This window comes from Diadema antillarum, unplaced genomic scaffold (assembly GCF_040938485.1).
Source record: "Diadema antillarum isolate AM-2024a unplaced genomic scaffold, OU_Dant_1.0 scf00000095, whole genome shotgun sequence".
In the NCBI taxonomy this organism is placed as follows: Eukaryota; Metazoa; Echinodermata; class Echinoidea; order Diadematoida; family Diadematidae; genus Diadema; species Diadema antillarum.
The window spans coordinates 2193831-2265919 of NW_027270984.1; the positions used below are offsets into that span (position 1 = coordinate 2193831).

The 72089-nt window shown below is 37.2% G+C and overlaps 1 protein-coding gene across 1 annotated transcript; it reads left to right on the top strand.

Annotated features, from left to right (window-relative positions):
• Nucleotides 1-10683: 10683 nt before the first annotated feature.
• Nucleotides 10684-49436, top strand: LOC139718512 (glycine N-methyltransferase-like). The gene is made up of 6 exons (XM_071629985.1): nucleotides 10684-11049; nucleotides 28000-28148; nucleotides 43369-43496; nucleotides 43847-44097; nucleotides 46116-46249; nucleotides 49271-49436. Exons 1-6 carry the CDS (start codon nucleotides 10684-10686, stop codon nucleotides 49434-49436), a joined length of 1194 nt encoding a protein of 397 aa, XP_071486086.1.
• Nucleotides 49437-72089: the final 22653 nt, after the last annotated feature.

Here is a 72089-nt window from a genome sequence, read left to right on the forward strand (position 1 = left end):
TTTTATTTGCAGGCGACACCAATGTTTTTTTTTATTTCCGCAAGGACATTGTAACGCTGGTTGATACATTAAATATGGAATTAAATAATATTTCGAAATGGTTTAGAAGTAATAAGCTTTCATTGAATATTGATAAAACATGTTTTACACATTTTCATACGCTTCAATCCTAGCCCACTCTTCCTCAAAGTATTTCTATTGATGATATAAACATTGCTGAGAAACATTCAACCAAGTTCCTAGGAGTGACCCTAGATAGCAATCTAACTTGGAATACTGGAATGTCCAGAATATTATAACAGCAATATCTAAACCAACTGGTGTTTTAAGGAGAATAAAATACTTAATTACTGATCAAATTTTAATGATGTTATACAACTACTTATTTCTACCATATGTACTGCACTGTAATATTGTATGGGGCAACTGTAGCAAAACCAAATTGAACACAATTTTTCTTCTTCAGAAAAAGGCTCCTCGTATATGAACACGTTCAAATTTTTTGGCTCATACTGATCCCATATTTTATCGCCTAAAAACTTTAAAGGCCCATTATATGCATTGATACCTAACTGCTATATTTATGTATAAACACATTCGAAATTTATTACCATTTTTCCATAATGCCCTAGTATCTAATGACCATATTCATTCATACCCTACCCGTCGTTCCCATGATTTTCATTTAAGTAATCCAAAGCTTTTACTTGCTCAAAAGTCGATTAGACATCACGGTCCGGATACATGGAACACTCTTCCTGAGGAGTTGAAACAATGTGCCTCCTTGTTTTCATTCAAAGCAAACTTAACGAAGCATATTTCATCACAGTACACTTCAAATACGAATTAAGCACGAATAATTTGTATGACTCATGTTGGTCTCCCGATAGTAGCAACATCGTAAGTCATTCACTCTTCCAACAAACCAATTTTATTATTCTAAATCCTAGATAGTCTGCCCCTGTGCACTTTCAAGCACTCGCACGCACATTCACCACCATCACTGATCACATATCAGCGTTTATTTTCCCCTGCTATCTTCGCAGCAGAATTTGTATTGTTACCAATTCACCTACCTACCTTTTCCTCGGGCCGGCCATCTTTTCAAGCAATGTTTAAAATGGCGGCCCTCTGCATTATCGCTTCTTAAATATAATATTGTTATTGTAATCCCAGCTGCATAGACACGCATACTGTAATATCATTAATTTCCTTTTATATCGTTGTTTATGCAAGTCAAACGACTCTGTTTCAAATATACTTTGTATGTTTCCCATGTTCATGATTATTCAATTTATGTATATATTGATTTGCAGAAAATAAAGTATCTACCAAACAAACAAGTAGGGAATATAAAGAACGGTTGTTGCGACAAGGATTGTCGCCCCGTCAAAGATTGTCGTCTGGCGACAATCTTTGATGAGGGCTGGCGGCAAAGATTGTCGCCCGTCCTCGAAGCACATTTTGCTGGGTAATATCATTCCTGACATAGTTATTGAAATACCAACACATAACCTACATGGCTACATCCATGCAAACATGCCATGTAAAAAGTCATAGTGAGGTTTCAAGGAAGTGTGTATGTGCGCGCGCGCGTGTGTGTGTGCGTGTGTGTGTGTGTGTGTGTTAGTGTATACTATGATGGAAGAATGTGTTTATTATGTCAGCGTATGTGTTTTGGCTGCGCTTGGGAGGGATAAGCTGTTGCTGGCATAAACGTTATTATCAGCAGCGTTGAGTTTGATGAGTTTGACGGATTTGTATATGAATTCGGAGTGGTGCTTGCGTGCGGGCGGATGCTGCTTTTATGTATACGGTCCATTATGTCTTATGTATCAACATTGGGAAGTCGTTTCATCAGGAAGGAAGGTGGTATCGGTTCGGGTGTGTGTGTGTGTGGAGGGGGGGTTACATTTTGTTATTGCGAATGTTCGTTATTCCGAATTTCATTTTCGGATCAACAAATCTTCGGAAGAATGCGAAAAGTTCGGATTAACGAACCCTTTTTTTTTATTTTAGGATCAATGAACCTGTTTGTAGGTATAGGGAATTGTGTGTTTCGGATAAATGAACCTTCGGCAAAACGAACCTTCGGAATAACGAACCTTCGGAATAACGAACAGCACCCGTGTGTGTGTATGTGTGTGGGTGTGTGTATGTATGTGGGTTAATGAATATGGGTGTGGGATGACTTAGGTTTTGGTTAATCGGGGGTTGGTGGGTTTGGGATTTGATTTGAAGAAGGATAGTTATAAATGGTATGACAGATTTTGGTAGGATTTAATATTTAGGGTAGATGTAGATTTGTTTCGGCGGGGGGGGGGGGGGGGGTTCGTGGGTTTTTTTAATAGTATAGCTGATTTCATTTTAGATTTGTACAATGTATTTGTGGTTTCTTTTATGTATCTGCCCTTGTAAGAAAGAAGGTGTTACATGATCCAAACCAATATATTCAAGGGACATAGGTTTAGTACATGTCAAAACTTTCTCGTGAAGAAATTGTTAGTAGGGTTAATTTATAATCGAGTTATCTATGTTGAAGTGAGATTATTTGTAATATAAATTGACAAACGGATTTGTTTGTTTTAAATTGCATTTGTAACGTTTTTTTATTTATTTATGAATGATTTGAATGAAATCAATTAATATCAAGGATAAAAGTGTTGAGGTGGTTTATTTGCATTATGAGGATTTGTTTGAGTGTTTGTTGGTGTTTGTTTACAATACGTATGTATTGGCGGTGTGCATAATTATGACAAAGAATAGTGATATGGAAGTTGTAGTCAAGACTGGTAACAGAGTATGACTACAGTGAAAAAATGAACAAAGACGGATAACATTTAGGGAGGGTGTCTCCCTCGTACGTATGGCAAGCCATTTTGCTTTTTAAAAAGATTTTCTGATATCACGAATTCCATTTTGTGATATCAAAAATTCGAATTTCTGATATCACAAATTCTATTTGTGATATCACAAAACGCTCGAATTCACAGTGATTTTCTGCACTGAACTGACGCTCGAATTCCCTGTGTATTTCTGCGCTCAACAAACGCTGGAATTCACAGTTGAATTTCAGCGCAAAACTAACGCTCGAATTCCCTGTGTATTTCTGCGCTGAACTAACTCTCGAATTCACATAATAATAGCAGTTAGATATATATGTATGTCATGGGCTTTTAAAGATTTTAGGCGATGAAATATAGGATCGGTGTGAGTCAAGAAATTTGAGTGTGTGCATATACGAGGAGCCTTTTTCTGAAGAATAAAAATTGTATTTAATTTAGTTTTGCTACAGTTGCCCCATACACTATTTCAATACATTACATATGGTAAAAATGAAATGTTATATAACATTATTAAAGTTTGATCATTAATCAAATACTTTATTCTCCTTAAAACACCAGTTGTTTTAGCTATTGCTGTAGTAATATTCTGCACATGAGTATTCCAAGTTAAATTGCTATCTAGGGTCACTCCTAGAAACTTGGTTGAATGTTTCTCAGCAATGTTTGTACCATCAATATAAATACTTTTAGGAAGGGTGGGCTGGGATTGAAGAGTATGGAAATGTATGAAACATGTTTTATCAATATTCAATGAAAGCTTGTTACTTCTAAACCATTTCGAAATATTACCTAATTCCATATCAAGTGAATCAATCAGTGTTGCAATATCCTTATGAGAGTAAAAATCGTTAGTGTCGTCTGCAAATAAGATGAAGTTCAAACGAGGGGAGCAATTGGTGATGTCATTAATGTAAATCAAAAAAAGTAGGGGTCCGAGGATAGATCCCTGAGGGACACCACATGACACGTTAGAGTATAATGAGTGACTAGATTGAAATGCAACATATTGTTTGCGATGACTTAGATAACTTCTGAACCATGACAAAGTAATCCCTCTCACGCCATAATTGTGTAATTTTTCAAGTAAAATGTCATGATCAATAGTGTCAAATGCCTCACTAAGATCCATAAAAACTCCAATTATGTGGTTTTTTTTTAGTAAGCGCATCAATGATATTATCGACAGATTTGATTATAGCACAATCGGTAGAAAATCCTTTCCTAAAACCAAACTGATTCTTATTGAATATATAATTTTCAATCATAAACGATAAAGACGCTTGTAAACTACTTTTTCTAAGATTTTCGATAAAACAGGCAACAATGAGATGGGTCTATAATTTTTCACCATTACTGGATTTTCTTTTTTATAGATGGGGATAACTTTGGCGATTTTAAAAGAGTCTGGATACTTGCCATTAAGTAGGGATAGATTGAATATATGGGTGAGAGGGGCTGCTAGGGGGTAAATTATCTTTTTCAACAAATTTACCCTCAAATTATCGGGCCCACAGGATTTACTACATTTCAAAAATCGAACAGTATCAATAATTTCAGATTCATTAATTGGAGTAAAAAACAACGAATTTTGATTACTTTCAGGTAAATATTCTTTATAATTTTTGATATCATTTATGGGAATAGATGCTGCTAAAGAAGGACCAACATTAAAAAAAAATTATTAAAAACATTTACAATTTGGTCAGGATTAGTAATAACATTATCATTATGAGTAATACTATCAGGACATTCCATAGGTTTCTTTTTGAGTATTTCATTAACGGTCCGCCAAAGAGCACTTTTATCATCCTTGTTAGATTCGAGTTTATTTGAAATAATGATTTACGTGAAACTCGAATTAAAGTAGTTGATTTATTTTTATATATTTTATACCTTTTCACATTTTCAGGAGTGGGTTTTCTCAGAGATATCTTATAAAGACGGTTTCGAGTAAGAATGGAATGTATAAGACCTTGAGTAATCCAGGGTTGCCGGGCTCTTTTCCTTCCATTTCTCTTGTTAGTTAAAGGAATATGTTTGTCATGATAATCTAATAATTGTTGTAAAAAAATTTCATAAGAAGAATCAACGTCTTGGAGTTCAAAGACGTCATTCCATTGTTCTTCAAATAAATCTTGATTCAATGAATCAATATTTTGTGATGTTTCATTTCTATACATTTTCAAGTATTGTTTGGGTTGGCGGCGTATTGGGGTTGTTACAGATTTGTCGTTAATCATAAAAATCGGTAGATGATCAGATATGTCTGAATGAAGAATGCCGTTCGCGCATGTTTCAGTAGTAACATTAGACAGTATATTATCTATTAATGTTTTACTATGGGTGTTATTGTTTATTCTGGTGGGTTATTGATGTGGGGATGCAGTGAGTTGGAAAGTAAGATGTCATGAAAATGGGTGGGTTGTAATAAATCTATATTGTAATCTCCAATCAAAAAAAATTGATTTTCTCTCTCCAAGAATTTCATTAGCACATTGGTCGAAATTGTCAACAAAAGATTGAATATCATTTTGCGGAGGACGGTAAATGGTACCAACTATAATATTTTCTAATTGTCATTTAAAATTTCAATAAATAAACTTTCTGCTCCTTGAATATGCAAATCAGTTCGAATTCTGAACTTAATTTGATTATTAACATACATGGCAACCCCACCTCCTATGCAACGCTTTCTGTCATTACGAATAAAATTGTAATTGTCAATGGCAAATAGGTAATTCCTATAACGGAAAATGGAAAATCATTGAGAGAATTTAGAAATAATTCAAACAATTCAAAATTTCTATTTAAACTCCTTGAATTAAGATGAATTAAACTAAAATTAGCACAAATCTGATTTGCCTTATTGACAAAAAAAAAATTGACTGTTAAATTCATTAATAGTGAAACACTGACTTGTGTGGTTGACTAGCTGTTGGTCATCTATTCCAAAATCAGAATCCATTTACAATGAGTAACATTACGTGATCGCAGCATATCATGGTGCAACGGGAAGTGTAGTGCACATCGTATACACGGGGTGTATACGATGAGGTGCATCGGTGCGTGTTGTGCTGTAACAAACTATAGAGGAGCGCTTGAAATGAAATTATTGACATGATCTACAGGACTGTAGAGCATAGACACACAAAAACACGAATTCAAATAATATGCTACACTTTAGGGGTGACCTAGCAAGTAGTGTGACTTACACATAGTGAAAAATAAACAGCATCATTATGTCAATACAACCTCCTTTCTGAAACGAATTTGTCATTTTTACAATATTCTTGTTTGACATCAGAATGACTCGAGATGGAATCGGGTGAAAGAAAAGAGGAAGAAATAAAGACAGACTCCAGAAAAGGGGGGGGGGGTGGACAAGAGAAATCTGGTTTCGGTATAGCCGTGTATATAATGCGGGTAGAGAAGAAAGGGAGGATATGAAGGCAGATACCGGAGGGAAGATGAGAATCTGAGAGCTATATAGGGTAGGATACGGGTAGATAAGACATTAAGCTGTGAAGACAAAGCATGAAAGAAGAGAAGAACTAGGCAGAACTGGTTGTGATACAGCAGATTGATAGCTGCTGTTGTCACTGAAAACGGGAGGGTACGGTATTGAAATTTGAAGTCCTTGACAACTATTTTAACTAACAATCATTCGTAACAACAGCAATGACAAGGTAATCACACAATGACGTAACAGCGTAGGACGGCTATACAGTAAAAACGTTCTTGCTAACAAGCAATTAAACAAGTGATACATCGACTTCAGTTACATTGTTGGTTTCTGTATCAACAGAAACGTAACAATTTGTTGGATGCGAACAGTGAACTCAGAAATTGCAACAATACAAACTGTAGGTCGTGCGTCGACCTCGAAATCATTTTTCGCCGTTGTACCAACAGATGAAACAAATTGTAAAATACATGAATAAAGTAGCACGCACATCACATAATCTTACAATATACATTGTATGATCCTTGTCTCCGGAAATAACAATACAGTGAGTGGGCTGAATTTGTTTGTTTATTTTATTTATTTATTTTTTTTTAAGTAGCCATCTGTTTTAAAACTAAGCTTGTTCCTAGCAGTAACAATGCGGTGGTATGAAATAAATACACGCGTTAAATGCATTAGTCAAACATTTTGACTTTAACAGCAAACATTTCCATTTCATGTACATTGCTATAGCTCCAAAATATACAAAGAGCATCGATATAAACATGGATGTACATGTAGAAGGAAATACGTTCATCATTGCACCACATCAAATGTTGCTTCACAAAAAAATACTTCATTATGTATCAGTTTATCATGTTAGAGTAGCCATCTGTTTAAATCAGAGTGCAGTCACAATGCAATAAAGGAAAATGAATACGCACTAATGTCTGAGGTAGACATTTTGATTTTAGTAAGAAACAATATAAAACCATAACTGATGCCTTAATTACATGATATGCAAAAGACATCGGTATAGCAACAGTTTATCACTGTATCGTATAAAATGGTTGCTTTGTTTGATAATTTTCACTGTATGAAAACTTTATGTAATAGCAGTTAGTTACGAGTTCTTAGTCAAAAGACTGGTGCAGTCAGAAATAATTCAGTTATGGATCATGAAAAGTTGACAATGCCGCTAAGGTTCCTTCCTGCCATTCGAATGTACCTTTAACTGTAACATAAAAATCAACATAGCATAGCGAGTTACAACTTTGGTGGGGTTGTTTTAGTGGAGCGGAGCAGGCAAGATTACTGCCAACGGAAAATGGCGCGAATAGTGGGCTCAACCGATTGAATTACAAAAGGGATGGGTGCTTCGAAAATTAGGTCTATACTATTGGTGCGCAAAGTGCTAATTCTGCATTCATCTTGCTGACAATGGTTGAATGATAGAAAGAGGTTAAGGCAGAGAAGTCCGGAACGGGGTAAAGATACCATTCCAGAAAATTTGTCTTTAAAATAGACCCTTTCAAAAATCAGGTCGTGCGTAGACCTCGAGTTCATTGTTCATCGTTGTACCAACAGATGGAGCAAGTTGTAAAATACATGAATAAAGTAGCACGCACATTACATAATCTTACAATGATGCTTGTCTCCGAAAATGACATTGCAGTAAGTGGACTTAATTGGCTCTTTTGAAATAAACATCTGTTTTAACCTAAGCTTGTTCGTAGCAGTAACAATGCGATGATAAGAAATGGATACACGCGTCAAATGCATTAGTCAGGCATTTTGGCTTTAAAAACAGACATTTTGATTTCATGTTTAATAATATTACACCGTGTATTCCAAAATATACAAAGAGCATCGATATAAACATGGGCGTACATGTAGAAAAAAAAAAAACGTTCATCACTGCACTACAGCAAATGTTACTTCACAATTAAAAAAAAAATACTTCATTTTATATTGTATCATGTTCTAAAATAACCATCTATTTAAATCCGAGTGCAGTTATAACGCAAAAAAAGTGAATATCTGAAATGATATTTGTCATTTTAATAAAGGTCACTTTGATTCCATAACTGATGCTTTAATTACATAGTATACAAAATGACATCAGTACAAACAGTTTATCACTGTATCATACTATGAAGTGATTGCTTCACTTAGTAATTTTCACTGTGTTAAAACCTTATTCAGTACCAGTCGGTTTTGAATTTCTATTCCCCCCCCCCCCAAAAAAAAATGCAATCAGAAATGATTCAGTTATACTTATAAATCACAAAAAAAATAATCACTTAACAATTTATAGGTTGTAGAAACAGTGTAAAACAGTGAGATTACACCAAAATTTATCACTCTTCGCTCAATTCCGAGTTTGTGTTATCAATACTGGGCAACAAACTTACATAAAATTTACATTCGTCGTTCTTTATTCAATTACAAATTTATATGAGAAAATATACTAAACAACCATAATTTACATAGGATCTTACAACTAACAGTTTTCTTCTACTTACTCGGACCACTGTTTCCAGTTCCCAGATGGGTCGTCCGGTTTTGTTTTTGTTTTTGTTTTTTTGTCATGAGCAGAACTTTCGTGCCTTGAATGGAGATCCTAGTTTTCAGGTGCCTGTTCTTGCGGAGATCATACGCGACGGTTGCCATGCGACCGCGTTCCCTCTTCATGCGGGTTGGGAGGTCCGTGCGGACGGTAACCTGCCGTGTCGCGGGGAGATTTCCGGGGGTTTCTCGGGGTTGCTGGGGTACTCGAGGCTGTTCAAAAGCACGAAGAATCCGATCTCTATCGCTCATTCTCGGGAACCGGGCAATAATTGGGTCTGGGGCATCGGTCGTCGATGAGTTTCCGGCTTGGTTGGTGGATCTTTTCCTTGGTAGTCGATGGATGTTTACGTATGGTATTCCGGTGGCTTCCTCGCTCGAAATATCCAGCAGTTTAGACACTGTGTCCGTCAATACCTTGTGAACATCTTCGTTCGGCTGGGAAGGGATGCCGTAGAATAGAAGGCTCTGCTTGCGCAGATGTATTTCTTTGGCGACCAACTTGTCCTCCAGCTCCATTCTCAGACTGTCGATAGAGTGTTCAATCTCGGGTATTTTTTCCGATTCGAGCGCGGAAATTCTAGTTGACGTGTCTGATGCTGATGTTTCGAGGTCATTGATCGTGACTTTTATGGCCGCGACGTCGTTTTTCATTTCTGATAGATTCGAGATGACTTTGTCGAACTTGACGTGAAACTCAGTAGAGAACTGAGTAAACATTGACTTCAATTCTGTCATTATTTCCCGGTTATGTTCCGGATGTGTGGTGGCGGCTTGCTGCGGTGAACCATGGGGGCGACTGGAAGAGTGGCTGGTGGCCGAGGTTTGGCTAGCAGAGGATAGTTGCTGGCTCGTGCTGGTCCGGCGGGTTATGGGAGGAGCCATGGTTCTTTTCGATGATGTTGTAGCACCCTGTGGTTTTCCATTATGGTTTGTGTCTCGGAGTTGGTCCTTTTGACTGTCTTTTGGGGCAGAGTTTTTCGGTCGAAGATTGTATTCCTTAGTTACACAATTTCCAGAGTTCATAGTTGATTCGTTTGTATCATAGTTGTGTCCTTTAGGGGAAATCGATGTGGCAAATTAGATGTAAGTCCAATAGGTATGTAGACTGTAACAAATTTGCGAAGCTAGGTCACCCACACGTCCGTCCTCTAGCACGTCATGTCGCTGTTTTTCAGTTAAGTTGGAGATGGATTGAGCGGGAGGATCGCAGGACACGGGATGAATTCTTGGGAAGTAATAGTTCAGAGATGTATCCAGGGGCTAAACCGTGCTTGGCTTTGTAGGTAAGGGTAAGTATTTTGAATTGTATTCTTTGAACCATGGGGAGCCAGTGAAGGGAGCGAAGGATGGGAGTGATGTGGTCGGATTTCTTAATGCGAGAGACGAGACGAGCTGCTGTGTTCTGGATTCATTGCAGGGGGGCAATATGGGCATAGGGAAGGTTGGTATACAGAGAATTACAATAGTCGAGGTGTGTGGTGACAAAGGCATGGACAAGACGCTCCGTGTTGGCTTGATCCAAGAAGCGTCTAAGTTTCCCAATTTTGCATATGCCGAACGCGGCTGAGCGGCACGTGTTGTTTATATGCCTCTGTAGATTGAGCTTGTGGTCTACGACGACCCCGAGATCTCGAACTGATGATGGGGAGATATAGCATCTCCAAAACAATTGTTCGGAAAGGGCGTTGATTGGCGAAACTGAGATGAGACGTGAAGGATTTCAGTCTTTGTCTCGTTGAGTTTGAGTTGGTTCCGACTTGGCCACAATTTGACCGCGGTAACACACTCAGACAATCTCTCCAGACTTTCCTTATGTTTACTATGCTGATGAACTACGTACAGCTGCGTGTCGTCCGCATACATGACGTGGTTGATCCCTTGATGGGATCTGATGACCTCAGCAAGAGGACTAGTGTACAGGATAAATTCCAACGGTCCCATGACCGAGCCCTGGGGTACACCGGCCTGTACAGAGAACGGGGGAGAAAAGGAACCATTCACTTTTACAATTTGCGTCCATCCTACGAGGTACGTCTTCAACATCTGCAGGGCCAACTCATTGATGCCGTATGTCCGTTGAAGTCTCTTGAGGGCAACCTTGTGATCGATCGTGTCGAACGCCGACGAAAAATCTTAGAGTACAACGACAGCTTCATCCCCTTTGTCCAAGGCCAGGAGGAGGTCATTGTAGACTTTAACTAGTGCGGTCTCGGTGGAATGAAACTTGCGATAAGCTGACTGCATCTCAGGAAATAGACGGTGCTTCTCGAGGTAAGCGCAGAGCTGTTCCGACATTATCTTCTCGAGAACCTTACCAAGAAAAGTGATGTTGGCAATCGGCCTGTAGTTTGAGAGTACATTTCGATCCAGGTGAGGTTTCTTCAATACAGGAACCACATGGGCTACCTTGAATGATTCCGGAAATGTGCCAGTAGAGAGTGAAAACTAATGCTTTAACTCACAGTTGAATTCCAGCGCAAAACTAATGCTCGAATTTCCTGTGTATTTCTGCGCTAAACTAATGCTTTAATTCACAGTTGAATTCTAGCGCAAAACTAACGCTCGAATTCCCTTGCATTCCTGCGCTAAACTAATGCTCGAATTCACAGCGTTTTCTGCAGTGAACTGACGCTCGAACTTCCTGTGTATTTCAGCGCTCAGCTAACGCTCGAATTCACAGAATTTCAGCGCAAAACTAACGCTCGAATTCACTTTGTATTTCTGCGCTAAACTAATGCTCGAATTTGCAGCGATTTTTTGCCCTAAACTGACGCTAGAACTCCCTGTGTATTTCAGCGCTCAACTAACGCTCGAATTCACAGTTGAATTTCAGCGCAAAACTATCGCTCGAATTCACTTTGTATTTCTGCGCTAAACTAATGCTCTAATTCACAACGATTTTCTGCCGTGAACTGACGCTCGAACTCCCTGTGTATTTCAGCGCTCAACTTTCGCTCGAATTCACAGTTGAATTTCAGCGCAAAACTAACGCTCGAATTCACTCTGTATTTCTGCGCTCAACTAATGCTCGAATTCACAGCGATTTTCTGCACTGAACCAACGCTCGAAATCCCTTCTGCGCTCAACTGACGCTCGAATTCACAGCTATTTTCCGCATTGAACTAACGCTCGAATTCCCTGTGTATTTCTGCGCTCAACTAACGCTCGGATTGACAATTAAATTTCAGCGCGAAACTAACGCTCGAATTCCCTGTGAATTACTGATATCACATATTCGAATTTGTGATATCAATAATTCAATTTTGGTATCACAAAATGGAATTTGTGATATCAGAATTTCGCATTTTTGATATCACAAATAAGAATTCTTTATATCACAAATTCGAATTTGTGATATCAAAAATTCATTTTGTGATATCACGAATTACCTTTGGTTTTTCACGTGAAACCTATTTCTTATATCAAGAATTCGAATTTTTGATATCACAAATTGAATTTTTGATATAACGAATTCGAATTTGTGATATCACAAATTGAATTTGTGATATCAAGAATGGATTTTGTGATATCACAAATTAAGCTTATGTGCTACACCTACGGGAATTTGTGATATCACAAATTTAATTCTTGATATCAGAAATTGGACTGTTTTGATATCACAAAATGGAATTCGTGATATCAGAAATTAACTTTAAATGTAAGAAAGGCTTGCCATACGTACGCCTTTTCTCTCGGTCTCTCTCTCCTAGCCCGCCTCACCGCTGAAATTGACACACCCATACTATTTTGAAATCAACGCTGCTGTGAACTCTATAAATACGTGCTCATACACGTTGAAGGCATTTTCATCGCCACAGTAGTACCTGCTGCTCAAAAAAGTTCGTTCGCACAAACATCAAAACACAAACACACACACACACGCATACAGGCACACGTATACACACAGACAAACAAACCACAACCACTATACAACCACCACACACGCACAGTTTCTACATTATTGTATTATTATACTCCAAACACACACACACACACACACACACACACGCGCGCGCGCACAGCTATACACAAAAGCGTACACAAGTCACTTATTGTACGCACCTACAAATCATACACAGCACATTTTTTTTTGTTTTCAGTGATCTTTTTATTAATTCCATTTCCTTTGAGAATATAGCAATTCAAAAAAAATACGCACATTCTACATAACATCTGTCATAAATCATGTAAATATTCCTACAGTTATGAAACATAATCCATAATCCATTAAACAAGAATAATCATTTAGTTCATTTTAAGGCAGAAATCAAACAGAAGAAAGAAAATAGAATGAATTATCCATCATTCCTTTTTAACTACAAAACAAACAAGAAAAATTCATATACAATTGTAAACAATTTAGCCAAACACTAGAAAAACAGGAAATGAAATTTCTATTATATTAAAAGAACAATAACAACAACAACAACAACAACAAAAACCACCCTCATTCCCACCTTTCCACCATACCCTACCCTCAACTACTCATAACTTTAAACTTTAACCCCCCCCCCCCCCCAAAAAAAAACCCTCCCTCTCATATCTAAACCACCTCCCCACCCTCTACACCACCTCCACCTCCTTACCCGAGACAGACACACTCCCTCTCATCCACCTCTCATCTCCTCCACCTTTCATCCCCCACCCATTCACACACCCACCCTGCACACACATCCACTTAACACACACACACACACACACACACACACACACACATCCACTTAAACACACATCCACACCCCCTGCACACACATTCACTCAACACAACACACAATTATTTCTGCTCGCATTCAGAAGATAAATAATTATACTAATTATGCTTAGGATATATGCTGCATACACACAATACATGAGTTCGCATACACATATTATACACACAATAATACATATCCACATACCTGCATATATATTTTATACACAATACTTATCTCTGAACTCAAAAATATCCAAAGAAAAAAAAAGTCAGTGATCAAACACACACAAAAGGGGAGAAGTACGAGTGCATAAATAAACTAATCCTTTACAAATTATTTAAACATTCCCATTTCAGCAAATGCAAACCCGGTTTATTTCTTCTAATGGCAATATCATTCTCTTCCTTTCGACATATCATTAATGCCTTTTTTAATTCTGCCAATGTCGGTGTTATTAACTGTGACCTCGCTTTATGTAACATATGTTTAACTATAAGAATAAGAGTGTTGTACAATTTGATTCTGTGAGAAGTTCCTTCTTAACCAATATGTATATCCCGCCAAGCTAAATTACGTAACTCTTCTAACTGAAAGTACTCAATGAAATCATGCCATAAAGATTTAACTTTTTCACAGTTCCAAAATAAATGCGAGTAAGTTTCAGAATTTTTTCCACAAAAGGAACATAAATTATCAGCCACAAAACCAAATTTTAGGAGCTGTTCCTTAGTATAAATCGCCCCGTGTAATAACTTATATTGAAATTCTCTTAAATCTCCAATTAAAGTTGAACTTCTGGGCCTTATAAAAATATCTCTCATACTTTTATCATCGAAAACAAATTTTTGGTGTCCATCTCTAATTTCTAAACAGTAAGACTGCTTTAAAACAGACACGAAATGTGAATAAATCTTCCTGGATTGTATCTTTTTTAAATCTGTAATTTGTCCAAAAAACTTTAAAGGTATATTAAAATCACTGACATCTACTTCATACCAATTGCACAAAATTCCATCATATTTCCCACTTTTCAAAATGGACTCACAAAGACTCCATACATAAGCAATATTTTCACTTTGTAAACCTAAACTTTGAAAATAACTAATTGGTCTTATGGATTGTTTATCAAATAATTGTTCTAAATGATAAACATTCCGCTCATATAAATCTGCATTAAATGTCATTTTCCCTCTCAATAAAAAATCTTTATTATCAAATATAATTGGATTAACTTTCCCTTCTTCAAAACTTCTGCAGTAATATAAATCTTCCCAGGCAGCTAACATTTCTAAATAAAACGATGGTGCCTTAAGTGAAAGTTTTTTTTGTCTCATAATTGCAAAGAAATAAAATTCTACCTCCTACAGCTTTAAAACTGTGATCAAAGTATGCTTTCCAACTCATATTTCGTTCTCCATACAAAAGTCTTTTGACCCACATCACCCTCTGAGTTTTCACAAACAATTCAAAATTCATCATTCTCAATCCACCATCCTTGAATCCTGATGCATAATGGCTCGTTTGACGCGATCCTTGCCCTTCCACACAAAATCAAAACAACTTTTTTGAATTTCATCAAATAACCATTTTGGAACAACAGAGGATGACGCCACATAAATCAATTTAGATAAAGCATAAGTTTTAAGTAAATGAATTTTCCCCATGATGGTGAGATCTCTTTGCTTCCACCATCCTAAAAGTCTTTTAATTTTACTTAATATTTCTTTATAATTAACTTCCTCCATTCTCTTCCTTTCTAAAGCAAACGTGATCCCTAAAATCTTAATTTCTGTAACTATACTTCCAAACTGAAATTGTGCTACATTCTCTTCATCCTTACCAATAACCAAAACCTTCGTTTTATCCATATTGACCCTTAAACCACTGACTTCCGAAAAAATCTGAAATAAATTTTGTAATAACCTAACTGACTCTTTATCTCTTATAAAAATTGTCATATCATCAGCATACAGTATCTGCTTTACTTCAAAATCACCAAGATCAATCCCTCTCAAGGTAGTCTCATTTCTCAAAGCATGTGCCAAAATTTCAATGACTACTAAAAATAAATAAGGTGATAATGGGTCACCCTGACGCACACCCCGTTCTATTCTAAAATAACCGGTTGAAAACCCCCTCATTCATTACACAGCTGCTAATATCAGTATAACATGTCTTTATCCGAGAACAAAAAGAAGGGCCAAATCCAAAACTTTTCAAAACGGTTAATAAAAACGAATGAGATACCGAGTCAAAGGCCTTCTCAAAATCAACAGCTATTAAATAACAACCTATATCATATGACAGACAGTGAAAAATCATATCATCTATTAATCGAATTGCTTCCCCAATATTTATGTTTTCCATGTATCCCACTTGATCCATGTGTATTATCTCACTCAAAACTTGTTTCATTCTCTTCGCCAAAACCTTTGAAAGAATTTTATAATCCACATTCAAAAGTGTAATCGGTCTATAATTCTTGATATAAAGAGGATCTTTACCATCTTTTTCTATTAATGTAATGGTCCCTTGCTTCTGTGATACTGATAAATTACCCCTATCATACGCTTCATTCAATGCCTCAACTAAGGGCCTGCCTAAATATGGCCAAAAATAATATAAAATTCAACCGAAAGCCCATCATTACCTGGAGCTTTATTATTTTTCATTTCTTTTAAAACTTCATAACATTCATCTATAATATTCTTTCCTTCACAAAATTGTTGACTTTCCTCACTTAACTTTGGAATACTTTTGAAAAAAACAAACAAACTTTCATTTGAAACATGTTTTACTGCACCCCTCTTCTTTGAATTTAATGTTTCATAAAAATTTCGAATTGACTTCAAAATTTCATTTCTATCTTTTATAACAGAGTTATCTTCACTACATAATTCATATACAATATGTATTATTGTTTTCTTTTTATTTGATTTTAATAATTGCTCAAAATATTCTTTATTCTTTTCCCCGTTCTTATACCAGGCTGCTCGTGATCTAACTTTGAGTCCTTCCAATGATCTATCATATAATTCACTCAACATTTTTTTCTTTTCAACATATTGTGTATTTATTTCTAAAGAAGTAGCAGCAGTTAATAAATCTTGCTCTAAAATGTTTAATTCCTTTTCTAACTTTTCAATCTTCATTCGCCTTTCCTTTGCTTTTCCTTTCGAATATTTTCTTGCATATTCACTCATTTTCATTTTTAAAAAATCCCAAAAAACTAATTTATCATTAAATGCATCTTCCCACGTTTCCATAATACTTTCTATTTCCGTTATCATTCCTTCTACAAATTCTTTATCATTACACAAACTGTTATTAAATTTCCAATACGATTTGCCCCTACAGTTATAACTTTCCGGAACAAATGTAATTCTAATCTAATACCGGAATGATCAGGAGTAACAGATGTCAAAATTTCACAATTCCTTACTAATCGCACCATGTGGTCTGATATGAACCAATAGTCTAAACGAGTTTGTACTAAAGGGTTTAACTGTTTGGAAGTAAATTGCTTACTGTCCGGGTTTCTTTTCCTCCATATATCTAATAAACTATTTTTCTTAAGAAAAAAATCCAAATTATCTATAATTTACTCTTTGAGGGTGTTTTAGGCCCTATATAATCCAAAGTTTCATTCAAAATTGCATTAAAATCTCCTCCTAGAATAAGAGAACATTCACAAGGACAAAAATCTGATATAAGTGCATCTATTTTTCCCAGAAATTCAGTTTGTTCCCATGTTTTATCTCTTGTTGGAAAGTAAACATTACCTAATAACAACTGAGAGTCAAAAATGTTTCCTTTTAAAAAAATATAACGACCCATATCATCAACTTTTATTTGATCAACTTTGATATTACTGCCAGAAGCTATTAATATTAGAACACCTCTGCTGTGACTTGAGCCGTGACTAAAAAACATTTCACCTCCCCAATCTCGTTTCCACAAATCTTCGATATCGGGTGAACTATACGTTTCTTGTAACAATACAACATCCCCTCCTTTACTTTTAGCCCATTCAAAAATTCTGTTTCTTTTTTTCCTGTTCCGTAAACCTCTAACATTTACAGAAATTAAAGTGAAACCCGCCATTTTGAACAAATGATTATTCCCAAATGTTGTGACCTTATTGCCCAAACACCATACAATCTCCTTTGAAAATCTTGTAACATCATTAACTTTGATACCGGGCATCTCCACTCACAGTCAATACGGGGCTTGTTTTTATCCAAACAAACTGCCGATTTAATACACGCTTCTGAATGCGAGCAGAAACAACCACAACAACACCCCATACAACGTATCACGCATCGAAACACACCAAAGCACTTAACCTTACAATACCTGACATATACACTAACATACCCCCATCCCTCCCTCCTATTACAGCCTAAATTATCCCAATCTCTAATTCCATGACAGAAGCCTAATACCCATGTACAACAGCTACCTACCCAGTACACAACTTCAAACATTACAGAAATAAACCTCCAAACCAAGACAACTAACCAACTTTCCATAACGCAAGGAGATGATTGAAAGCGGCCCTCCACCATGCATATCCGTACAGAAAATGAGTTTCTGCAAAATCTGTATACGTTACCCCCACATAACTTAACAAAAATTTTCCTGCGTAACATGCATGCCCTGATTTGACCCGGGTGGATGATAATGACTTCCTATATTAACTGCCAACAGATTATTCAAGTCATGCATGATGGATGTGAAACCTGCCGAACCAAGAATCCGTACCGGGTACATTTTGGGTGTGGTGCAACACACTACCAATACCCAGATAAATGGGCAACAAACGTTGTGTGAATTTAGTGTCACACTTAAGCACCACCCCCAGAGCCTGAAAATTTACATGCATGGTATGCATAATATCTGCAAGAAACTGGTTCAGTCCAGTTTAGAACTACATGACTGTCTGTTTAAAACATTCAAACCATCATGCACAACTGCCAAGAAACTATTTTCTCCCTTTTGTTGAATATAAATAAAAGTATGCAATTTAGATTCCACAAATTGAGACGGAACTTCCATCTGCGGTGCTATAGGTGGACTGAAAGAAGAAGAATTTGACGTAAAGAATTTGACATAAGAATTTGACGTAAAAAAAAAAAAAAAAAAAACCTTTAAAGGGTGTGTACAGTCCCGGTCGGGGTGAGGATTCAGCCTTTAACGTTTTGCGAGATATCCAGACACCACCCTATGAGACGCCAAAGAGCATGCAATTCCAAGGGGTACCAAAAGCAAAACCGACGAAAATCGGCCTCGAAATGGCTGAGATATCCAAAAACAAGTTGAAACAAAGAGATCCTAATAAAGGTGGGGCATGTCGCCTTTTATTATTATCACTTTTGGGGTATCTCAGCCATTCGAAAACCAATTCTCATCAAAACAAACGTTGAATCCCTCTCAAAACCACACGCCCTCCCACACCCCACAAGAGGCCTCCCATTATCTCACTTAGTAATGTTCAAAACATGAATCCCCACCCCAACCACCACCGTACAGTCCCTTTAAGTAATAAGTGTCTAAGCATCTTTCACCACATCCTCAAATGTACAATGTAGTTTGCATACAAAATGCATAACCATGAAAACATCTGAGCTATAAACTACAATATGGTAATGCCTGAACAATTGCCCACATTCTGGCGCCAGAATTTAGACCTTCCGTGAACATGCCATGTACTGAGCTACTTTACACCAGCTGCACAGCAAAAAAGAAGAGGAAAAAAACCAGGCTAGGCACGTCTAAGTGTCTAAACATCTTTCGCCACGTCCTCAACTGTACAATGTAGTTTGCATACAAAATACCTCACCATGAACACATCTGAGCTAACTGCAAGATGGTAATGCGTGAACACTAATACCCACATTCTGGCGCCAGAATTTAACCCTAGCACATACCATGCAGCCCCCCCAACACACACACACACACACACACACACACACACACACACACACAAACACACAAACACACATACGCGTCTGGGGCAGTCATACCCATCCCACCAAAGCATAACACCGGAGCAACCATCCCGAGCCGGGGGCGACAATCTTTGTCGCAACAATTTTTTTTTTTTTTTTTTTTTTTGCCATCATAAATTGTCGCCATCGAGGTCAAAATTGGGAACTGCACAAGCGTCAAAGATTGTCGCCAGACGAAAATCTTTGACGGGGCGACAATCTTTGACGCCAACTCCGTCAAAGATTGTCGCCTCGGGCCGGGGCGACAATCGTTAACAAACGGTATTTCGCTGTCCAATTTGCAGAGATTTTGGCGTTTCCAAATCATCAGTGTGTAAATGATAGGTGTCACCATAGCGTGTAAAAGACTATTTTATTGTATTGTTAGAAATCAATGGGAAAAAACATCTAAAATGAAGACATGGAATGATAGTCCATGGGCCAAGACCAGATTTTTTTCGATATTGGTACCACTTAAAGGGACAAATTCTGCGTATGCATTTTGAAATGGTATGTATCTGTAGACGATATTTTGCTATGATAGCAATTCCAGAGAAGTAGCTTAGTCTCAGTATCAGCCGTTAACCTCATAACTCCAAATACCTTTTTTAAGCTCGGTAAACCATGGAGGGCACAATCCGCTCCCTCTGTAATTTCAATATTTTTCTATCAATTGCTCTGAAATGTGGCACAAATGTAAATCAAGACATACTCTACAAAATGGCACTATCAAAACTTTCCTTGGAAACCACAAAGAGGGAGCAATTTGTCAAAATACAAAGAAAACAAAGAGAATTCCATTAAATAATATCAAATGAACTAATTTTAAGACATATGTCAGGCAGTAAAGGCGAAATTGCAACTAGTTTTTGCTGTTGATTTCTCTCTAGACATTTTAAGACACATTTGAACTTCATTTTAACCTTTTCGGAGCAATTACAGGTCCAAATCTTAAGAAAATGGTGTTTACCACAGAAAAAAATCAAGACATAACACAAGAGGGCGCTGTAGCTTTTTCAAACATAATTGAATACTTCCCTTAAAAGTATAAAATTTTATTATTTTATGTTGTGAATACATATAATAATAAGTAACAGGAAACTAAAAAGGAGTCAAAATGTGAAACGGAACTTGCTTATATTTATTTGTTGCCATGGCAACCAAAATACTTTAACACTAATTAAACATTATACAACGTATATGCGTAATAAGTTTCGGGAAACGACATCAAATTTGGAGGTGATCAGACAAGATATCAAACTTATAGTGAGCAAAATTTCATGTTCAGTATCAGCGGAGCCTAACTCTCCAAATTTTTTGCTATTTTGGAGATGATAATAATTCATCCACTGTCACATAAACAAATGCGAGGGCATCCCCATTCCATACACGCGAGCTGTTGCATTCTTCATGTTCTTAAAGTTGTTATTCAACTATGCGATCAACACTCTGGGGAATATCTAGGGGAAAAGAGTGAAAAAAAACCCACCGGCATTTCAAAGGACACTATCAATGGCGAAATTGTATCTGTCACCTTTTGTTGAAATCATGATTACTATAATTATTCGTAATCAAATAATTCTGTACTACTCCAAATAATCAGAGCCACTATCATCACCAACATTTCGACATCATTTTGACAAAGACACCTCAGCAAACACCTCCCAAGTACCACCACCCCAATAGCGAGATATCTACATATTCAGCAAAATTAAGAGCGCAACGAGAGATAGCAAAACATCCTTCTTGATATTAATAATTCTGCAAAACGGGTGAGTTAATATTACTAAATAAACAAAACACTCTTCAGAGCAAATTTAATTCGACTTAATGGAAAGGATAAAGTGACAGGAAATAGGATAGATAGTGCCATGATAATCATACCAAAAGATATACGAAAAACGAACATTAATTCTAATTCAAACAAACTAATGAGCAAACACAAAATAGGCACGCAGATGTATATTATGGGCGTTAATCGAAAAGAGAGAGTTTTGGGGCGGCTTTTTTGTTTGTATTGGTCACCGCCATGCAACTTCAAAAAGTCAGCAAGCCTCGATATAACTGGAGAGTAGCAAATGTCCGCAAATGCAAATAGAACTATGTCGACGGAGCAAATTAGTGTTTGTTGCAGAGTATTTGTCAGAATTTTCAGAGCAATTGCATTTAGGTGGAGTTTCATAAGTCTGGAACAGGGAGAATTATTATGTCGATCCCCTCTGACACAAGGTATAAAAAATTCCAAGTAGATACCGAGAAACAAATAGAATTGCTAAATCGAAATTACTTTGGCACTTGCCATGCGTCATGCTAGAATAACCAAGTTGCGAGAAGCACAATTAGCAACCCCTCCCCCCCAAAAAAGGATTTCTTTAATTGTTGAATGACTTACTCAATATGTGATAAATCATTTAAAAATGTGATGTCCAAGTAAAGAAAGTCTGGTTTGGGGGTAAAAGTCTAGGAATGGGAATGGGCAAAACCGTCCAATTCCCTTGCTGTATGCAACCTTTGGGGTACGACCGCGGTCATTTGCTGGTATCAAGATCTGCAAATACCGTGTTTGACGCTGTTACCTAACTTTATATAATAATGGAATTAACATCAGTACTCTCTTCCGCTCTGTATAATCTTGTCATTTTGAAGTGCCATCTTTATTGTGATTACTCCATAATTCCAATTTTCATTGTTCTTTCAAACAGGAAATTTATTATCACTTATCTTATCATAATAATATGTAAGCCTTGATTAAACTATGTCTTAAATATTCATTGATACAATAGTCACTCATCCAGATGTAGCCCTTGAATTGGCTATAAAACTGTATGAAAACAACCTTAAATTGTTAGTTCTTGCTCCCGCAAAAGATATGAAAATATGCACAGTGGAATGTAGCAATTTATCGTAGAAATGAATTTCCACGGGTATTTTAGCGAGAAAATGAATGGCAATGAATAATAAGAAAATACCTTTTTGCGGTAATGTCTCCCATTCCATACAATTTTTCCTACATAAAGAGAGGTACCATGTAGAACAGCCTTTGGATATGGCCGCGGCTGCCTTGAACGTAGACTATCACTCCACAGAGAGATACACCGCGTTCACCCGTAGAGACCGTGCTTTATCGTTCTGTATATAGTCTCGGTTCAGACGCGCGGGCTGATTATTAAAGCCCAGAATGCATTGACTACCCAGAATGCATTGACTACATTTTTCATGACCAAGCTACTCATTTGGAATTGCTTTCATAGTTTGATACACTTATAAATCCCTAACAAACTAAACGGCACCACAAAGGTTTTGTCCCTTTTGGTGGTACAAATATCTTACCTGGCCCATGGACTAATAAAAAAGAGAGAGATTTGCAGCCTACGCAACAGCCAGGCACAATGGGACAATGGCCATTCCTATATGGCTTGTCTGTTTTGCAGACCAAAAGTTACCACATGTGCTTGTAAAGAATGGTTCTCCAAGAATTTCGCGCGTCAAAAAGAAATCAGAACATAGGTCTATACATCTGTAAATAATATTTATTCATCGTATACTTAGACCATCAACCTCTGTTTATAAATGGAATTTTTGATCTTACCAAAATGAACATCTTGTTCTTTCCTCTTGGATACCTCGGGGCAAATCATTCCAAACTTTCCTACGCAGAAGATTATACAATGCAAACCATGGGTTCCCTAACATTATGGGAGCCGTTGCATGGAGTGTTGAGTCTGGTTCAATCATATGATATTGACCGGCCTCGAGGGAAATACCAGATTATATTCTTTCAGTGCGGGCAATATTTGTCTGGTGTCTCCTTCAAGGCCAGTCGATATCATAATTATTACCTATCCCCTAGGTACATTAGGAATATATGTGAATACGGCTATACACTATGATATAGATCAAGCCACATTTTGACTACCTGTAGATCATCGCCAACATGTCGAATGATTGAAAAATTGTTCATCAATGTATATCATTCAACTCCAACTTCAAAGATACATATGTAGTTGTAACAGGCGAACTTCAAACATCTGAACGCTTTTACACTTTATTGTTGCTTCTGTTTCAATTTGGAGAGTTGTAATAACTGATGGTCACTGTGCAGTTATTGAGCGCAAATGGACTAATCATTGTTTGACGCGTAGTGCTGCTGGAAGTGGTCGACCTTGTATGAATTGATTTATCGGCGTTCTTCTGCGGTGCGTGTAATCGACACGCAGCGACCTCCTTGAATGTTTTCTCTTCGTGGTCGATCGGAATGTTTACATGTAAAGCAGGCAGGTGGGAAGAGAGATTCCACTCCTTCTCTTCCCACCTTACTGTTTTACAGTGCACTCCTATTATAACGAACACGGTTAGAACAAAATTCTGGTTATAACAAAGTAAAAATTTGGGCTGCAATGTCATCCATTCTATGTATTTCTATTGTTTATTTGTTCAGTTATAACAAAATTCCGATATGACGAAAGAAAACTGCCGGTCCCGAGGATTTCGTTATAACAGGAGTCCACTGTATAGGTAAAACCCCGGATCCTCGTGATATGCTCTAATGTCGCCTGCTGAACTCCCGACCCTGCAAAATACCAACTTTAATTGCCTCGCAAAACTACCTCTTATAGGTAATGATTATACAATATTGACTGGCCTCGAGGGAGATACCAGAAAATATTGCCCAAACTGAAAGAATATTGCCCGAGTCGAAGACGAGGGCAACATTCTTCCAGTGCGGGCAATATTTATCTGGTATCTCCCTCCAGGCCAGTCACTATCATAACTCTTACCTATCCCCTAGGTAAATTAGGAAAATATGAGAATACGGCTATACACTATGATATAGATCAAACCACATTTGACTACCTGTAGATCATCACCAACATGTCGAATAATTGACAAATTGTTCATCAATGTATATCATTCAACTCCAACTTCAAAGACATAATATGTCTTGCCTGTTACAACTACATATTATGTAGTTGTAACAGGCAAACTTCGAACATCTGAACGCTTTTACACTTTATTTCTGCTTCTGTTTCAATTTGGAGAGTTGTGATAACTGATGGTCACTGTGCAGTTCTTGAGCACAAATGGACTAATCATTGTTTGACGCGTAGTGCTGCTGGAAGTGGTCGACCTTGTATGAGTTGATTTATCGACGTTCTTCTGCGGTGAGTGTAATCGACACGCAGCGACCTCCTTGAATGTTTTCTCTTCGTGGTCGATCGGAATGTTTACATGTAAAGCAGGGAGGTTAGATTCCATTCCTTCTCTTCCCACGGGCCCACCTTCCTGTTTTACAGTGCACTCCCGTTATAACGAACACGGTTATAACAGAATTCTGGTTGTAACAAAGTAAAAATTTGGGCTGCAATGTCATCCATTCTATGTATTTCTATTGTTTATTTGTTCAGTTATAACAAAATTCCGATATGACGAAAGAAAACTGCCGGTCCCGAGGATTTCGTTATAACAGGAGTCCACTGTATAGGTAAAACCCCGGATCCTCGTGATATGCTCTAATGTCGCCTGCTGAACTCCCGACCCTGCAAAATACCAACTTTAATTGCCTCGCAAAACTACCTCTTATAGGTAATGATTATACAATATTGACTGGCCTCGAGGGAGATACCAGAAAATATTGCCCAAACTGAAAGAATATTGCCCGAGTCGAAGACGAGGGCAACATTCTTCCAGTGCGGGCAATATTTATCTGGTATCTCCCTCCAGGCCAGTCACTATCATAACTCTTACCTATCCCCTAGGTAAATTAGGAAAATATGAGAATACGGCTATACACTATGATATAGATCAAACCACATTTGACTACCTGTAGATCATCACCAACATGTCGAATAATTGACAAATTGTTCATCAATGTATATCATTCAACTCCAACTTCAAAGACATAATATGTCTTGCCTGTTACAACTACATATTATGTAGTTGTAACAGGCAAACTTCGAACATCTGAACGCTTTTACACTTTATTTTTGCTTCTGTTTCAATTTGGAGAGTTGTGATAACTGATGGTCACTGTGCAGTTCTTGAGCACAAATGGACTAATCATTGTTTGACGCGTAGTGCTGCTGGAAGTGGTCGACCTTGTATGAGTTGATTTATCGACGTTCTTCTGCGGTGAGTGTAATCGACACGCAGCGACCTCCTTGAATGTTTTCTCTTCGTGGTCGATCGGAATGTTTACATGTAAAGCAGGGAGGTTAGATTCCATTCCTTCTCTTCCCACGGGCCCACCTTCCTGTTTTACAGTGCACTCCCGTTATAACGAACACGGTTATAACAAAATTCTGGTTGTAACAAAGTAAAAATTTGGGCTGCAATGTCATCCACTCTATGTATTTCTATTGTCTATTTGCTCGGTAATAACAAAATTCCGATATAACGAAAGAAAACTGCCGGTCCCGAGGATTTTGTTATAACGGGAGTCCAGTACTGTATATGTAAAACCCCGGATCCTCGTGATATGCTCTAATATCGCCTGCTGAACTCCACGACCCTGCAAAATACCAACTGTAATTGCCTCGCAAAACTACCTCGTATAGGTAATAATAGGTATCGTATCATTGCATTAAAGAATATGGTAAATGTCCGTCGTGTAAATCTTATACAAATGTTGTGGAAGAAGATCATAAACATCCAATCTCCTAGACTGGTAAAATAATGGCCTAGAATTTGTTCGACAATTAATTCGAAGTGGAGAAAATGTTATTCATCTCACGAAGATTAGGTGGAAGCATAAGGATGTAACTTTAATGAGAAAAACCAGTCAATTAAATCTTACATCTTATCTAAGTCAGTATACGTGTCCTGTCTTATTGCGATACCAATGTGAGTGTTTGTTAATACGTAAATTTATCATTGCTTCTTGAAAGGCAAAAATGAATACTATATAATGAAAAAGACATGTTTTCTTATGAACAAGAGAACTCAAAATGCCCGACTTCCGGCTAGATCTATAGAGTTAATGAAACTTAAGTGGGTTTGATTGAGAGACTTTGAATGAAAAACTGGAAGATGACTTTTAAACAAAGAATATCTTTGGTCATTGTCTTAGCAGGTAGGTGGACCTTTAGTATTCTTCAGAACTACAACGCTAAATTTTTTGAGCCTTTCACTTTCAAATGTTTATTCAAAGGTGACTAGATTTTTTTCTTAACGACAAAAATTGAAAGGAAAATAGAATGAACGACATAATACTTGTAATAAATATATTCGGTTTGATTGACAAATATAATTTGAAGAAAACTATTTCTATGGAGAGTTAATACAGGAAGCTATATAAGATCATCCTGTTAAATGAAAAAAAAAAGGGCTCAGAAAAAAAGGAGAAGGTAATTAACTTTTAGAATATGCCATATCCATACTTTGAAAAAAAAAAACACTTTAGAACAGATACGGGAAATAAAGAGATTAAGCTGAGCAAAGAATTGCACGGATAGACCGCTCCTCATCGAAAATTGTTATTTTTTTGAAAGAAGCTATGTCACATTTTAATCATTTATATGAGATCAGAGTAGAAGAATTACATGCGATTAGATATATTGAACATACGTATAACATTTCTGGAAATGAGTCTGGGATTTTTTCTAAGATCCCGACAGCTACGTAGAATAGCACACTCAAAGAATTTCTCCCTATCATCTCGTTATCACAAAAACATATTACTTTGATTATATATAATAAATTGGCAATAAAAAAGAGCAATTGACGAAACAGTCCATCGAATCACAATAGCTCAGATACAATAGAGTACCAACGATACGTAGGCAAATTTGATGCCAAGACCTTTTTTTTTTCCAGCAGTGAAATCAAATCCTACCTGTAATTTTGGACATAATCAACTTAGTGAGAGTGATTAAAAAAAGGAACTTTTTTTTTCATTTTGACTGGTCAAAACATTACTAGCTGACTGCTCGGGCTAAGCAATGAATCGAAACAAAAACTCGTTTGGCTAAAGTTTGACATGAAGCAGTAAAAACTGTACATTTTATACATCTTTTTAAAATATTTTCCTAAAATGATTTTTTAGGTAAATGAAGTTATATATAAAAAAAAAAACGTGACGGAGCTTTGTTACAATCATGAAAAACATGCCATGTGAAGAAAAGTTGCGAGCTGTTCTTACGGGCCCGTGATACAAAATGTTATTGATTGCCTTAGCGGGGGATTGCCTACAGGTGTTTCAAATCCAAATGCCGTCTAAAGCAGACACTTTTTTTCTTTCAAGCGTGCTATTTATCAAACGTGAATCTTCTCGAACTACACCTCATTCGTTGATGGCATCAGATTTGGTCTTGGTGTCACTGATATGTTGTTTGCGAGATGAAGAATTTCTCATAAAATACTCTAAATTTGTACCACTCCACGCATTGGAGTCCTTACCACAGTCCAGTAATCATAAGAAGAGTTGTTGTGTTTTCTTTTCTTTTTTCTCCCGACAGAAGAGGACAGGAAACGTGTTTAATAACTCGGACGTCGTGCTCAAATTGGGGCCGGTAGCGAAGCGGTCATCTGAGTATGAAGAGTGGCTGCTAAATCAGCTCAACTCCAGAGGGTGCAAGAAAGTTCTTGATGTAGCCTGTGGAACAGGGTAGGGCACTAGACTATAATTACATTACAGGGGCGTCACCAGCTTTTTTTCAAGGGGGGTGCGTTTTGACACTAAATGTTCACGAGATTTTTTTTGACAGACATTTTGATAGGAAGCTCTCAATCCCTAGACTTTTACTGTTTTTTTAGGGAAACCAAGCGGGGAAAAGGCACCGGTAGCTAGGATTTCATCTTGGGGGGGGGGGGGGGGGGGTAGTATGCGAGGGAGCGAGCAAGGGTGGGGGGAGTGTGTGTAAGTGCCGGAGAGGGTTGCACCCCTATATAAATGGATAATGGAAATGGTGTGAAACGACAAATTACTGGCAGCGATATCAGGGGAATGGCATAACGACTACATGCGAGCGAGCGGATCGAGCGAGCTTGAAAATTTTGACATTTTACAGTCCAAAAACTGCCGTTTGTAGCCAAATTTTTTTGCTTTGTAAATTAAGGGGGGCGCACCGGGCGCAACTGCTGGCAATTACTGGCAGCAACATCAGGAGTGGCATAACAATTAAATGCGAGCGAGCGAAGAGAGCGAGCTTGAAAATTTTGACATTTTACAGTCCAAACGCTGCCATTTGGAGCCATCTTTTTTCGCTTTCGAAATAAAGGAGGGGTGGGGGCGCAACGGGCGCAACTGCCGGTAATTAGTGGCAGCAACATCAGGAGAATTGCATAACAATTAAATGCGAGCGAGCGAGCGAGCGAGCTTGAAAATTTTGACATCTTACAGTCCAAAAACTGCCGTTTGTAGCCATATTTTTTTTTTTTTTTTTTTTTTGCTTTGGAAATTAAGGAGGGTAGGGCGCACCGGGCGCAACTGCTGGCAATTACTGGCAGCAACATCAGGTGAATGGCATAACAATTAAATGCGAGCGAGCGAAGAGAGCGAGCTTGAAAATTTTGACATTTTACAGTCCAAACACTGCCATTTGGAGCCATATTTTTTCGCTTTGGAGATAAAGGAGGGGTGGGGGCGCAACGGGCGCAACTGCCGGTAATAACTGGCAGCAACATCAGGAGAATTGCATAACAATTAAATGCGAGCGAGCTTGAAAATTTTGACATTTTACAGTCCAAAAACTGCCGTTTGTAGCCGTATTTTTTTTTTGCTTTGGAAATTTAGGGGGCGCATCGGGCGCATCTTACTGTTTGCAATTACTGGCAGCAACATCAGGTGAATGGCATAACAATTAGATGCGAGCGAGCGAAGAGAGCGAGCTTGAAAATTTTGACATTTTACAGTCCCAAAACTGCCATTTGGAGCCATATTTTTTCGTTTTGGAAATAAAGGAGGTGGCAGCAATACTGGCAGCACTATTAGGAGAGCATAATGATTACATTCGAGCGAGCGGAACGAGCGAGCTTGAAAATATTACATTTTACCGTCCAAAAACTGCCGCTCTTTTCTTAGCCATATTTTGTCGCTTTGGAAATTAAGGGGGAGGGGCATCGGGCGGAACTGCTGGCAATTACTGGCAGCAACATCAGATGAATTGCATAACGATTAAATGCGAGCGAGCGAAGAGAGCGAGCTTGAAAATTTTACATTTTACAGTCCAAGAACTGCCGTTCTTAGCCATATTTTTTCGCTTTGGAAATTAAGGGGGGGGGGGGGACGCAACGGGCGCAACTGCAGGCAATGGTATACTGGCAGCAACATCAGAAGAATGGCATAAAGATTAAATGCGAGCGAACGGAGCGAGCGAGCTTGAAAATTTTGACATTTTACAGTCCCCAAATTGCCGTTTGTAGCCATATTTTTTTGCTCTGGAAATTAAGGGGGGGCGTACCAGGCGCAACTGCCGGCAATTACTGGCAGCAACTTCAGGAGAATGGCATTACGATTAAATGCGAGCGAGAGGAGCGAGCGAGCTTGAAAGTTTTGACATTTTACTGTCCAAAAACTGCCGTTTGAAGCTATATTTTTTTTTTCGCTTTGGAAATTAAAGGGGGAGGGGGGGGGGGGGGACGCCCGGTGCGCCTGGTGCGCCTGGTGCGCCCCTCTCCCTGGATCCCCCATTGGTAGTCAAGGGTGTGGGTTTATGTTCATTACTGTGGGAGGTTTGACCAGCGAGGTGGCGTCGAAGTGACCAAGCGGGGAAAGGATGTCCAAAATCTGCACTTTCCTAGAGCATCCCCTAAACTAATTGTGCGTGTTTGTTTGTGTGTGTGTATTATATGTACATAGAAAAGTTAGGAATTAGCCCAGGTCAAGTCTTTTTATTGGCAATGCAAGACATTTTTACATAGACTAGTATGTAAAGCAACACTGCAAAATCAATGATCTAGCTTTGACATTCTACATCACATTGCGCAACATTGTAGCCACTCTTCGTTCGGATGTACTGAGTACACTGCGCACATCCTGCTTATATGCAGAATGCCAACCAGGAATCACGCTGAATCACAATCTCTTGTCGGATCCGGGCATTTTGAACAATGTTTCACACTATATACCTATCTAATTATGGTTAAAAGAAATCATAGAAAAATATCTTATTTCTTGATCACCTTTTCATTCAAAAGCAGTTTACTAACACCTGAATTACTATTTCGGTATACTATCTTTTACCAGCGGATTGGGAGGGGGGCGCACCCCCCCCCCTCCGTAGTTACTCCTCTGCTTTTGGGTGAAATAATTAGACAGATTTCTTGAATTCTAACAAAAAAGCAAGAAAATCTTTTCATCGCGGGAATTATGATTATGTGGGGTGGGGCAAATGGTGCGCTTGCCTTCCAATATTTTTATGGGGGCAACATTTTTGTTTTCTTTCAAAAGCAAGAAAATCTCCTCATTTCGGGAATTATTAATTATGGGGGGGGGGCAAAATTAAAATATGCTTGCCCCTCCAATATTTTTATGGGGGTAACTTTTTGTTTTTCTGTCAAAAAAAAAAAAGATACGAAAATCTTCTCGTCTCTGGAATTATGGAGGGGGGGGGGGGGAGGGGAGGTGGGCAAAATGATATGCTTGCCCCTCCATTTTTTTAAATCTTTTGCTAATGAGGCTAAGGCTCGCTCTTGGGTTGGCAATATGGATTGGTCAGAAGTAACGTACATAGACCCTACATACTTGTAAGTAGCACACGTAGGCCTACATGCAAACGTGTATAAGTGCTCCGTATCGTACGGATGTACAGTACGGTCGATAAATAGTAAACACTGTAGAATATTAATAGATAAAATCAGTGCTGCCAGAACCAGGGGTGCGAATTGATTTGTGTGTGTGTGTGTGTGTGTCCCTGGTGCAAAATATATAAAAAAAATAGAAAAGAGTAATTATTTAGTGTCCGGCGTTGAGGTCGCTCGCAGACTGATTTTTTTTTTTTTTTTTTTTTTTTAAGGATCTGAAGGGGGGTGCGTTCGCACCCAACGCACCCCCCCTGGTGACGCCCATGCATTATTAACGTGTTTAAAGTTGTTGTATGATGGCTAGAACGGAGATGGAGACGGTAATGATACTTATGGAGTATTAGAAGCATGAAGATCTTAAGTGAACAAAGATTGGCTCAACAGAAAGGGTCTGTTGCGACACGGATTGTCGCCCCTACACGGATTGTCGCCTCCTGCTCGGGGCGACAATCCGTGATAGGCGTTGGCGGCACGGATTTTCGCCCCCGTTACGGATTGTCGTCTGGCGACATTCCGTGACGGGGGCTGGCGGCACGGATTGTCGCCCGCCCTCGAAGCACATTTTGCTGGGTAATATCGTTCTGGACATAGTCATTGAAATACTAACACATAACTTACATGGCTACATCCATGCAAACATGCATGTAAAAAGTCTGGTGAGGTTTCAAGGAAGTGTGTATGTGCGCGTGTATGTGATAATCAAGTGTCCGTTTGTGCGTGTGTGTGTGTGTGTGTGTGTGATGGAGCGCTGCGCGTGTTGTGGGAATTGTGTCGCTTGAATGTTTCGATCCTATTATCTCCTGCTTGCTAATGCAACAGTCACACAGTGCTTTACGATGGGTTACGTACGCCGCGGATAGATGCGGATGAGTGGACGCAGGGGGACGCAGCGTGGACGCAGGCATCCGCAGGGACGTATGTAGACGTAACTGTCCGTAACTCGTCTGTAAAGAAACGTAAAATGAAGACGGCAAACCTGCGAAATTTTGTAATGTTCAAATTTCGCAGAGGGACTCCACGGACGCAGACTTACGTAAGGTAACCGGTCCAAACGTAACTACCCGTAACTGAATGTAACTCTTCATAGCTTGAACGCAGACCATCCGTAAAACATTTGAAGCACCAGTCACATAATGCTCTGCGTCCGGCGTTACGTCCAAAAAAAGTCTTCTTTTTTTCTGTGGACTCCCACGGATCCTTTGCCGTCACTAGAAAATTTATTCAAAACATACCGGGAAAAATGCGGGCGATACGGACAAATACGACCAGATGCGAATACTTGCGTCCACTTGCGGATATTCTTACGAATTGGCACATAATAGTTCTGAACACTTGCGGAGAGTTGCGGATATTTTCGGATATTTACGAATGGTTACAGATTGTTATGAATAATTATGGACAGTATTGTTTTCTGTGACGATCCCTGCTTAGTCAGTGTATTATGACAGCAAGGTTATCACATATTGGACTGTCTTACATTGTACACTGACATGACTGGGGAAAACTGAAATTAAATTACGTACAAGTTGTGAAAATATTCGTAATCCTTTAATTTGCTTTACAGTGATAAAAGATATATGAAATTTTGAACCTGACGTTTAAATTTCATTTGTGCAACTCAAATATGAATAAACTTCATAAATGTAAAGAATACATAACATAATTATACCACAAATATAATACAATATAGATCGATAAACATTAGAGTACGAAAATTATTACTCACAGTCATGGAATAGACAAACTGTGGTTACGTTGTCGTTGTGCAGCGATATTCATGACTTATTGGGTTATGTTAAGGAGATTTTCACAATAAAACAATGCTTATTAAATTTCCAGAGAAAAAAAGACATCAAGACTTTCAAACACCCCTCCCATACCCAAGGACAATATTATATACACAAAATGCAATACACATTCCATGGAGCGTAAAGTGGGTAAGACTATAGAGAAATACTAATTTCGTTCTCAGTTTTCAAGTTGATTTATTTCACTTCCAACAAACAAAATAATTAGAAATACAATGAAACACTCGAATCCACAGATGTCAGGAAATCAGTACCACAATGCGATGAGCAGAATAACATTGTAAGAGAAAGACAGGTAAATTATCAACAGAGATGCAAATAACTGTTACGTCACTGTTGTGAATGCATGAACAATATTGCTGGAAATGGAGGGGACTGCTAAAAAGCAGGGCTTGTAGAATGCAGTCCCCTCATATAGAAAAAGAATATAATTGCAAAAAACAACAACAACAACAACAACCGTGAATTTCCCTAAACGGTAGTAAAAAAAAAGACAGACAGAGTAATACTCACACACATGCACACATACCAACGCACATTAACAAACACAAAGCGACTCTCTTATAAGGAACGATTGATGAGAGGATAGAAAGATAATAAGGAAGGTAGGAAGTTCGAGGTGGAAAGGGGGGGGGGGAGGAGAGGGAAATGGTGGGTCATAACCAGGGCACTGGAGGCACAGAAGCACGGGCTCGCTGATAAACAAAGAGTAGTGAGGATACCGACGCAACAACGATTTTGAAAATCAAAAGTTAAAAAAAAAAGAATGAATTATTTTGCTGCATACGAAATTTTTGAATAATTCTTTAACTTTAAAGAAAATGTATTAAAACTTCAAGCTTGTTTTGTAATATTGTCAAGAGAATTCCAGAATTTTGTTCCAGAAAAGAAGAATAAAGATTTTGCAAAAACCGTCCTAGTCAAAGGCAAATGATATTCATGGGATTGACGGGTTGGATATGCATGAACAGTTTCATTCTTTAAGAACATGGAATCAAACACAAGGGGGAGAGAATGGTTAGTGAGTTTATACATGCATTGTCCTAATTGCAAACGATAAAGGTCAAAAATTTTCGAAATGTTATTTTTGTGAAATGAATTATTAGTATGACTTCTCCACGATTCGCGACAAATGATACGAAGAGCTTTTTTCTGTTATAATAATATTCTGTCTGTATAAGTAGAAAAAGTGTTTCCCCATGGTAGTATACCATAGTTTAAGTAAGGTAGTATCAAAGTAGAATATAACATAAAAAGTAAATTTTTGGGAACATAAAATTTAACTTTGTTTATAATACCTATATTCCTTGAAATAACACGACATACAAAATTCAAACTTCAAATTCAAAATTTCATAAATCTTTCATTAATGCAAAGCAAATTAAAGACATGTGAAAACTTTTCACAACTTGTACGTAAATTCAATTTCAGTTTTCCCCAGTGTACAATGTAAGACAGTCCAATATGTGCTAAATTTGCTGTCATAATACATTGACTTGGCAGGGATCGTCATATTGTCCATAATTATTTACAACAATTTGTAACTATCCGAAAATATCCGCAACTCTCCGTAAATAGTCGCAACTCTCCGCAAGTGCTCCGAACTATTCGGAAGTTTGTACAAGTTGAAAGAACAAAATTACGTGCCAATTCGTAAGAATATCCGCAAGTGGACGCAAGTATCCGCATTTGGTCGTATCTCTCCGTATCGCCCGCATATTTTTTCCCGTATGTTTTGTAAAAATGCTCTGGTGACAGCAAGAGATCCCCGGGTGTCCGCAGAAAAAAAAAGACTTATTTGGACGTAACGCCGGACGCAGAGCATTATGTGACTTGGGCTTTTAATACGTAGACACACGAACGCTCACACGCAACACACATACGTAGGGCCTACGTAGCCCACGAACACCAAACCCCTCATGCCCCAGTCACACAGTGCTTTACGATGGGTTACGTCCGCCGCGGATAGATACGGATGAGTGAACGCAGGGGGACGCAGAGTGGACGCAGGCATCCGCAGGGACGTATGTAGACGTAACTGTCCGTAACTCATCCGTAAAGAAACGCAAAATGACGGCGCCACAACGGCGTAGCCAGGATTTCATCTTAGGGGGGGCGGTTAGTCTGCGAGGGAGCGAAGCGACCGAGCCCGAGCGAGCGGAGCGAGCGAGGGGGGGAGGGTGTGGGAGGGGGGTGTCCCCCGTCCCACGGTAAGAACTTTTTGCATTTTGATGTTGTAAATGGTGCAATTTGATGCATGTTTTTGCGCGTTTTATCGACGTGAAACAGTCCCACTTGTTTAAGGTAGCAGTTTATTTTGATGTCGATTATTATTGAACAATTTGCCTGTAAAATGGTATAATTTAAATACACTTCTTGTATCAATTCTTTTCACTGAATCATGAACGCTACTGAACCCGAGCGAGCGGAGCGAGCGAGGGGGAGGGGAGGGTGTGGGAGGGGGGTGTCCCCCTCCCACGGTAAGAACTTTTTGCATTTTGATGTTGCAAATGGTGCAATTTGATGCATGTTTTTGCGTGTTTTAACGAGTTGAAACAGTCCCACTTGTTTAAGGTTGCAGTATACTTTACTGTAGATTATCATTGAACAATTTGCCTATAATATGGTATGATTTAAATACACTTCTTGTATTAATTCTTTTTCACTGAATATCATGAACGCGACTGAACCCGAGCGAACGGAGCGAGCGCTGGGGGAGGGGAGGGTGTGGGAGGGGGGTGTCCCCCCTCCCACGGTAAGCATTTTGATGTTGCAAATGGTGCAATTTGATGCATGTTTTTGCGCGTTTTATCGACGTGAAACAGTCCCACTTGTTTAAGGTAGCAGTTTATTTTGATGTCGATTATTATTGAACAATTTGCCTGTAAAATGGTATAATTTAAATACACTTCTTGTATCAATTCTTTTCACTGAATCATGAACGCTACTGAACCCGAGCGAGCGGAGCGAGCGAGGGGGAGGGGAGGGTGTGGGAGGGGGGTGTCCCCCCTCCCACGGTAAGAACTTTTTGCATTTTGATGTTGCAAATGGTGCAATTTGATGCATGTTTTTGCGTGTTTTAACGAGTTGAAACAGTCCCACTTGTTTAAGGTTGCAGTATACTTTACTGTAGATTATCATTGAACAATTTGCCTATAATATGGTATGATTTAAATACACTTCTTGTATTAATTCTTTTTCACTGAATATCATGAACGCGACTGAACCCGAGCGAACGGAGCGAGCGCTGGGGGAGGGGAGGGTGTGGGAGGGGGGTGTCCCCCCTCCCACGGTAAGCACTTTTTGCATTTTGATGTTGCAAATGGTGCAATTTGATGCATGTTTTTGCGCGTTTTATCGATGTGAAACAGTCCCACTTGTTTAAGGTAGCAGTATATTTTGGTGTAGATTATTATTGAACAATTTGCCTATAAAATGGTATCATTTAAAAACACTTCTAGTACTACTTCTTTTCACTGAATATCATGAACGCGACTGAACCCGAGCGAACGGAGCGAGCGAAGGGGGAGGGGAGGGTGTGGGAGGGGGGTGTCCCCCCTCCCACGGTAAGAACTTTTTGCATTTTGATGTTGCAAATGGTGCAATTTGATGCATGTTTTTGCGTGTTTTAACGAGTTGAAATAGTCCCACTTGTTTAAGGTTGCAGTATATCTTGATGTAGATTATCATTGAACAATTTGCCTGTAATATGGCATGATTTAAATACACTTCTTGTATTAATTTTTTTCACTGAATATCATGAACGCGACTGAACCCGAACGAGCGGAGCGAGCGAGGGGGGAGGGGAAGGTGTGGGAGAACTTTTTGCATTTTGATGTTGCAAATGGTGCAATTTGATGCATGTTTTTGCGCGTTTTATCGACGTGAAACAGTAACATTTGTTTGGTAGCAGTGTATTTTGATGTAGATTATTATTGAACAATTTGCCTATAAAATGGTATCATTTAAATAATCTTCTTGTATTAATTCTTTTCACTGAATATCATGAACGCGACTGAACCCGAACAAGCGGAGCGAGCGAAGGGGGAGGGGAGGGTGTGGGAGGGGGGTGTCCCCCCCTTCCCACGGTGAGAACTTTTTGCATTTTGATGTTGCAAATGGTGCAATTTGATGCATGTTTTTGCGTGTTTTAACGAGTTGAAACAGTCCCACTTGTTTAAGGTTGCAGTATATTTTAGTGTAGATTATTATTGAACAATTTGCCTATAAAATGGTATCATTTAAATAATCTTCTTGTATTAATTCTTACACTGAATATCATGAACGCTGTCTGTTCAGCAATCAAACAGAAAAAGCATGCACACGAGGGTGTAGATAGGGGCATATCCCCTCCCACACGAACGTGATTTTGCGTTTTCAGACCTGAAATTCAGCGATCTGGTGCACATTTTTGGTGCAATACTTTTTCATCGAAGTATTAAAATCACGGAATTTAGCTCTTATTCCGAATGTGCACCATCTGTGTGTATGTATAAAGTCTAGTGAGGTAGAGCTTAGGGGAAGGGGGATTTCCCCTCCCGCTCGCGGAGCTTTTGCGTTTTTAGAATTGAAATAAAGCGATCTGGGTATAGCCACAGTCTACTTCTATGCATGGCGGTATCCCCCTCCCAAGCACGAGAGATTTTGCATATTTTGAATTGAAATTCAACGATCTGGTGCACACTTTGAGTGAAATATTCAAAAAAATATCTTATTTGATGAAAGGTTGAAAAGGAGACCCGCTTCATGTGCATGCATACAGTATACACGCATTTTTTTTTCCGCCTCCCAAATCCCCGGTCCAAATCTTAGGGGGGGCGACCGCCCCCATCGCCCCCCCCTGGCTACGCCAGTGCGGCGCCAAGCCTGCGAAATTTTGAATGTTCAAAATTTCGCAGAGGGATTCTACGGATGCAGACTTACGCAAGTAACCGTAACCAAACGTAATTATCCGTAATTGAACGTAACTATCCGTAGCCTGGACGCAGGCCATCCGCAAAATATTTTACCTCCCGTCCGTTTGCGTTCGTTTACGTCCCCCGTAAGTATCCGAAAGTAACCGCAAGTTAACGTATCTCAACACTTTCGTCCGCTTACGGATATTTGCGGACAGTTACGAATGCTGCGGACGATTACGTCCTTCGACGTTTTCCATTTTCCACTCACATGGGAACAGAGACTCTTGGGAAGCCACACAACTCGTGTTGCCAAGCTGCAGTGCATTTACCTGAAGGAATGCTACAGCACAGTTGGTACCAATTTACTCATGACATCGGTTGACCCTTAGTGCTGAACTTTTTTTCTTGCACTCTCTGAATGTATATTTTTCGAAAAGGTAATATTTTGGGTAGGGGATGGGGTGACAGCATTTTATTCACTTTTCTGGCCGGGAAAGGCGTGGGACAGCGATAACTATATAAAATGAGAACGAATTAAGTATTTCTAATTGTTTTTACCCATTTTACGTTCCATGGAATGTGTTTTACATTTTTTGTATATATATATATATATATATATATATATATATATATATATTGTACTTGGGTGTGGGAGGGGTGTTTCATTTCATTTCATTTCATTTCATGTATTTCATTCTTTCTTTCCTTTCGGCAAACATAACACGAAATGAATCAGAAGATGATTATTATAACATAGGCATGTATTCGACTTTACATGGTAGATAATAGTTAACAAATACAAAATTATCATGCATTCAAGATACAAAGTCATTTCTGGAGGAAAAAAAGAAAGAATTGTAAGGTCCACTGAAAAGCATGCTTGTAAATTTTGGACCACTCAAAGGATTCTACATGTGAACATATTTGTTTATAAAGACAGGATAGAACAAAACAGGACCGAACAAGACAGGAGAAACACACGACATTACATGACTTGACAGAAGGGTATACCATTGAAAGCAGTAAAGCACAAAAGAATAATGGAAAGAAAGGAAAGAAAGAAAAAGAAACATGAAAAATGACGCTGAACATCGGGATCGAAAGAGAGAATTGAGTTGCTTCAGAGCTCAACGTTGAGCAAAGTTTGTACAAATAAGATAATGTAATAAAATACACAATGATGAATGAAATGATTGACGAATTAAATGATTGACGATGAACCCTTGGGTTGTAGAGACCAGCTCAGAAATGAATAGTATATTATCTTAGTATGAATTCAACAAAAAAAGTTTCAACTTACGCTTGAACGAATTCAAAGATAAAGAGGTTTTTTTTTTTTCACAGCTTAAAGAATTCCAGAATCTAGGGCCAGAGTAAATAGATGTGCTTTGCGCCAATAAGGTTCTCAGAAGGGGTAAGTGAAAGTCATTAGATCGCCTGGTGCGATAATTATAAAAAAAAAAAACGATGTCTTGGAAACATTGAATTAAAGATACTGGGAAGTGCATTCGTGTTATAATTAATCATAAACTGACCCAGCTGAAAGAAAAAACAAATCTTCAATTTTTAAAATCTTATATTTCACGAATAATGGATCTGCATGGAAACATGGTGAAACGCCACAGATAATACGAAGTGCCTTTTTGGTAATAACAATAGTTTATCTAATAAAGTTTAATGGGCACTACCCCATGATAGAATTCCATAATTAAGATTAGGTAATATTAATGAAAAATACAACGTCAACAAAGAAGACAACGGGATATGAGATTTAGGTCTATTAATGATAGCAATATTACGCGAAATTATTTCACTAATATCAATAATATGAGGCTTCCACGAAAGTTTATCGTCTCCTGTGATACCGAGAAACTTATGTAAGATACACGTTCTAAATGAACGTCATCAGAAATGATATCTGTGCGTAAAACTTCTATAGACGTACCAAATATCATATACTTGGTTTTCTGAAGATTTAGTGATAATTTATTGGCTCTTATCCATTGAGTCACTAGTTCTAATTCAGAATTGACAGTATGGACAAGGGTACATGGATTTTGGTGGGAGAAAAAAAAAATTGAATCATCGGCAAAAAGTATAAAAGAAAGTATGTCGGATAATCTGTAAAAATCATTAATGTAATTGATGAAAAGTAAAGGTCCTAATATAAGTTTTTGATGTGTTTTAAAGTCTTGATGTCTTTTTTTCTGGAAATTTAATAAGCATTGCTTTATTATAAGAATCTCCTTAACATAACCCAATAAGTCATGAATATCGACAGCGTAACCACAGTTTGTCTATTCCATGACCGTAAGTAATAATTTTCTTACTCTAATGTTTAACTTATTGATCTATATTGTATTATATTTGTGATATAATTATGTTATGTATTCTTTACATTTATGAAGTTTATTCATATTTGAGTTGCACAAATAAAATTTGAACCTCAAGTTAAAAATTTAATATATCTTTATTACTGTAAAGCAAATCAAAGGATTATGAACTTGTACGTAATTCAATTTCAGTTTTCCCCAGTGTACAATGTAAGACAGTCCAATATGTGATAACCTTGCTGTCATAATACACTGACTTTCAGGGATCGTCACAGAAAACCATACTGTCTGAAATTATTCATAACAATCTGTAACTATCCGAAAATATCCGCAACTCTCCGCAAGTGTTCAGAACTATTATGTGCCAATTCGTAAGAATATCCGCAAGTGGACGTAATTATTCGCATTTGGTCGTATTTGTCCGTATCGCCCGCATTTTTTCCCCGCATGTTTTGAACAAATTTTCTGGTGACGGCAAAGGATCCGCGGGAGTCCGCAGAAAAAATGACTTTTTTGGACGTAACGCAGGACGCAGAGCATTATGTGACTGGGGCTTTAGATACTCATGCAGGCACAAAACTGCGCCCACAAACACGCACCATCACATACCCTTTGATATACACATACGCCACTATATGCCACATACACACGTAGCTTACAGGCACACGTATACACACAGACAAACAAACCACTACCACTATACAACCACCACACATGCACAGTTTCTACATATTGTACTAGGTGTTTCAAAAAACATTTTCCACATTTGATCATAAATATTTCAATAAGTATTCATTTGATAAAATTGTCATTGATATGAGTAATAGCTGGATAGTGTACAATTTGGTTGAAGGTGATTTGCACGTGAAAGCATAAATCAGTTTCATTAAATCTAAGATTGATTTTGAAGTAAGGTTTCAGATTTTGGTCAAATTTTAACCCTCTGTATAAAAAATGAACTTCGCACAGGAACCAATGATGTGTATGTGAGTGTGTGCTGACAATGGCCCTGAACAATGGACATGCCTGAACCACCTGTTGACTAGGCGTCAGTCTGGCGCTCCCTGTCACATGAATGCTTAATCAATAATTCATGTGGATTGCCCTGGGCACTGCTAGTCTGAATTCATGCACGGTAAAGTGCTTGCAAACACCACATTTCATTCCAGCTGGCAATCATTTTCAAAATATGCTTCACATATCACTAAATTTGAGACATAAATAAGCATAAATGATCTAAAGTTCCTCATTTTAATACAACTGTCTACTAATCAAATAGTCTGACAAATTTTTCGCTTTTTCGATAAAAAGAGATCATTTTTGGTAAAGAGTTCTGCAGCATTTATCATTGGGCGATTTGTTTCAGAGTAGATTTATTTAAGGCTCCAGATACACAAGTGTATATTACTCTAAATGATTTTCTTTACTTCCTGTCACCACGTTTAAGATAGAACAGAAGGTATTTATTGTAATTTTGTTTTTCAGAAGTAGGGAGAGCACTGACGCGACTCAACAACAGTATCGACAGGCGTTTGACTTTACACAGATACTGCCAGAGGCTGAATAAAGACTAGCTGTGATAGTGGAATTTCTCATGAATGAATAATGAAGCATTCAAACCCTGACCATTGTTCAGGACCATTGTCAGGGTGTTAACCACACACTCCCATACACACCCATTGACCCCTGTGCAAAGTGAAATTTTGTACAGAGGGTTGAAAATAGAGCAAAGTCTGGAACCTAACTGTGAAATTAATAATGGATTTCATGAAACTTATTTATGCTTTCATATTTAAACCACCTTCAACCGAATTGTACACTATTCAGCTATCACTCATATCAATGACAGTGTTATCTGATATATAGTTTTAGAATTATTAAGAATCAAAAGTGGGAAATGTTTTTTGAAACACATAGTATTATCATACTCCAAACACGCACACACACACACACACTACAATACGGAAACCCATACACAAGTCACTTATTGTACACACCTACAAATCATACACATCACATATCATGCAGCTCACAACAAATACACACACACACACACACACACGCACACACACACTTACGCATAACTTACCAGTCATACCCATCCCACCACAGCTTAACACCGGAGGAACCATCCCGAGCCCTGGGCGACAATCCTTGACGGGGCGACAATCCGTGTCGCAACAAATTTTTTGCCATCATGAATTATCGCCTTCGAGGTCAAAAACTGGGAACTGCACAAGCGTCACGGATTGTCGCCAGACGACAATCCATGACGGGGGCGACAATCCGGGCCGCCAACTCCGTCACGGATTGTCGCCCCGAGCCGGGGGCGACAATCCGTGTAGGGGGCGACAATCCGTGTCGCAACAGGGTCTCTTGGTAAAGAGGCGTCACTGAAACAATACCACGAAGCAAGGTCATTTCTATGGTTCCGCAATCCATTATTCTGAAGGTTCTTTCATCCGGAAATGAAACAGCGTTCTTTTTTTCCCCCCGAAGGTTCTGTATATAGTGAATATTCATGTCCTACTACACACTCATAACCGGAAAAACCCGGCAAAAATCCAGTCCAGTAATTACTTCCTTGGATATGAAACACCCTGTACACATACATACTTGTAATTGACATGTAGATGGCGTTGTTCATCCTGTCGGTCTCGCGAGCCTTCTTTGCCCAATGTCGGAATGGGCTTTCTTTGACTAAAAATACTGTCGGTCTCGTGAGCCTTTATTGCGTATTACTGTCAGTCTCGTGTGTTTTGTTTGCTAGTGTCGGTCTCATGAGCCTTTTCTGCGAAATGTCGAACTCATGGGCTGCTGTATCACTCATGAGCCGTATAACTCGTGGGCTGTATGACTCATGGACCTATGTTGATGTCGGTCTCTTTGGCCGTATGACTCGTGGATGTCGGTCTCGAGGGATGACACCCCTGAATTTCACTGAAAAAAATTCACTGAGAAAATTATTGGTAGACGGGGATTTGGGATAAGCCATAGAACATCAATTTCGTGCCTTCATTTTTTTTTCTTTTTTACAAACACAGAGTTGACTCGATTATCCTCCTCAACCACGGAATGGAAGTGGTAAGCTGCGACGATGCCGAAGAAATGTTGGCCCATGCCCGAAAGGAGCACGCTCACATGAAAGACGACTCGCGCTTTGGCCGATGGGGTAAAGTATAAACTCATCAGATGTGATTTTGAAGTCTCCTTCCAGGCTCTGCAATGCGCACACATCTCTAAAGAATTGTGGCAAATTTGCTCAAAAGGTTAATAATGAATTCTCACACAATACAAATATTGTTAACAAAAGAATCAAAGCGACAATTACGAGACTTATACCGTAGGAGAAACCTCCAACCCTACCACCCCACCCCAGATGCAAGTTAAAAATTTTAATTATCAATGCTTTACAAGATTAAAGAGACGAGTCACACAAATCGTATTTCATTTCATTGATTCTGTTATTACCCGACATGGCCGTTATTGGTGATATTTGATAATCCGGCTCTCCCTTCACAGATATTCGACGTGCAAATTGGCTGACCTTGCAAGAAGACCTTCCGGATTACGGTAACTTCGACGCTGTACTATGTCTCGGTAATTCGATATTTTGTCAGATTGACACAATGCCCGAGATGCCATCGTACCGTCAGTGTGTTACCAATTTCAAGCGTATGCTGAAGCCAGGCGGTTTGCTGTTGATTGACCACAGGAACATGGACTCAATTCTCGATCGCGGCTTTGCGGTGAACAAAAATGTTTACCATAAGGTATAATATACAAACACATACAATGTGTTATCGGTGCAGTTGTGATTCACTACACACGCACACACCCAAACTAACACACATGTACACATACATTTATATGTATATATATATATATATATATACGATGTATACATATATATAGTTAGACAGGATTGGACAGAACAAAGTGTGAACATATTTGGATTATGTGTATAATACTATTGTTCAAATATCTTCAGGATAATATTATATATGTTGACCCTTCAAAATAACAATCAGACATCATGTTGTTGTAAAACTCTTTGATAATGTGTATTTATTCGCGGATGACTCTAACATTTCCTTTTCCCACCCCGACCCAAATATCTTAACAAGAACAGTAAATGAAGAATTGAAATTGAAAGGTCATACAATGGATATACGCAAATAAATTGTCACTAAACAATCAAAAAACAAAATTTGTGCTTCTAAGTAACTTTTTAGATAGCCTCCCAGGCAATATAATATTTGATACTACTCTCCTAGAAGAAGTTTCTTCCTTTAAATTTCTTGGTGTTTGTGTTGATAACAAGTTTTCATGGAGGAATCATATTAATAACATATGTAAAATTATTTCACGTAATATCGGCGTAATGAACAGATTAAAATGTTATCTTCCTTCATCTGCATTATCAACTCTTTATTTTAGATTGATATTACCTTATTTAAACTACGCGAGTCTTGCTTGGGGTAATACATATCAGGTATTACTTAATAAACTTTTTTTATTGCAGAAGAAAGCGCTCAGAATTGTTTTTAATCTACATACCCGAGAACATACAGATGCCTTGTTTTTTTTACCATAAAATACTAAAAATAAAAGATTTGTATGTATTCCAACTCGGCCAGTTTATGTTTAATTGTAACAGCAATTTCTTACATAAAATATTTCACGACTCATTTCTTCGAAACAATCATGTACATAACTTTCCCACGCGACGATCCGATGAATTTCATCTTCCATTACTGAGAACCGCACATGCCCAAAGTACATTTCTTTATACCGGACCCAAACTTTGGAATAATCTAGATAATAGTTTAAAAGATTCCCCCAAATTCGTCACATTTAAATACAAATTCAGAAAACACCTACTCTCTACCTGTAATTTTAGATAATTTAAATTGTTTTAATTCATACTTGAGCTTTCACCTGTCCTGATGTGGCAGCACTTAGCGTGTTCTGTATGCAGACCTCTCTTCTTTCTTCTCTCCTCTTCCTTTCCTGTCTTTTTTTCTTCGTAGACTTGTATTGTTACCGTCTTCTCTTCTCTCGGTACTGTCTCGCGTCTTATATGTGTGTGGGTAAGGTGTGTACGAGTGTTTTGTCCTTGTCATATTTTCCCTGTACACGTGGTTCAGTGAACAGTGTCCGGGCATTAGCATTGATATTCTATTTTTTATTTTTTTCTTATTTTTTTCCCGACCTGCGTATCTCAATGTAACTACATGTATATCTTTACAAAAGTAATGTATCAAATATAAGTTATAAAAAACCCTCGAATAATATATTATTCACTCATTATCTATCTAGCGATCCACGTCCCACAAGCTTTGCTTTTTAGTGGATCACTATTTTCCATAATCGAATCTATTTTCCGCACGCCCACGAAGTGTTGTTCCTCCTAATAATTGTATATATATATATATCTATTATATATATATATATATATTGTATAATTTATCTCGGACACTACCTGAATCTTTTGCAAATGTTTGAACAGTATTATTTCATAACATGTATACTTTGTACTATGTTTTGATTTTCGTTGATTGGAAATAAACTATGATTGAATTGAATTGAATTGAATTGAATTGAATTCAATTGAATTTCTGTATCTTTGTGCCCTCCAGGGACACTTTGGCAGACCTGGCTTTTCCCAGTGTTTCTATTTCTTTTAACTGCTTTAATTCGATTCCGATATAGGCCATAATTATTATGGAGATCGAAATCATTAAGTCGATATAATGATAAAAAGTACGTGTGTTTCGCTATATTGCAGAATGACACAGTGGAAAGGCTGTCTACAAAAATCCTCGAAAAAGATGGTTCGCCCTATATAGTTGAGATTACATTTGATATGATTGTCGGTGCTAAGGACGGTGCAACCATCGGGAATGGTCGAAACATAGAGAAGTAAGTATTTTTGAAAAGAAAAGTGGACAAATATAAGACTTGCATTTCAAAAAATGCAGGAATACCAATGAGACAATATAAACACTAAACAAAAAGTAAGTTCCCCCTAAAACAAACATCTATATTTTATGAATCAGGAACCTTTGAGGAAATCTGAATACAGAATCATGAAGCTGTATTTTTCGGCTACCTCTCATGTGAAATTCAGTGGATATCACTTGGTCACGCTTGAGTGAGCATGACTTAAAGTCAAAATGGTCACTTTTTGAGGTTCACAAGCCCAATTTTGCAACTTTGATTTGGTGATATCGGAACAAATTTCAATTTAACAGGATAAAAAGGCATGCAACGTATAATTTATGTGCTTCTTATCGTACCATGTGACTTGTGCACAAAATTTCACGGTCGAGTGAACACGGGGTGAAAATTACCAAAATGGCCGATTTGACTTGTTTCTCATGGTAATTTCTATCAATTGAGATTGAATTCGTGTGTTGAACGGTTTTTACACACAATTCACGTAATTTAACGGTTGAATGAGCACATCAAAAACAAAGAAAAATAACAATTTAAATTGTGTCGTAAGAATTGCGATAATTTTGCGCACTGAAATCAACTGTATGATGCTTTTTTACATTGTGTTAATATCCAAACGCATATCAGTGACCACCTGACATTTCAGTCTCGCTTTAATAAGCAGGTGAGGCTGGAAACCTTTTTTTTAACCTACATAATGAAAAATTGGCAGTTTGGCCATAATCCCCATGGTAAGTTCATGTGAAGAGGAGGAATTCATGCTTTTGTAAGCTAACAATGGCTTTTGCATGCAATGTGGTTTATTTTACGGTTGAATGACCACATTATGAAACAATGATCTATCTTATTAAAATCATCCAGCAGGTGTTGCATTGATCTTCTGCATTTAAAATCAACTGAAAAAAAAAAAAAAACATTTCATTATTGCGTTTAGGACCGATAAAAATGTCTCAGTGATCCTTGGCATTCCTTCAAAATTTTACACGTCAAAGGGTACACGGTGCCGGAAACCCTCCTTATAATCCATGGCTACCTTTGATAAAATATTGAAGACGCTTAGTATTCGTGGGGAAATTGGTCTGCCTTTAGTTTGATGAAATCCCCTTGTTCGAGCAGAGATGAGAAATTATGCAAATTAGATCTTCGGGCCTTTGTTCTCGCTACTGAATACTAATTTTGGCATTAAGTTCCCGTTCTTTGTAACGTCATGAAGTCATGCATTAACCCAAGAGGAAAATAAATGCAATTAATCATTGATATGGTACCAATTTTCACTTTTGTTCAACATCAATATCCTCCCGTGCTGCACATATGCATGGAGAGTCTGGAGACAGATAATAATTGTGGTGAGATACATGTAGTGGCCTTTGTTGTTCATGTGGTGTTGATGATTGTGATGGTGATGATAGTTGCTTAAAATGTTGGTTGACTATTATGCGATCATTATGGCAATTTAAAACGGATTGGGGAGCATCTGCACTCACTTTTTAGGCTCTATCCACTAACACCGCCGAACACGTCTTCAAAACCAACCAAATGTAAATCTTATGGGAATTTCAGCCACGAAAATGGTTTCGACCTGCACGCTTTGCTCATCTTATGTGCTCACTGAAGCATGTCACAATGCCATTTTTTTATGGAAATGTTATTTTTTTTAAATTGAAATCAGAGTAATTTCCCAACATTTCAACTAAAACATAAAAAACAATGAATATTTTTCATTATATAGGGTAAAAAAAGGGTTTTCCAGCCCCACATGCCCATTGAAGCGTAACTAAAATGTCAGGTGATCAATGTATGCACAGTGATATTAAACACAATACAAAGAGCATTAAAACAATTGATTTTAGTGCGCAAAATTATCGCAATTCTTACGACACAATTTAAATTGCTATTTTTCTTTGTTTTTGATGTGCTCATTCAACCGTTAAATTACGTGAATTGTGTGTAAAAACTGTTCAACACACGAATTCAATCTCAATTGATAGAAATTACCACGAGAAACATGTCAAATCGGCCATTTTGGTAATTTTCACCCCGTGTTCGCTCAAACGTGAAATTTTGTGCACAAGTCACATGGTACGATAAGAAGCACATAAATTATACGTTGCATGCCTTTTTATCCCGGAAAATTGAAATTTGTTCCGATATCACCAAATCAAAGTTGCAAAATTGGGCTTGTGAACTTCAAAAAGTGCCCATTTTGACTTTAAGTCATGCTCACTCAAGCGTGACTAAGTGATATCCACTGAATTTCGCATGAAAGGTAGCCGAGAAATACAGCTACATGATCCTGATTCAGATTTCCTCAGAGGTTCCCGATTCATAGATTACACAGGTTTGTTTTAGGGGGAACGTACTTTTTGTTTAGTGTTTATATTAGATATTGAAACAGCTGTTGAGACGTGTTCGATCCAACAAATCTGCACACGCGATTTAAGGTCATCACTGGAACTCGAGTCGACATGCTATCGTCTTTGCTTCCTGCATTGAACAGAAAGTGGATGAGCGTGCCTGGCATGAGACGACAGCTTTCGCTGCCGTAAGGATGCAAAAACCGATGTAAAAACTGAAAAGGTGCTCCGGTGTCCCATCGTCTACCTGGCTGATTGATGACCTCTTAATGCAAAATTTTACGTTTATATAATAACTATATTAATTAACCTCGTAGATTGTATTTACAGATTTATTCACCTACTTGTTTTATTTGGTTAAAATCTCTTCATCGCCTCCTTGTTTATATACTAAGTATGCATTGCTGCTGTTGGGGGGAATTTTGCCAAAATGCTGAGAGGAAACAAATGAAACAGTGCAGATACAACAGACATTATGAAAACTTAGGGGTTAATTTTTTTTTTTTTTTTAGTGTATCGGCTCTTCATGAGTAAAAGGCTAAAAGCATTTGTAAAAAGAAAAAATGATGTTGCGAAAGTAATCCAAAATATCCAAAAACAATATCTTATTTCCTGCTTTGCTCATCCGCAGAGTGACTGTGCCGCTTACACCAATGACTACGCGCAAATTCGGGGACCTGCTGAAAGAAGTCTTTGGACGAAAATGCAAATATTCTCTCTTCGGCGACCTCATGCCTTCAAAGGGAGATTCGGAAATAGCATTTTTCCAACACTCCATTGAAAAACGTGAAAATTGAAGAAAATAAAGGAACGATTATGTAGAAATGACTTCATCCAAAGTCAATGACATGACTGAGAGTGAGGAGTTCATATCATTTAACTTACGTTTAATAATGTCCATATTAATCAACATAATTAATAACTAAGTTCATATTATCATTTTTACGGATATTACTATCTTATACTATAGGTTTCCCTGGCGAATTTCGCACTTTTGTCAGTCCATTTGATATAAGGTTCATTAATTTAGCAAAAAACCTCGTTATCGCACAGTCTATCTTTCAGAATTTCAACTTGTGCGTTTAATTAAGCATTTCGATCAATAAAATGTGCACATTTGGCTTTCGAATTCATAAAAAAGGGCATTCAAATTGGCTGATACTCTACGTTCATTCAAATTCGCCATCACTCACTGAAAAGGGTATTTGAGTCATTCAATTTCGCGAATAGGCAGTCAAATTCCAAACATTTTCATTCAAATTCATATATGTCGTGTTATATCTTTTTTGAAAAGCTGAGAACATTTATTCTGTAACGCCCTTTTTCTTTCATACAAGTAATTATAGGCCTACATGTACCAATGCTACAGATTAACTTCATCTTCTTACAGTCATGACAGCACAATTTAGATACAGCCGTATATCGTAAGAAGACAGAGAAAGAATCATAGGAATACAGATCATAACCTTGACTTCCTAGAATTGGCCGACGCACTCGGAAAAAAAAAGCGCGCAAAGGCCAGATATAAGTTGTGGCCACATGCACTATCTTCGGACTGGGAGACTCCATAAGCACATTTAAAAAAAAAGAATCTGTTGCCAAAATCTCGAAAGTGTATACGAAAATATGAAATATAATGATGCTTACAAAATAGTAACTATGATGAAAACAGTCTTCGATAAATGCAGCATTTCACATGAAATGTTGCATTACTGTATTCTAAAGGTTTAGGCTCGAAAAAGGATTGTATGGTGATACAGATATATCGGATTAAATCAAAGATGATGAATAATCACGTATCATTGCTGACACGGCTGATATTGCTCGAAGTTAAAAAAAAATATTAAAGAGATAATCGAGTTTAAGATTCGCCACTGCAGGAACGTGTCTTATACCAATCCAGTGACGTGAGTTTTATGAAAGCGATTACATTGGAATTCTCGTATAGGGATGAAATAGTGATATTTTTTCCTCCTGTGGAATATAATTGTAAAACCTCAAACGGCGGCGGCGCTATTCAATTTACGTAGGCCTATGCGTTGACAATGCTGACTTTATGTGCCAGTACTTCAAACTGCTAGTTTGTAGATTCCATCAGCAATTGTTACATGGGTTGTATAATACAGAGAGCGTCACATAGAATGCAAAATCGAAATCGTTGATTTTATGTTTCCGATGATTAAAATGTCTACTAGGCCTTATACCGGTTGTATACACATGGAAATATTATAATCATTTATGTGTTGAATGTGTTTAGGTTTTACTCGAGTATTCTTCTTTTTCTTCTGCCTGTATTTGTGTGTGTGTGTGTGTGTGTGTGTGTGTGCGTGCGAGCGAAGGTTGTGAAATGCTATTGATGTATGATATCATGTGCATCTCGTGATATTGTATCTTTATATCAATATGTTTCAAGTTCAAGTTCAAGTTCATATTTATTCGTTTTTTCCACAATATATAACACAAACATAAATCTCACTTTCTGAAGTGACAAAATCAATGCATACAATTGTACAGAGAAACAACAATAATAGCAAAAAAAAAAACTTACAGTAGCGATACATTGCAATAGTTGCTAAGATAACAAAAGTGAAATAGTTTTCAATGTATGCACTGTGTGAAAAAAAACGGAGGGACCCACTAAAAAGACAGAGCTTGTAGAGTGTGGGCCCCTCTTTTATTAGAAGTCCGATGTAAAAATTGAATTGAAAACAGCAAAAAATCCGCACAAAAAGTTCGTCACAAAAAAGTTTGGCAGCCCACTAAGAGACAGACAAACAAACAGTTATACATAAAACAACTACAAACAGAGTAATGAACATGCAACAGGACTGGGACAGCAACAAGACTACTTGTAGGAGGAAAAACAAGAAAAAAAAAACCTGACATGACGACACAAGAGGAAACAAGACTATAGCGTGATAAAGAGGTAACAAAATAGACAGTAATATGCAACACAGATGACGATCCTTGGAGGTTTGAGGAAGAAAGAGAAGAAGAAAATCTTATAATCAAGGCTTGAGCAATAGTAACAATAATAAAGAGAACGGCAATGCCGATATTGCGGATGAGTAACAAAGTAAGCCTATAAACTAATCTGATTCTGCGAGTCGTCATTATGAGATCGTAAAAGAAAAGACTTTAATCTTCTTTTAAATGAGTATATAGATGGAGCAGATTTTAAATCATGATTCAGGGAATTCCAATAATTTGGTCCAGTATAAATAAGTGTATTCTTTGCTAAAATCGTTCGAAGAAGTGGTAAATGAAACTCGTTAGTACGTCGGGTGGGGCAATTATGGAATGATTGATTTTTTTGAAACATAAAATCAAAGATAGGTGGGAGTAAATTGTTATCATACATATGTGACCCTGCACCTCAAAACAAACAAAAAGTCGCCAGACATGAATTTTTAGTGAAGACCATATTCTGAAAGAGCAGACTTTAAGCTTTAAAATGATGTATAACTCAAATCAAATGGACTCTGCTAACCTATCTAAATATTGGAAAGAAAGCACAAACTCAGGAAAAGTGTGAACTGAGAAAAGAGGCTCTGAAGTACAGTGTCTATTCAAGCGCTTAATCTTTACCAAACCGTGCTGGCTGTGCGATGAATGGGACAAAAAACAGGAAGTTAACCACTAGAGTAACAACAATGAAGGGATTATTAGATTAAATTGAAATTAAGCATGCCTCATTAACACACTCTGTCCATAATCAATGCCAACTTTCAAAGCAGTAGCCCTATCCTTTTAAAAGTTATTAGAGTTGAAAGTGAAGAGTGTGGACAAGGTTTTTCAGAAATGAAAAAGGGATTCTAAAGACACACCTAATCACACTATTCTACCAAAAATGTTGGAGATAAACTGCTAAAAAACACACACTTTCCTGCCCGTTTTATGATACCAAATTTTAGCATAATGTAAAAGAAGACCCGCTCTTTCAGAAAATATGAAAAAGTCAAGTTCGGTGAGGTTGACCCATTTCACTTATTTTCAGTCCTCACACAAAATCAGTGTGTGCGACTTTATGTTCGTTTTGAGGTGCACTGTCACATATACATAAATTGACCTAAGTTAAATAAGAATAATTCGTTGATTTTCAATAGCTTATAACAGTCAAACAATGCATTTGTATGTGAACGTGTAGGAGAATTAGAAATGATACGGAGGGCTTTCTTTTGCAATCATAACACTCTATTCCGCAGTGTCTGATGAGTATTGCCCCAAGCTAAAATTCCATAATTAAGGTAAGGGAGTATCAAAGAGGAGTATAACACTAGTAGGGTCTTTTCAGGAATATAAAATTTCAGTCTATTCATAACACCTATATTGCGAGAAATGATTTTGCAGATATGATCTATATGTATTTTCCAAGAAAGTTTATTATCTACAAAAATACCAAGAAATATGACACACTTTCTAAATTACAATCATTCAGAACTATTTCTGAGTTCAAAGAATCAACAGTATTGCTGAAAAGCATATATTTTGTTTCTTGAACATTCAAAGATAACTTGTTAGCTCTGACCCAGTTGGTCACTTTTGTCAATTCCGTATTTACTTGTTGAACTAGAACATCGATATCGTTATGGGCAAGAAAAACACTGGTATCATCAGCAAAGTGTATAAAAGAAAGTATCTCTGAAACAGAGGAAAAATCATTGATATAAATGATGAATAACAGCGGCCCTAAGAGACTTCCCTGTGGAACGCCACACTTAACATCTCTTATAACTGAATGATTATCTTTAATTGAAACAAACTGTTTTCTGTTAGCTAAATAACTCTTGAACCACTCCAAGGCCTTCCCACGTATTCCATAGTGCGATAACTTATGGAGCAAAATGTTATGATTAATCGTATCGAAGACCTTGGAGAAGTCCAAGAATATACTAATTAAATGAGAATGGCTGTCGGTTGCATTAACAACTTTATCAATAAAATGAAGAACTGCATGGATGGTACTGTGTCTCTCTCGAAAACCAAACTGGCAATTAGTGAATATTTTGTGCACATTACAAAAATTAATAATTCTGATGTATATTATTTTTTCTAAAACTTTCGACAATGAAGATAATAAAGAGATTGGACGATAATTGCTGACATCCAGATTATTACCTTTCTTAAATATTGGAATTACTTTAGCCAATTTCATTTTATCAGGAAAAATACCATTAGAAATTGACAGATTAAAAATGTGGGCCAAGGGATCTGCAACTGAGGATATAACACCTTTAAGGATACAATTATCTATATCATCATAACCGGAACTTCGTTTGTTTGTTAAAGAGGATACAATGTCGATAATCTCATGTCTATTTGTTGGAGTTAAAAAAATAGAATTTGGGTTATTCTGGCCTAAAAATTCAGTGAAATTCTGTTCTGTAGCCGGAATACCATGAGCAAGCGTTTCACCTATTTTTGAAAAATAAGAATTAAAAATATTTGCAATATCAACAGGGTCATCAATTGTTTCATCATCCCACTTTATTTCACCAATTTCTGCTTTTTTATTCGGAATATTCATAGCCTGTTTTAAAACTTTCCAGGTATTCTTAATATCAGACTTGTATCTCAACAGCTGCTGAGAATAATACCTTTTCTTTTCCAAACGTAAAATCCTGGTTAATGTGTTTTTATATGATGTATATTTGTTCTTTGTTCGTTCAGTTTTTTCCATTTTGTATTTATAATACAATCGATTTTTTCTGTTTATTGAACGGAGAATTGATTTGGAAATCCATGGTAACCTAGGTATCTTTTTATAATCCATTTTACTTTTTTGCTTTGGAATAATAACATCCAAAAGAAAATCAAACATTTCCATAAAATTATCAAAAGACTCATTAACAACATCGCTTTCATACACTCGTGACCAATCAGCCTTTTCAAGAGCAGCATCAAGACTGGCTAATTTTTCACATGAAATTTTGCGTTTGAATAAAGGAGATGAAGGTTTTGCGTCATTGACTAAGGTTTTCAAAGTAAAGTGGGTCATAATTGGATAATGGTCGGTCACATCTGAAAGAACTATAAAAGATTCGGGAAGGGGTAAGATATTGCAAAACAAATTGTCAATTAAAGTAGCAGAGTGATCCGTGATGCGAGTCGGTTTGGAAATGAGTGGCAGAAAGGATGAAGACAAAAGTGTTTCGAGAAACTCGTTGGGGATATGATCATTTCCAGATTTTAGCAAATCAATATTATAATCACCAAGAAGAAAGCAATTCTTATTTCGAAAGACTGGGTTTTTTAACACGTCTGAAAGATAAGTCACAAAATCTAAAATATTTGAATTTGGAGGTCTGTATATTATGCCCAATAACACATTCCTACATCCTGGGATATACATTTCTACAAAAAGAGATACAACGGTGTTATCCATTCTAGAAATGTTGTTATGAACAATACATTTGTAAATACTTGATACGTAAAATGCCACACCGCCTCCACTTCTGTCCGATCTATTACTGACATACATATTGTATCCGTCAATTGCAAAGGAATCTTCCGTAGTGGAAGTCAACCAAGTTTCGCTAAGTCCAATGACAGAAAGTGATTGGCTAGCATCGGATTCTAATAAAAACTTTAACTCATCGAAATGCTTATTCAAACTTCTTATGTTTAAATGCAACAAAGAAAATGTGTCTTTACAGAAACTAAAGTACATATCTTTACATTGATTTACTGTTACGTAATTACATGACATATTCAAATTTAAATCTTTAGTAAAATCATAAGGCAGTTCATTTACCGCTGAATTAAGGTTATCGGCAACTAAGTTGTCATAAGGAGTTGTTTGAGTAATTGGTGCCTCATCAACTGAGTCGGATTCAGATGTTGTGAGCCTACACAATTCAAAAAAATCATCATTTGGCACGGAATGAAAGGGTGCATTCGAGAGATCAGCCATAACAAAAGACGAGATTGCCTAAAATATAAACCTGCATTAACAGTTTACTGTTTACTGATGTTCATTGATTCTTTACTGAATTTTCGACTGAAACCATCGCAATATGGTGCATAGACATTTCTTTCAGTGTACCGATAATCAGGCTTTACTTGGTGCTGTACATAGTATGAATGTATGTATGTATGCATGTACCGGTATGTATGTATGTATGCATGTAGGGCCTGTATCTTTATACAGTAAATAAAAAGAGAAATACAATATACTTAGTAGGCTGGAAAGTGTGGCTTAAAATAAGTGACCTAGCTGGACAATCCGGTTTTGGCAAAAGCCTCGTTACCAACTTAATCAACTTATACCGCTTAGTACATAGCCTATGATATGGGAATTCAGATTTTAACTTTTTTAAGATAATAAGAAACCACTTATGGTAATATCAAAGAGCATGCAATTTCATGAGGAAAAAAAAAGTTTGATGAAAATCAGTTTTGAAATGGCGGAGATATCAAAAAATAAAGCAAATCAAAGTGTACCCACTTTTTATTAAGTCTACATTGTTTTTTGATATCTCACCTGTAATAAAAACCGATTTTCATCAAATACGATTTTGATCTCTCTTAGAATCGCATACTCCATATTGTTTCGTGTGAGTGCTTTCCAATTATGTCGCAAAATCTCAGAAGATTTTTATACCCATCTCAGCCAGATTACAATATCATCCATTTAACTTGGAGCGGGGGTAGTTTGAGTCTATAGTATATTACACATGGCATGCATGGTGGCATACGGTTGTTAACCCCCTGTTTACAAGTTGAAATGGGTTTTGTTCTCGAATTCAAAGAGGTTAGTTCTTTTCTTTCTTTTTTCTTTTCATAGGGACCTAGTACTTTTCCCAAAGACACAGGTCAGCAGGTTGCACAGGTTTGTTTTTGTATACACCACATTACGAATATAATATACATGTGTGTGTATATATATGTACATCATACCCTTCTCGCACTCATATATATATATACATACAAACTTGTATAACACCACACACACAGTTGCTAAAAAGTAGGTCCACTTATAATTATCTATTACAAGCTTCCCTCTCTGCAACAGACAATGTCTGAAAGCAAATGACACATTTGATAACACAAATAAGACATTTTAAAATTTCTATTTTTTTTGGAAAATATTTCTTGACCAGTCCTTATGAATATTCAAATGAGCAAGTTGACGATAATGATGATACTCTCACAATTTCTTTTTCATTTCATATACGAACATGCAAAAACAAAAATCTCATATTTCAGCTGTATGAATATAAAACTTGCCTTAAAAACACTCAAAATAAAAAAGAACAAATGTTAACTCTCATATAACATGGTATAAGATATGTTTTTACTGGTATTAGCTAAAAATATACCGAATATCAATATACATAAAAAAGATTGTGAGAGTATATGACATCATCAACGCGCTCATCTGAATATTCATAAGGACTGGTCAAGAAATGTTTTCAAAAAATTGTGAAATGTCAAAATGTCTTCCTTATTTCCTGTCCGATATTTTGTGATTTGTTTTTTCTGTCGTTCTGTAGGTGATAATTGTCTCTTTCTTTTGAAGTCTATTTATTTTTGGGGTGAATCATCTCTTTAAAGTGCCCTATTTGGCCCTTGAGCCCCCCCCCCCTCCAAAAAAAAAAATCGTTCCTCCACCCTTTGCTATACCAGCAGTTAATTTCACTAAGATAGTGTGAGAAAAGCTCAGAATAGGTGATTATGCCTGGTGACAGGACATATGCTCCGGCATTGATATCTTTCTGAAAATAGAATTACCATCATGGGTCTGATTGGGCTTTTGGTTCTTGTAAGAAAGGCAGGGTGAGGATTAGGATTAGGGTCACCGTGGGTGTTATGATTTGGGTAGGGTTTATGTAAGCTTCAACATTAGCATTTCGAGCTTGAACATCAATATGTCATGTAATCAATATGCCTACACGTACTTATAAAAATGATTTATTTCATTTCCACCACCACCAGAAAAAAAAAAAAAGAAATACAATGAAACACTCGTATACACAGATAGGACTATAGAATGCAGTCCCCTCATACAGAAAAAAAAAATATATAACTGCAAAAAAAAAAAAAATACAAAAATTGACGCAGTATACTGTATCACAAGGGGCATCCGGCAGTCTAGAGACCAAGAGAACCCTTTGTATTGCATGGACCATGGTCTTGTTGGTCGGCTTGAAAGTATTACCTCGTTGAGAATAAAGTAATTTTTTTTTTTTTTCATTTTCTTTACCACTCATAATAAGAGATTGCTAGCAACTTAAATTTTTTAGTTGTTTCCTTCTCTCATCTCCGACCCCCTCATCTTTTTGCTGAAAGGCAATACGTGTTTGAGCGCTTGTTGTATACGTGTTCACGTGTCCACCACTACTGCGCTGCCCGGACCGATGCTTGTTTTTGCCCGGACAAAGATGGCGCGCGGCCTCTTCATCTCGGCACACGAGCACTGCGTACGCGCCACACGCAGTCCGCGCTCTAGTATATTATTAGTATACATCTCTATGGTACGTACGTTCTCGCTATCCAGTTTACATTCGATTCGCAGTTCATGAGCGCCCTACGTAACCCCGCTGGAAATATTAGGGGGGAGCTTGAGAGCGGAGAGTATCGTGATTGTCAGCCAGGGCAGCCGGCGGCGTGGAGAGGAGAGCAGGTATACGCGTGGCTCGCGTGAAATGTACAACTTTACAAGTCACAACCTCTACAGCCATAGGCTTGGAATTGATGCCACATTACCACTATTCGTACACGCATAAATTGCCAAATAAGAGCTCTTCCGAAATCTTTTGCACGACCTTTTTGTCGATCGGGTACCAGCATTCGTAAATACACCGCTGCCACAGTAGGCCTACTCCTAACTACGACCAGCAGCCCCCATACGCATAGCGTAATGGGGCTACGCATTGTAGCATTCACGATCATGACAGATTAGTATAGCGGACAAATATCAACTTAAAATCGAAAACTTTCTTCAATTTGGAGACTTACCAGTGAATTTGAAGTGTTGACAACAGGGTTCGTGCAACGTTTACTTCTGCCAATAGTCCCTTTCTGTTCGAATTGATGACTTGATATGACTCGGTCCTGAGAAACCTGAGTGAGCTACACTGAATTGACTGCCAGCGCATGCGCACACATCACATGCGCACAAACCCAAATCCATTGACTGGATAACATGTCTGTGCGCGCATGCGCTGGCCGTCAATTCAGTGTAGTTCTCCCAGGTTCCTCTTGACCGAGTCATATTAAGTCATCAATTTGAACAGAAAGGGACTATTGGCAGAACTAAACGTTGCACGAACCCTGTTGTCAATACTTCAAATTCACTGGTAAGTCTTCAAATTGAAGAAAGTTTTCGATTTTAAGTTGATATTTGTCCGCTTTTTTATTCTGTCATGATCGTGAATGCTACAATGCGTAGCACCATTACGCTATGCGTATGGGGCTGCTGGTCGTAGTTGGCCTACTCCGTACTTGGCTATGATCGGCAGCGGACATGTATTCACAATCGACTTCTAAGTGCTGCCAGTGACTCAAGCATCTCGAGTGCACTTTCGAATTACAACGATAAAATCATTACTAATCCACATGTAAACTAATAATAGTAGACCGAACTTCAGTAGAGTCTAGTTCTGTGTTTTCAAACTGATTAGTCAATTAGACGTACGTGATACGTGAGCGTGATTGTATCCGATGTACAGAGTGCATGCTATCAAGTGTGTGTGCAATGTGAATGTGTTTTGTAGTGCTAGCTAGCCTAGCTAGCTAGCTATCGTAAGCGACATGACAGTTAAGTTTTCTGCATGTTGTACATTGATCGGACGAACCTCGTGAGTGCAGTGACATGTTTACGCACGAACGTATGTACATGCACAACACCATAGAGATATATACTACATCTCTATGGCACAACACACACACACAACACACACACACACACATATGGGTCAGAATTTTGAACGATGTACAATTGAGTCAAAACAAGGCAAATCTTAAAAAATAGGAAATTCTCCAAATCATTTATCTTACCTGAAAGAGTATATCTCAAGCTTGAATATGAACCCAATTATACTAGGATTTTCCCAGAGGAACAAGTTTTTATTCACCGAGGAAGTTAACCATGTCCAGAGCAGCGAACGTCCGTGGGGAATAGTACTGCACTTACATTTGAATACCATTTAACATAGTTTGCAACGATCTGATTCAGTTCAAAATCGTAACGAAATATCTTAAGGGACAGGTGGACGTGTTGGCAGAATATCAAGCTTGTACTCTTAACCTGTACGTAATGGTAGACAGCTGATGATTTAACCGAATTCGTCATTTCTGTTGAAATATTGCTCTTCCGCTAAACACTTTCTCCACTTTACGCGCATTTTACAGAAACTCAATATATCGACCTCTTATTTCACTATCCCATACTTTAATCCTCACTCCCAAATAATAACATACCCTTCTATCATGTATCTGATCTAGGCAGTCTCTATAACCCAACAAACATAGCATAGTTTTCATCACGGAGGTTCGCATATAGCTCACGGACGTTCGGAACAAACAAGATATTGAACAATACAGCTCTCTTGAGTTGGAAACGCATTCTATTCACAACCAAACGCAATTTCATGTCAAGAACAAACTCCTCCGCAAAATCCTGAATAGATATTCCCAATTCTGAATTCTAAAAACTTCTAAAAGCTTGTTTATCTTCTCATACAGAGGAATCAAAGAAAACAATTTTTCCATCTCTCGTAAATGATAGTAGAATCGTTTGTGTAATCTCAGTGACGTAGTCCATCCTTGAGAACGAATATATTTATCAAAATATCATCACGAAGAAAAGGTTCAGGTCCTAAATTTGTTATGTAAAGTCTACATTGCAAAATTCGCTTTTAACGAACATGGTCACAGCTAATTACGACATAGAACTAACATAGAAAAACAAAAGAAATGTGCTCCGTTATAGAAATAGAAAGTTTCGCTGGGGAGGGCAAATGAATATACGTTAGGAAGAAATCCCTCTGCGTTTGCTTCTTGTGTTACACACTGTTACCGAGGAGAATTTGTGTTATTGTATTAGTCAAAAATGACATTAGGTTCGATACTGCGAAATTTCGTCATAACAAGACACAATAAGTCCATGTAACTTGGACGGATGTTTGTGACTTCGATATTGTACAATATGGTTTGTTATAACAAACATTTTGTATAGGCATAGCGCGTCATTTCGGAGTCTTGTTATTCATACAGTTTGTCAATCCGAAAATTGATAGAGTTCGTATAATCACGAAGCTTTTATTCGGTAAATGATAAGAATCTCCGAAGGTTAATCGAAAGGTTTATAGATTGGAAAATGAACACTCAGGTTCGCTTATCCCAATGTGGAGAAACAAGTTAACAACCAAATCCTCAAAATTTCAAAACCTCATGATAACCGTTTTCACCTAAGTGAATGTCAGGCCAATTCCACTTTTAGAAGAAAGGACCTAAAGGTAATGAACTTTAATATTAAATTTTCGGACTAACAAACTTTCGGAATAGGAACATTTTTAATAAGAAACCTTCTGAATTAACTACGATTTTTTTTTAATTTTCGGAATAGCAAACCTTTAGACATTCGGATTAACGAATCTTTGGAAGAGCGAACGTATCAAAGTGCAACCTTTAACCTATTCTTAATCACTGCTTTTTGGGCATGTGTTTTCAAAGTAAGCACAAAAGCAAAAACAAATGGACGATCCCTCTGTCTGTTAAATGTAAAATGAAAAGAAAATAATCTTTGAAAGAATTACAGATTAACATTGCTTTTCATTGATGAGTATAAAAAAAAAACACAATGTCATGATAAGCGGAGGATTTGCGTGTTTTCATCAGATAATAATTGTATACTGCATTATTTTTGTTCGCTTGTGACAGCATTTCGATGAATAAAAAAATAAACAAAGAAACACAAAAAAAAAAACTTCTCCAGAGGAATTTGGTATAACTGGAGTGCACTGGCAAATCTTTTCCCTGTTTGTTGGAGCCCGATTTCTTCTCTGTTTCTCCTCATTTTCATTCAACTGCTTCCACGTCCTTTGAAACTTTTCCGTTTCTTCTTCAACACATGCCCATTACAGACTTCATATGTCATTATCCTGAATGTGATTGCGTAGCACTTTTCGGATTTGTTTTGGTTTGTTTTGTTTTGTTTTTGTTTTCTGCTTGGTCGCAGCATGTTCAGGCTACTCAGGGAATGAGAGAAAAATCGTCGTGAACGGAAAAATAGGAATGAATGAAGGCATTTAATATCATGACAATTACAGCGAACGTCCGTTATGGAGACCAAAACTGGATGTGTTCTGTTTAAGACGGCAGCTACCATACTTAAAAGATAACCACTTGGAGCATCTGTCACTAAAAAGTCGCACTGTTCTTCTGTCTCCTACTATGTAATCCCTTGACTTATTCTACCAACGAACATCCGTGACCAAAACGTTTTCCATTTGTTATTACAGGTAAATTGAGAGCTGAATGCTATTCACTTTTGGGTATGAGAGACTTGGTGATTTGGTAATATTTTCAAGTAACATTAACTTAATGTGCAGTGATATATTTGTAATTATCAGAAATTTCCTTTCTCGGACAGAACGTCCGTGAACGAAACTTTCAGAACATGTAACAGTACGAATTGCCTCCAGAACCTCATTAGAAAGAAATTTTAATGCACTGAAATTACAGATTACACAAAATCCCATTTTCCTATAACTTTGTTTTCAGTGTTAAGTTGTTTTTTGTATAAATAGAGGGAAAACAATCGTAAAATTGCAAGTAAATTTCCAACTGTTTGTTCATCATGATCACATAACGCCTTAAAAATTCTGAGACTACTGCTGTAAACTCATTGTTTACTTTTTAAAACTTTCCGTGTCGCTATTGGAGCCAAAAGTTTTAAAGAATACAGGACACTTTCGGGACAAGTTATACCTATCGGTGGGGTTGCTTACGTCTCGGACGTTCGCTGGAATTGTCACGGACGTTCGTTCTACAACTAGGGTCATTTTCCAGGACGGATAACTAATCGGCAGAGAGTACCTAGCCTTCCTAACTCTTTCACAATTTTGGAAGGTATTGTCAATGCAAATTATAAGAATTTTGACATCCTTACAACATATGTATTGCTCAGGGGGGGGGGAAAATGTGAATTTTCAGAGAAAAAAATAATTATTTGCTTGGTTTTCGGTGAATTGTATGGTCAAAAAACTGCTGACAAACCTCAGTCCGCTCCAAAAATGACATGCAGCTCCTCGGCTAGAGAGCCAAAGGTAAAATGTACCTTCGCCATCAAAGCAAGATGGTGTCCCACTCGAAAACGTTTTAATCATTACGGACGTTCTTTTTTTTCTCGGAGGTTCGTCTAAAAATATAATTTCGGTTCCTATTCGACAAAGGATGGACAGAAACTCAAAACAAACATATTATCTTGTGGCTAGATCTTAGTTGATTACGACTCAGAACAATATCGCCAATAACGTTTAATGGGCTACGATCTTTATTAGAAAATAGAGGAAGCACGTCCGTGACGAAAACTGGGTATAATTTTGCATAAAAGAATGTAACGTCCCATGTACAGACAGCAGACGTACAATTTTTGCAGGAAATGTTCATTAGGTGGAACACCAAATTTTCATATACATTACAATTGGGACAACAAAGTAGAATTTGCAGCAGCGATAGAATTAAGAGCATCACGGACGTTCGTCTGTTTAGGGCTTTGATATTTCAATTGTTCTCTGTAATTTTATACGTGCTCATAAAGTTCTTATAAATTTGTAATACATACCCATGATATGTCAGATCCAGAACATGGTCAGAAATTAGATGCCACGTACCATAAAAAAGGCACATCGTTAGTTTGAAAAACAAAAAATATTGTGAAAATAGCGTTTTTACCGTATTTTTACGCTTTAAGTCCTTGTCAAGTGAAAAATATCAGGCTAAAGTCAACCAAACCATACATTTCCTGAAAGGAAATTTACCAATCTTTGAGATGACATGAAAAAATCTGGTTTCTTAGATCATCCTGGCGTGTCCTAAGGGAAAGAATGTCATAAGGTGCGAAAATTGGCAATTGTACATCGTTCAAAATTCTCACCCATATACATATACATACACAGGTACGAGTAGCTACGCTGCATCGGGTGTGCGCTGCATGCACACGCGCGATCGATCCACACAATAATAATACGTATAATAAGAAATACGTTTCATGTGTACACAGAGAGTAGGCCTGTGGAAATATGCGAGTTGAGTCTGTTCATTGTGTACAAGTTGGCCCAGCTATACACGCGCTTGCGCATTTCAGTATTTCAGCTCAACCAATGAATAATTCATGTCCCATAGCGTTTCCATGTACGAAAAAAATATTCGCCGCCGAAACAACGCCAGTCCTGCGCGTATCATCATACAGTAATTATTTTTCACGAGTAGGCTACACAGCTGATGTCGGCGTAGTCGCTGCGCAAACCCTACGCAAACCCCGGTGTAAACCCCCTTTTAAGGATAAAATGCATGCACATGAATAGAATAAGCACACGTTTTCATGTCCTTGCATTACACATCTCAGGACAAATAAAGATTAACAGTGACAGTGGAATTTCTCATTTCATTTCATTTCATTTCATTTATTAAGTTTCCACACAAATCATTAAGTGTGGTATCTACAACATCCATCCATGACAATGTAAAGTAACACATAGATTATAAGTTCAGAATATACAAATAGCCCCAAATCAATTCAAATCAATCTCAAGTACATACATGATAATGACAGACAAATAAGATTGTGTGGCAGGAACCTATATAGAAGCAAATGCTTGTAAGAGTAGGTTCCACGAAAGAAAGTCAAACACAGGCAGTTACACTCACACACACACACACACTCTCTCTCTCTCTCTCTCTCTCTCTCTCTCTGCACGCACGCAAGTGCACATGGACAAGCGTGCGTCCTCACACTCACACACAAGGAGAAAGAGAATAAGAAAGAAGAATATCTAGAGAATTCAAACTCTTGCCATTGTTCAGGACTATTGTCTGGGTGTTAAACACTCCCATACACACCAATTGACCCCTGTGCAAAATTAAAGTGTTGTACAGCGGTTTAAAAAAGAGCAAAATCTGACGCCTAACCTTTTATAAGAGTAAATGTTGAATTTAATGCAACTGATATATGCTTTCATTCTTTAATTACCTCTGATAAAATTGTACATTATTTAGCTATTACACATATCAATGCCGTTGGTATCTGATATATAGTGTTTTAACTATTAACAATCAAAAGGGGGAACTTTTTTAATATCTAGTATCATACGTTTGTATTACAGCTGTAGATATTGTTTGAATTTGTATTTACTTCAGGACATTTAACCTTCAAATACGAGTTGATGATGCGTCTTTGCGATTTTTTTTTGTATTATTTGGATGTGGAAACAAATAAATGACATGAAATGAAATGAAACATTCAAAGATTTCACACTCATTAATAGACAGGAAATTGCGATTTCAGAACCTTTAATATTGTGTGTCTAAACTTTTAACATGCTTACTACTCATGACATGCTTGACATAAAGTTCACAACCAGAGAAGAAATTTTTATTTTCTTTACGAGTGTTTCACAAATGTGACTGTGCATCACAAAACCAACAAATGTTGCACGGCCTGTTTTTGTTTTTGTTTTCTTTTCATGAGGACTCAACACAGGTGAAAAGCGAATAACAAGTCAAACTTTTGTTTTTCTTATATTCTCTGTAAGAGTAATTCTGCTTCGAATATTTCTTAAGTTTTGGTCATCAAACAAATAGGAAATAGAATACCTGAATATAGAAACGACCCAAGTCATTACACAAAATTTAGAAAAAATAGATATCTTGAAATGATTTTCTTATTTTGTTATTTTTTTCGGCGAGTGGAATGTCATTTATACAAATCTAAATGTAAAACAATCATTTGACCAATTACTTATCTTTGCATGATTTCGTAAAGCGTCTCCAAAGACGATAGGCAAATTTGGACCTGGATCGTTTTTTATATTCAGGTATTAAATTGTCTATGTGGCAGGATTGTTTTTTTTTTTGTGGAACACTTTGTTTCGGTCTGACGAAGGTGTTTTTACGGTCGATTTAGTGATTCGGAGCACAAATAACCCTTCATTTTTTCCCATCTCTAACAACTTTTAAAATGATGATGCTATGATTTTGGAAATTAGTATCAGTGATGAATAGAATGTACATGATAATATTTAAAAAGAATAATTAGTTTAGTAATCCCTTCACAGTGGTTATTATAGATTCTTATGTCCTGTACTTTGTTTCCTTCATTGAAGAGAGCAATAAGCCTTAGCTTTAAACTTTTTTTTTTCTCGTTACACACTTTTCCGTAGTGTGTACATTTTTTCCATTATCTAGATGGGTAGGGATAGTCCATTTCTATTGAATTATGTGTCATTTAAAGCTTAGAGTCTGCTCAATTCGTATCCACCCTACCAGAAATCAATTCATGATGTCTTTTTGGTAGTTTTGTGATGCAGGGTCACAAATAGTGATTAGACCACTATACATATAAGCAGAATGCTGTTATAGTATACATATGCATTTAGAATTTTTGAATGCACTTGACATCATCTTAAACTGTTTATATTACAAGAAATCCACTCTATATTTTTTTCAAAACTTTTATTACGTCTACCTTTGTAACTTTGTAGCTATAGAACAGCATGTCGTCAAGAAGCCACAGCAGAATTAACATACATGATGTTAACTTGTAAAATGTGCAGCACTAATTCTACGGGGTCATCCCACGAGACCGACATCCATGAGTCATACAGCCCACGATTTCGACACTAGGCAAATAAAGCCCATGAATTCGACAATAGGAAAAAAAACCAGAGTTCGACAGATACAGCACGGGGTTTTATATGTCGGTCTCGTGGGCCTTGTTAGCTTAGTGTCAAACCCATGGGCTGTTTGACTCGTGGGCTGTATAACTCGCTGGTGTCGATCTCGTGATGTGCACCTTTAATTCACTACATATTGATGAATAGACAGGACATTGTCATAACAGTACCATAAATATTGTGTGTAACAATGTTGTGTTTACTATTCATGACATGCCTGGCAGAAATGCCAAGGCCATGTGAAAGTTATGATATTCGTACAGAGTGGGTCACAAATGGCGATTCTGCAATCTAAATACCTGCAAACTATAATATACAGTTAGATCTAGCATGCACGTGATATCACCCGAACCTGCTTGTATTACACAATAGTCAGCACAAACCTTACATTTTTTTTTTATATCTGCATATGCCAATTCTGTTGCTCAAACAACATTTTGTCAAGTAGCAAGCGCAAGTAACATTTAGCTTGTACAATGTGCATCACTCATTCACTGCTCGCTGTGTAACGGATAAATAATTGTCATTCCAGTACCGCGTTAGCATTTGTCACATTATAATTACTTCAGGACATGCCTGACAGAAAGCTCATAACCTGATAAGTCATTACATTCTTCGACAGTGTTTCACAAACAGCGATTCTGCAACCTACACACGGGTAGAATAGTTAACATTCAAGAGTTGTAAGATGCATGCGATACCATATATATATATATATATATATATATATATATATGTATATATATATGTATATATTTAATCATTATTAAAAGTAATCTAAAGCGATTTTACATAATTTATAACTTATCGCAATTTTGTTGCTCAGATATTGTGTTGTCAAACAGCAAGCAAAAATAACATATCCCATAATATAAGCATCACTCATTTACTGCGTTGGGTGCATGCTGATTTCAGACAGGGAATTGTCATCGCAGTATACCACTATAGCGTGTATCACAGCTGCATTATGTTTACTTTTCGTGACACACTTGACAAGATGTTCAAACCAGAGCAAAGTGCGTTTTATCTTCCTAGAGTGTTTGACGAATAGAGATTTTGCAACCTTCATGCTCGCAAAAAAAAAAAGGATTTCGCCATATAAACACGCACGTGATACCAATTAAACTTGTTTTAACAACACGAAAATTCAACCCACTGCGTTACTTCTAACAGTTACTTATGACGAATATAATCAGTGTAATCAGCATGGTCAATAGGAAACAGTTCCAGTCTTGGAGTTTGTTTTCGTTAGAGTCTACTATTTTACAGAGATATGGCAAATCTCAAGTCATTTTAATACATGTAGTTTTATGTATAAAAAGCTCAAGTAGTATATAGCTTGTAAAATCTGCATCACTCATTCACTGCACGCTGAATAACAGATAAGGACTTTTCACTGCAGTACCGCGTTATTAGCGTCTTTCCCAACATTATAATTACAATTCATGACATACCTGACAGAAAGTTCAAAGCCAGAAAAGTCATTTACATTCTACGACAGTGTTTTAGAGACAGAGATTTGCAAACTACACACGCGCAGTATACTTTACATTCAAAAGTTGTAAGATGCATGGGACACCACCTATTATTTTTTTTTTTACAAAAGGAATCTAACACGATTTGTACATAATTCTATATCTAACTTAATTGCAATCTTGTCGCTCAGATATTGTGTCGGCAAATAGCAATCATAATTAACAAATGCTATTATATAAGCATCACTCAATTACTGCGTTGAGTGCATACTAATTTCAGACAGCGAATTGTCATGGCAGTGCCCGGCTAGCGTGTGTCACAGCTGCATTACATTAACTTTTGATGACATGCTTGACAAGAAGTTCAAAGTGGAGCAAAATGTGTTTTATCTCCCTAGAGTGTTTCACGACTAGAGATTCTGCAACCTTCATGCCCGCAGAAAAATAAAGATTTCGTCATTCTAAAACGCACGTGATACCAATTATACTTAATGAAAAAAAGATAATATTATTCAGAGGGGTGAAGGCTCAGGTTTGAGTTTCTTCAGTTTGTCTCCCTCTAGAAATGAAAATTTGTGAAGATCGCAACTGCTGATCTGTAAATTAACAAAAAGGGAACCAGTGGGACTCGAACCTGTCATCTACTGCTTTCCGGGCAGCGACACTACCACCAGGCTGTCCCTGGTTGCCGCCAGTGACACGATGAACATGGAATAAAATACCCAAGCTCCGAGATTCCGACATTGTTATGTTAAGTAGTCCATGTTGGACATGGCATAGGATGAACGAAAGAAAGATATTATTATTCAGAGGGGTGAAGGCTCAGGTTTGAGTTTCTTCAGTTTGTCTCCCTCTACAAATGAAAATTTGCTAAGATCGCACTGATCTGTAAATTAACAAACATGTCGGAAAAAAGGAACCAGTGGGACTCGAACCTGTCATCAACTGCTTCTATCTTGGAGCTTGGGCTTTGTTCCATGTTCATCGTGTCACTGCCGGCAACCTGGGACAGCCTAGTGGTAGTGTCGCTGCCCGGAAAGCAATAGATGACAGGTTCGAGTCCCACTTGTTTCTACCAAAAAATGTTTATTCTACCAAAAATGTTCGAGATAAACTGCTAAAGAAACACACTTTTCTGCCCGTTTTATGATACCAAATTTTGGCATAATGTAAAAGAAGGCCCGCTCTTTCAGAAAATACGAAAAAGTCAAGTTCGGCACGGTTGACCCATTTCACTTATTTTCAGTCCTCACGCAAAATCAATGTGTGCGACTTTATGTTCGTTTTGAGGTGCACGGTCACATATAGACTATTTCAACTGTACCTTGTTTTAAGAAAAAAGTTTGAGTGGGTAATGCATAACAGATTTTAGAAGTTTTCATTAAAAAAAAAGAATATATAACTATATATATATGCATTGTATATTACATTGTACTTTACTTTGTTTGTATGCCAATGCAACATTGTGTACTTTCGTCAAAAATGAAATAAGATGAAAAGAAATGCAATGTGCGAGCCTGTATGGTTTCCACAAATTCTTTTTAACTGAAATGCCTATTATTGAAATACAAGATCGAAAAAATAATGAAATAAAAGTCAATGAAAATGTAATTGGAATATTATATGGATCTTTCAGAGGCTTTTAATTGTATTTCTCATTCTATTCTGTTAAACAAATTATAGTATTTTGGTATCAGAGGTATTTGTCTGAAATCATTTGAGAGTTTTTGGCAGAATGCAATATACTGTTTTTGATTCTGTTTCTTCTGATATTAAAACGATTTGCACCGGGGTTCCACATGGGATGATTCTAGGTCCTTTTCTTTTCTTTTTTGTTTTGCTTTATATGAATGATATTGCTATAAATTCTTGCCTGATTCTACCTTTCGTTTCATATGCTGATGACACTACCATTCTTGCTCCACATAGTAATATATATATATATATATATATATATATATACATATATATATATATAAAATAGAAAAGTTGCGCAGTTTGTTGGCGTTTTAAAACGTTAGAAGTTGAATTATCCCCCTTTCTCTTATTTCATATTTACATTTTTTTTACCTCATTTGTTGTACTGAAATATTATATGGGGAAACACTTTTACTTACAGACTTGCGTCATGCGTCATGTTACAAAATCTTCACATTAAGCTCACACCTAAATCACTTATTTAACGATTGAAAACACTAAAGTTGTATGATATAAATAAAGTTCATATAACTTCCGCAATGCAACGTTTTCACACAGATGCACTCTCTTCTTACATCATGAATAATCACATGTTCATATTAAAGTAAAATATACATACTTATCATACACGGAGCTACAATAATGTTCATCAATGGAAATGTCCTTGTACGAAATTAAAGCAACTCTTTGTCATGCAGGACCAGTTTTTTGGAACCCGGATAAACCCGGATAATTATAATAAGCAAAAATAATGATTTATTAAAGAAGCATCATAAGAGGCATTATTTTGTCTTTTCATTAAAACTACGTAATTAACCATCTTTTTATGTCTGTTTATTATTCATTTTTTTTGTATTGATGTATGTGTATGTTTATGATTTAGGTACCTTCTATATAAAACTGATTTATGATTTCCGAAAATAACTTACATTCCAATTTTAGATAATTTTGACAACGGTGTCCGCGCGCCTACAGGCTTTTTTGTTTTTTATGTGTACACCGTTTTCCATTTTACTTTTTGCCTGTTGTAATCTTTAACAATTTATGACTGTAATCTTCATGTTCTTGATGTGTACTTTATATGTCATTGCTTATATGTTTTATCTTGTAACACTGGATGTTTAATGTTATATTTTGTGATTTGACGTCGAGAAAAGGGATTTGAATTGAATTGAAGTAGTAGTTGGTCACTTGTCCAACATATTTGAAAAATACGTGAGGAAAAAAAAAATCTAAGTTATGGAACTAAAGGATAAATGATCAACAACCGTAAGAAAGTGAGACACGTAGTAACTCCATTGTAACAGTTGGCAAGAGCATGAAGAGCATATATCAAATATGAATCTCTTACCATTGTGCATTAAAGGTTTCAGTAAGTATTTTTTTTGTGTGTGGAGGATTGGATGGGAGTTAGTGAAAATCTACAAAAGAAATTGTAAACTATTAGCTCAATAAACCTCGTAAACGTTGTTGTAAGTATTTTTGTTTCGTTTTAAGTTCGTTTATTTTGCATTGTTTTGAGTGGGGAGGGAGTGGGAGAAACAAAAGCTCTTATCACCATAAGTTTCAAGATTATGTCAACTGAAAAATAATTGTATCAATGATATCAAAGTGATATCATGATATAGAAATTGATTTGATAACATGATAAATTAAAACAGACATGCAATTAATTTCATGTTTAATGTTAGACAAATTCAAAAATTCATAAACATGGAAAGAATGATATGATAATTGAAAACTGCAAACAAATACGATTTCATAATGAAGGATCATAATTACGCGAGAAAACATGATCATTGTTAGTCTACTGCACAATAAAAAATATATATCCACAGAATTCCATATTTGGCCAATTGAGTTGCCAACACAATTACATATAGGGACATAAAAAAGCAAAGGAGACGATACGAACAAATAAATAAATCCAATTAATTCACTTGAGGGATCATTATATGAAGAAGCCCTCAAATAACATGGCCCAGAACTTCGACTCTCATCGATGGAAAGTTCATGGACGTGATTGGATGGAACCTGACGTAACGCGCCCTCACCGGCTTAGGTAGTAACGAAGTCACGTGGGAGTTTCTGTCATAATTAGCTGGGTACACCTGATAAGATATCACACACAAAGAAAGACAAACTTTAGCACAACAGTCAGACCGCAACTGTTTATGATTATAGAGATAATGAGGCAAAAACCTGGGATTGCATGCAGTACACAAGGACACGTGAGACCTCTTTGTCCATCTTGCATTATACTTCACGAGTTCAGACACCGCTTTTTGAAATTGCAATAATTCATGATCACATCATGTGCTTTGAAAATATGAGCGTGAAACTTGATAGGAGATATTTTGAGCTTTTTAACTCTAGA

Coding starts and splice junctions, on each gene's coding strand:
- LOC139718512 (XM_071629985.1), top strand. CDS start 10,684: ATGCTGATGAACTACGTACAGCTGCGTGTCGTCCGCATACATGACGTG. Junction 28,149..43,368: donor GATGTAGCCTGTGGAACAGG/GTAGGGCACTAG, acceptor TTACAAACACAG/AGTTGACTCGATTATCCTCC. Junction 44,098..46,115: donor ACAAAAATGTTTACCATAAG/GTATAATATACA, acceptor GCTATATTGCAG/AATGACACAGTGGAAAGGCT.